We start from the raw sequence: 52117 nt of genomic DNA on the forward strand, positions 1-52117 counted from the left end.
TACTACTAAATAATGCAAATTCAAGTTGAATTATGCTTATTTATTCCAAATGTGATGTAATTCATATAATTTGCTTTTCGTCTACATTTTTCAAGACCCTATTGTAAAGACATTATCTGGTACCAACAAGTCAACACAGTCAAAACCGTTTTGGGGACTAAGCAACTCACTGGGAAGGAACGCAAGGACTAGGGTTAGGGTTAGTTCTAATGTCAGAATATTAGTTAAAGTAACCAAATGTGTTTCCTTTACAAACTTCCAAGGGTGTTTGAAAACCCCAGAAAGTAAAATTGATTATAGATGAACAGAATGTTAAAGGTCTAATGTGTAATATTTAGTGACATCTAGTGGTGAAGTCACAGATTGCGACTGAATATTCCTCACTTCAGTTCCTCGAAGGTGTTTGACACTTCCGGGTTTTTTGGTTAAGAGTTAGGACCTGTGGCTCATACTGATAGTAGCATGAGTAACTGGGAGCTCTGGTGATTTCTAAACTAAATCACCATTTTTTTATGCGGTTCGTTTGCAAAATCATTTTTTACTTATATTTACTGACATCATTAATGTGGTCTAGGGTTAAAATTCACAGAAACATATTCGTTTCTGTGACTGCCATGAATGTCACACATCTCATCTTTTGAGATTTTGCTCTTCTTAAGTGTACATGTGTACTCTTGCTTTGTTAATCCATATAATATAACATGAGCCACCTGAAGTTGGACCAAACACACTTTCTTCATCATCACCAGCACAGCCTCCATGGTACTCTACCACAAAATAGGTTGTTTAAATGTGCAGGAGAAACAAAACATTTGCAAATCCAACCAAATTACAGAAGTGTAAACTTGTATAAGAGTAACATTATAGTAAGACATCTGTGTTTGGTGGAATAAGTCATTTTTTAGTGGAATTTTTACTTTACAAGTTACAGATATAGTAAATTCACATTGGACTGAGGTCACATACAACCTCTGCAATTATTCAAATTTACCACAGGTCAACAGGTAACACTAGTCCTGCATGAATATAGTTACAGTAAGTAACATTTAGTACCTTAACACTAGATGCCACCTGGCAAAAAATGTAAAATATAAGAAGTGAGAGTCTGTTGTGAGCTACAGTAGATACATGATGGTACAACATGGCATCTGTCCTGAGCCCTTCACTGCATGTCATCCTTTGCCTCTTCTGTCTCTCTACTCTCTCTGCCAAGCAGATATGTTTCTAAAAAAAAAAAAAAAAAAAAAAAAAAAAAAACATTTATTTTTTGTTTTTCAGGCTCACTTTTTCAAGTTAATGGGGAGGCAAGTCCGGCGAGGGGCTCAGTGTGAGTGATCGACCAACAGTGGTACAGTACAAGCCTGGTACTGTCGAAAGCTAATGGCTCACAAAGTCACACCAGGTAAAGCCTGCTGAAAAATTTAAAATGTACCAAAACGAAATATCACTTCAAGCACAGAATATTGGAAAAATGGAGCGCTAGCTGAAGAGAGGGCAAGTGGGACTGTGAGTATGTGCATGAGGGCAAGTGTGTAGGTGTGTATGAGTGAGTGAACACAGAGGAGCTGATCCTATCAGACTCTTGTCAGGTCCTGTTGGGTTTTTCTGTATAAACGTGTGAGCATGGAGACTTCTGCCGCACTTACACTTTTTACCTCGCTTCAGTATATACGTTGTACTTCAGTCTATATGTTGCACAAACACACACACACACAGTGCCAGTCTTTTCCTGTTTTGTTCTGTCTTTTTACATTTCCCCTTTTCACATCATTAGTCTCTCTGTGTCTCTCCTTGTTCTCTCCCAGGAGCTCAGTGAGGATTTAGGCCTCCTCTCCTCCTAGACTCACCTACATCCTTTCATCCTGTTCCCTCCTCTCATCCCTTTCCTCCTCACTCCCCTCTCCTTCTTTTTCTCCCCCCCCCCCCCCCCCCCCCCTCCTTGCTTAACCTGCTTCCTGAGCCCAAAAAATAAACCCAAACACACACACACACACACACACGCACCCCGACACATTACACACTGTGCACACGCATACAGAATCAAGCCCAAACCCATCTGCAGCCAGCAGCACAACATCTAATCCTCATGCTTGGGGAGGAGGGGGACCTTGCAATCACTCCCCCTCTCTTTCTGCCCCACCATTCATTTTCTTTTCTCTTCTTCCTCAGTCATGTTCTCCATCCCTTTAATGTTTACCCAGCTTCCCCACTGATAGGTACTGCTTTTGAGGACGCACTGGAACAGTTGTCAGCCTTTCTGGTCCAGTCCAGTGCTTGTCACCTGGGCTCCACAGAGAGAGGGAGATGTTCACCTCAGTGAAAAATCACACGAGCCAATTTCACTCATCGGCACACCTTCTAATCATAAGTGAAATAAGCCAGTGTAGTATTCAGCTAAGATGAAAACCCGCAGTCTGTAAGCTCTCCATGGCACATGACTGGAGAAGAGCTGGTCCTGTCAGTGATGTCTGCTGATGCTGTCCATGTGCTGGACGCTGCTGCCACCCTGTGGCCAAACAGCGGAACCGCAGTCTATAATGACCATTTGATTTTTTTTAGAAGAGTTGCATCACGACCCCCCCCCCCCCACCCCTCCTCCTCATATACACACCACCATCATCACCACCACCACCACCACCACCTCCACAACCCTCTCCATCTACCCACCACCACAACCCCTCCTCTCCGGGTTGGATAAATATTGCTGGAAGATATATAACGTGTTGCTATGGTGATCAGCTCGTGGGTTTTTTTCATGGCGTTTGTGGAAGACAGGGACATGCTGGTGCGCAGGGAGCTCTGAAGATCTTATGTGTGTATGTGTGTGTGTGTGTGTGTGTGTGTGTGTGAGCATATTTATGTTTGAGAGAGGAGGAGGAGGAGGGTGGTGGGGGTGGAGGTGCTGGGTTGGGGTGGGGTGGGGTGGGCTCCTTTTGAAGAGGAGGAACATTCACAAAAACACAGCAGACCCAAAAATAGGAGACAATCTCTCAGACCTGGTGTTTTCATGCGCACCACGCACTGCTCACCTACCGTAGCCTATGTGCACAAAAACTAAGAGCCCCCACTCTGTAGACCGTCTCTGGGGAGCGTTTAACCTCTCTTCCTCCTTCTTCCCTTGCTTCTTCTGACTCCTCCACCCCCTCTACATCTCCCACCATCACTGAACCCCTGCTCTCCGGCTGCTCCATCTCTCTGGGGACACATTCTCAGTCTGCTTGATTGGCTTCTGTTTATGTGCATGTGTTAATGTGTGTGTGTGTCTGTGTGTGTGTGTGTGTGTGTGTGTGTGTGTGTGTGTGTGTATAACCATGATGTCCTCTATCAATTAGTGCAAGCTGGTGCAGCAATTAGCATTACCCCATTGTGTTTGTGCTGGGTGCACGTTTATACATGCACATGGGATAACTAGTGCATCATTGATCACCAGCTGTCTGCCATTGAAAACTCCCTAATGGTCAAGCCCACACAGACAATTGCTATGACGGTCTGAGTGTATGTGAGAGATGGTTCACAAGACACAACTCTCTCCTTCAGACCAGACGGCATCCTAGGAGACACCTATATATGTGTGTGTGTGAGCTGATATCAGCGCAGCCCAGATGGCCATCTTCGAGGGGTTTTCTGGAACATTCAGACACTTGTTGCTTCTCGTCATGTCTCTTTCTCTCTCCCTCACACACACACACACACACACACACACATCCACAGTGCTTCTTTTGAAGTGTGAAACAGCTTGCGGTCAGCTCTGCTCCTCTTCCATGCTGCCATCAAATAGCAGCCTTTAGAGCCTTCAGATACATGATGAAACAAAAACAACCGTGCAGCGAAAGAACAGATATTCTCCCTGGATGTGGTGGGAGACAATGGCATCAGTGCTTTTGTTTTTATTATTCTCTTCTTCACCGTGATGGACTGATAGCAGAATCATGGGATCAAATAGTGGCGTTGCTTAAAAAGAAATCGGAGGTGCAGCACGTGTGATGACCAGGTAGTTTTCCTCCAGTAAATCAAAGAGTGTGGGGCCTTCCGTTTACTGCTATCTTTACCTCTGGAAGGGATTTAGTGAAGATTGACAGCAGAGCTTAGTGTCTAACAGCGAATGTGTGTGTGTTGACACAGAGGTCAAACCTGCTGTCAGATGAGACAGACACGGACACAAATAAATACAAACACTAGCAAACCCATGCAGTATAAAGAGGAACTGACACCACATGGCTATTTTGGAATTCAGGTGTATCTTAGGTTAGGTTTCTGCATGGAGTAGACGGCAATGCTACAGTTCTATGGTCTGATTTTTTCACTTTGTGCTTTTTACTTGTGATTTATGTCATTGTTGCTCAATGTCAGTGCAAACCCAACTGAAGAAATATGCAATTTTACAACTTTATTCTTTTAATTTAGTATTTTTTTCCTCTCAAAATATGACTTTCATTCCTGAATATTTGCAAATTTTTCTCATATTATGATTTAATTTCTTACAATATTACTTCACACTTATGTTTTCCATTAAATATTACTTAATGTTCCTGCTATTTTGATTATTTTATCAAAATATTGTGACTTTGTCCTCATAATTTCATGACTTTTTCTGAAAATATAACTGGATTCTTGCAATAGTTTGACTACGTGGATAATAAAATCTTGCTTTTTTACTTTTAGTGATTTATGTCATTATTACTCCATGTCAGTGCATTGTATCAGCCCTCAATGTTCTGAGTTTAACAGAAGAAATACACAATTTTATTTATTTTTTACAGTATTCATTATTACTTCATTACTTAATATTCAAACATTTTTTCTTATATGATTTAGTTTCTCTAAATATTACTTCACACGATATTTTGCATTAAATATTAACTTATTTCTCACAATATTTTTTACTTATTTTATCAAAATATTGTGATTTTATCCTTGTAATATGATTACTTTATCCTCAAAATATTAAAACTGAATTCTTATCGTATTTTAAAGTTTTTCTTGAATTATCAAATTGACTTTGATGTGGCCTTAATACTCCATCGTACAAAGGCTGCACAGTCCTGTAACTCATAAGTTTTAATATTAGAAAAAAGGAGTTGCATCCAGAGTCGGATCTGCATTTAATGCTGTTTGCGACTTTGCAATGACTTCAACAGTATAACAACAGAGGTAATAATTAAATTTCAAGAAAAAGTAATATAGTAATGTCCAAAAATACACTTTACTGAATCATCCAGTTATGGAACCAGTTCTGGTGATGACTGTATTTGCTGAAGTCAGTGAAATTCAGAGGGGTAATAAAGGTGCACTGCACACACAAAAACATCCGACAGATTACCACAGGACAAAATCTCTTCCCCTGAAGACAAGTTTGGAGCAAATTGTGGACATTCTAATAAAGGCTGTAAATCTAGTTTGCACTTCAGATAGGAGTTTCCTTTTGTGGCATTTTAGGTCTCTGTCAGAGTGAGTGAGCGTCAGCACAGGCTTCCTCTGAGCCCAAGTGGGATTCAGTAGTCTGTGTTGCCCTCATGTGTTGGACAAGATGTACTGCATATTATCCCATTTTCTCGCTAGGTTTCTCCACTTAAAAGGTTGAGGAAAAACATATTAAGATATACAGCCACTAAGTTTCTCTTTCAGCAAATCCTTTGGGAGCAATAGATGAGAAAAATAACCTTTCATCAAGCCGAACAGAAGGGGATTATTAGGAAACCAGGGGAAATGAGGCATAGCAGGCAGCGATCCACAATAGCCGTCTCTTAAAAGGTTTTTCTATTGCATTATTATTCATCTCCTGAAATAGTCCCCTGTTACAGTTTTGTTTATGACAGTTTAGAGCAAGCCGCAGTGAAATAAGAAAACAAGGACGACTTGGCTAAACACTTGTATTTTCTTTAATGTCAGAATCATATTGTACATGGGCATCCCAATGGATTCGCACTTCTTTTTACAATATGTACCACATATAACAGCACCACCTACATGTTATTTACACACATTACACAAGATTGTATCACAAAGCAGTGTGTGAAATTAGCATTTCACTCACTAATGACAGGAAATGACAGTATCTGTGCCGCGCCTCACTGAACCATCATTGTCCATGAGCTGGCTAGACAAAATAATAAAATATTACAGGCATCAGCTCCTTCCAGCTAAAAAGGTTCAGCGACATGAGACCCCTTTAATTTGTATGATTAATGCTTAATCACAAGTGCTACAAATCCTTACCCTCAAAAGACAAAATGACAACTGTGTAAACATTAAATAGATTGAATGCAAGCACTGAAATACTGTATCTGAGTCAGTATTCAGTAAAACCTATTCTTGTGCAGACAGGAAATAGTGTACAAGTGGATTATCTGTAAACGTGAAAATACAGAGTGCAACAGTGCAACTGGATAACTGCAGTTAAGGATGGAGGCAAAGTTTGATGAAAATACATCTGGATCTCATCAGCTCACTAGTGTCAGTTGAAAAATTGTCACAAGTATCTGTGTTAGACCTGCTTTGTGATAAAACCTTGGTTTAAGCTGTAAAAAGCAACTGGAAAAAAAAAAAAAAAAGAATGAATTTAAGTAAAACAGGGAAATAATTCACTCAAGTGGGTGGTGAATTTGCTAGAACCTCGCATTCACAAGCGCTCCCACAAACACGCACACATACACACTTTTTGCACAACAACCAGAGATACTGTAGCAGCTTTCTCAAAGGCAAAAGACGAGTACAACACAGTTAAGTGGCAGTGCTGCTGTCAGACACGCAAACACACGGAGCAGCAGCAGAATGAGATACACACGCCGACGAGTGTCCTTGGAGTTGAGCTACAACAGCAGGGTGGCGGTTCGCCTCCTGAGCAGCCCTAACCCTCAGTCCACTCTGGTTTTGGCCAGCACTCCAGAGGAAGAAGAGGACACATAGATTGGAGGGAAGAGAACATGGTAGAGTAGGCAACAGCCAGGTTCAACTGATTATAAAGCACTAAGGCTATCTCCACACCAATACATTCTTATTCTAAAAACAACTGCCCAAAAGTGTTTTAGCAAAATGTCTGAAATAGTCCCTGTATGCTCCAACACTCCTTAAATGCTTATCACATCACCTGGGTGACTTGACAACACCACTGGACATGAGAATTGTTCCAAATTCCTAAAGTAAGTGGACAGTAAGTGCTGGCAGAGTCAACATGAACAGAAACACCTGTAACAGTATCAGTGTTGAATACTGCCAGTGTGGTCTCGCTGAAGGGGTTGCATGACGGGGGCATCACAAATCAGGGGAGGAAACTATTAGCAATATGACCAAATGAGGCAGTGAAGTCTCCAGCTTTGTATGTCCACATTACCACACAACCAAAGACTTCCAAATTGAAACACTTTCCCTCCTTTTTTAAGAAGACTACTGTGATGCTAAGTCACCTGATGGTTTTTGAACTGTGATTCTGAAACCACAATTTTGCATTTTAGCCATTGCCATCATTTTTTTGCTAGAAGTAATCACATTTGGAAAAAAAACATAACTGGGTCAAGATGTCTGCCAGAGCCAGCGTCTGCAGTATTACACTTTAATACATCCACAGTCACTCTCACGTTTGTTGCCCACTGGTGTTCATGTAATAAGTTATAAATTTTAAGACAAAATTGTATTAGTGTGGATATAGTCCAAGGAGCCCAGCCAAAAAATCTAAATGCACCATTCTGCAAATCGATCTAAACAGACATGTGTTCACCTAGATCAGAATGACTGACGGTGTCCAAACATGAATACAAAAGATGTTTCTGAAAATAAAAACTTGACTATGATATTTGAGAAACCACAAGGGACAAAAGAAAAGTATTGGAGAAATAAGTGCGTTGTCTACAGTTAACTTTCTTTTTTATTTGTATCATTGCAACTAAATGGAAAAAGAGGAAGATCTCAATGGTTGGCCAAGGCATCAGTCCTCATCAGCTGTCCAGTCAGCATCCAAGGAGAGAGGACAGATGCAGGACTAGTGGTGTAAGGAAAAGTTCAGAGCATCCTGTTACGTTTATGAGTGGGTGAGTCTGTGATGACATCATTACAGGGGGTGGGGCCACGTTTGCGATTGGCGGTGGAATCCAAATGGAGCGCCATCTCCTCGGCAATGAAGGTGTTGAGGTCTACGTCGTGAAGGCCATTTCTACGACGACCGAGAGACTGGGCGGGGTGAGTTGGAGAGCCAGGGGGGCCAGAGCGCACAGAGATACTTGCCATAGCACCACTAAGGCCTGGAAAGAAAACGAAAACTGTGAGCCATAGAAAACTACCCAAACATTAAAATGACAACTGTATAAAGTGTTTCCTGTGTAACTGATCTGTTGGTGTGGCGGTGTGTAATCCAGAGGGTGTGTGTGTGTGGGGGGGGGGCACATGCAGATTGTGGTCAGTTGGTGGGGGGGGCAGCTGGTTTCCATCCTACTTATAATACTATGTGGGAACGATGCGGACCGTGCCAGCCACGGAAGTGAAAATGAAACTTGACGCTCATTTATCTTTTCCCTACCTCCTGAAGCTTTGCAAACTTTCATTTGAGGAGGCAGGACGTTTGTCCTGGCCTATTATATACATGTATAATAAGTCTAATGCAACAGTGATGATTATTTTGTCTGAAATGTATGGTGTGGTGGCAAGGATTTTGCCGTCGTGCTGCGCCATGGCAAAACCTTACCAGCTGAAATGCTGCTATAATTAGTGCTGACCAGTGAATTGTAGTTTCATTCACAATGCAATGCTGAAATGCAACATAAATGAAAATGCAAGATAAACAGAGGTGGCACATATGATGCTTATAATCTGATTTGATCTCAATTGGCATAAGTCAAAATACAAATTTTTCTTTAGTGTTTGGTATTGAATATACTTCCTTTGATGTTTTGTTTCATGTAATTTTATTCAAGCATACTTTGATATGAAACAAAAGACCGATCCACATATTTCAGAGACATTCCGCTGACTGGTGTGTTTGTAATGTTCTTGCTGAAACAACTGGTTAGGTTATAGGTAAGTTTCTTCAATTTTCACTTGAAACACAAACAATTCGCTAAAAGTGAAAGATGAATGATATCCATTTGACAGTTATCAGTATTCATTGATATTTTATGTTGCCTAAAATATAACAAGAAAGAAAAATGCTTTTACACACACCATAGATTCACTATGTGAAGTAGCTGCAGTTTATCAGTTTGTGGGGGCTACAAAGACAGTTTAATTCAGTACAAGTCTTATTATCACTGCAACAACCTGCCAACAACTGCACATTGCAGAACTTCCTTATATCATGCTTGCACACTTGTAATGCAAAGTGTCTTGTTAGAAGTGGCCTTATGACTCACCATGCAGCGCTATGGCCTCTCTGAAAGGCTGCAGGTCAGTCTCCACTGAGCTTCCTGTTTCTGGGGGAGACGGTCGGCTTGACGAAACCACTGAAACTCTAGGTGGAGCACGAGTTGTCCGTGGAGGTGGAACTTTGCCACATAGGAAGCTGATGAGATCCTCTCGCCTAATGGTTCTTCTGCGTTTCTTAACCCATGCAATCACCTCCTTATTCCTGCGTTGGCAACCTATCTGGATGCCTAGGTCATAGCTTCGCTGACGGGCCTCCATACTCTCTGGTAAAATGAATGGGACAGTACTTTTAGTACATCTATGGACAGTACTTCCACACACATTTATAAAACCACAGACAATGACAAAGAGGATTGATAGTCAGTTACTTACCTTTGTACAGATTCGTCACAGCAGTGGCTGCATTCTGGAAGGGCACCCAAAGAGAGAGGCCTTGTTGCTGACATACTCTATCTGAAAAATAAATTTCAAACTTTAGTCAAGTTGAAATGGTGACTTAAATCACACAGAAGGGCTTTACTTTCCTTTTTGAAGGAACTTGAGCTTGGAAAACACTACATTAACACAGCTATATTTATACATGAATCTTAAAATTAGAGCTTTTTTGTTGAATGTCTCAAATTTTCCCCAGTCTAACTGTACCAGTTTAATTATTTGCATAACAGGTCTTTAAATTTCCTATTATGGATCATGATAATTCAACTGATTTGTATTGACATTTGCAGTATTGTGACAGGGTCATGAAAAGCAATGGCATTGTCATGGTATGATGGCTGTGTAAGTATGCAGTAAGTGCATTATACTTGCATAACACCAGTAAAATGTCCAGAGATTCAGCAGTGCTGGAATGTTTAATTCAGGCAACAAATGTTCACGTTTGACCTGGTGGGAGCATTCATGTATATGTTTTTGGAATTACTTGCAGGTAAATAAATACTATGGAGACCATGATACTATGGATATGAAACAGGACTGTAGAAGCACCAACCCATTATAAAAAGGATTTCAACAGTAAAGAGGAAGTGTTGATGACTCTTTGCATTTAGCTGGAAGATAATCTCAACTGTCTACAAAATAAGTCCTTAGTTTGCAATATATTGGCAAACTCAGGACATACACTTGCATCTAAAAGTAAACTTGCATAATAATTTAAGATTATTTTATGTGTTGAGGTGGGTGTTGTCTGTAGGACCCTAATGGTATCCACCAAAATTTCAGCAGAATGTAAAAAATACTCCAACGAGTATATCAACACTTCCATAAAAAAACATTTATGTTAATCCTTGCGCCATTTTGTTCAAGCCATCATAAACAATACAATCATCATCATCATCATCATAAGACAGTGCTCTCAGTCTGCAAAATATACAACTCTGTACTGTCAAGTCAATAATTCACATGACCACTTGGCCCATAGCCACTACACTGAGCCGTCAACAAACCAATTTTCAATCGGCAAAATTCCTCCCTATGTATCGCCATTTTGACGATCTTATTTACTGTTAATGGTTGAACAAAACACTTTAGAATAGCCATATTGTGCTTAAACTAGAGGAAAAAGTCTTGAATATGGCTGAAATAAACATAGTCTAGTTATCTAGTGTATGCACATTCACGTGTCTTAACTACTCATCAATCCGTTCAGTCTTCCGACAGTCCAGGCCACTGCTGGGCACGTTCAACCGTGTTGCCCTACTATCTTAACAGTGACCGGCTGTTAGCAGCTGGGAATGTTAGCTGCGAGGTAGCTACAGCAAGTTAGCGATCGGACCGGGTCTCGAAATCAAGAATGTAGCCGTGGAGTAAATCAAGTCAAGTAATCAAGTAAAATAACACGACTAGAGAAAAACAAACAGTGTTATGTATCCTGGAGAGAGGCACATTATGCAGGCTAACATTAGCTGTTAGCCTATCCCGTGCCCTTTGTGTCTCTCTCCGCCCAGCAATAACGTTAGTGGGATTAGCTTTTATAGCGTTAGCTCTTAGAATTAGCTTAAGTTAAACTTAGCTATTTTTAGTACAGACCTTTGTATAGTTGTGCTACCGCCGTGGCAGAGTTCTGAAACAGGTGCCACAGTTTCTGTTGACTTTGTTCTGTTTCCTCCTCATTTGGGTCTTCCTGTTCAGCCACGGCTAAACACTGCCGTTCCCATTTGGAGAACCAGTGCTCCGGGCCGTGCTCTTGGATTTGCGCTTCCCCCTCCTCCTTCCTCTCCTCCATGGCTAGCGTGAGGTATTAGCTTCTCGGTGACAAGCTAACCTTCGTTTTAAATGTCGGATACGTCGTTTTCCGATGCGACTACAGTGTCTTTCTTATATATTCTACAAGATAACCTAATCCCCTAACAACCTGTATAAACAAAGAAAATCATTAGGTGTTGGGGTCGCGTTATGAACATTTTGAGTTTCACTTATACGCCCTGTGTTAAACACACCAAGCTAAAGAACGCGATGACAACACCTTAGAATTTCTGGCACCTAGCTCCGCCCAAATTCCTACCAGACTGAAAAGTGATTGGCTGAAACCATTTTTCAAGGCGGATCTTTGTATCAAATACGAAGCCGTATTGGGCATCGGTAGAAAAGAAAAGGTCAGAGAAAAACAACTTTAATCCCGCCCCCAAAGAGTCACTGTAGCCTTTCATACAGCATTCTATACTACAGGGGGCAGCCTGACCCCTGGAATCACTACAAACCTGTTATTGTCGTCTAAGGTTGTTTTTCATGGTCAAGGCCCCTCACTATCAGAGGAGGAACTCTTTTACATAATATTGTGCGAGTTGGCATGGAAGAACTTCGGTGGCCTTTAGGTCTTTGCTCTTAATCTCTTTCAATATTTCATACAGTACTGTGCAAAAGTTTTAGTCCACTGTTGTTGTTTCTGTGGTGGTTTCTTGGGTCTACATGTATTGCATAACTACATTTACATGGACATAGGTTGGCTTATCAGTCTCCCAACTGAGATCAGAATCTGAATGTCCTCATTGTCATTGCATCTACTATACACAACATAATTTCAAGTCTTAAAAACAGGAACGGAGTCTCCAAGATACAAGAAAATACTATGTGCAGTGATAAGACACACAAACAAAATCACAACTTTGCTGCAACACCAAAACAGTTGGTTGCACAAGACTATTACATATTACTGTATATACATATTGTACATATATTATAGAAGGTAGGGAAAATGCTAATGAGAAAAGCAGCCACATTAAAGTGTACTCAGACTTGTATTAGATTTTAGATAGCGTTTTGTGTTTATTGCATCACTTTCACTTTTAACATTTTCTTGATTGTGTTGCATGCATGCTTATATATTTACAAATGAAATAACCTGTCATGTGTTTAGATGTGTTATACTTGTTGAGTGTAATCCATAGGTACACAAGGCATCGTCTTTGCTTTTGTTCCACCCATTTTAGGTTGAATTTAGTCTTAATGTTTGAAAGGTGCAAAAAATAAATAAAATAAAATCAATAATTTCCTTCAAATGCATTGGAACCACAGCACCAAACCTGTTTGGAAGATGTATTGATTAGAAAGGACAGATGCCAAACTGAACTTTTAAATCATATTATCACCAGTTGTGGTATTTTTATCAGCATCATGTTTTACATAAGATTTTATTGCATCAAATAAGGAGGAGTCTTTATTATTGCTTTATTCTTCCAGAATAGTTGCTGTTGCTCCCTGCGACTCTATACTAATAAATGGATTTGGATTATACTAGCACTACATAAGCAGCAGTATTTATTATATGAACATGGCTATCTATTCTCATGAATTACAATCAAGCACCATTCAACATCACTAAACCTAAGATTATAGGGGAAAGCTCAGGCTCACCATATCTGATATATCAATCACAGTGAAGGAGGGAAAAGGTTCAAAGATCAGATGGTCATATAACAGAAACGTGCTAATTACACGTTCTCTTAAGTCTGTCTGTGTCTGTCAGACTGCACAGGCCTCTGTGTCAGACTGTGCCTCTCCTAATTTCTTCTGTTAACAATTTTGTTTTTTTTAAAATGTCTAAGGAGGAGCAGATTGTTTGTGGTGCTGAGGAGTATTTTCAAGAACGAGGGCCAACAGTGACATTCAGCAGACTGCAATACTGTGTTCAAGAAAGGAGGCTCTGCTGCAAGAGAGGTCCTGAAAAAGTCATCCTCAAAGATGTGAGGTAGGATGTGATACATAATCCTAAATTGTTATATTGATGGCAACTGGTTTCTTGAGGATATTTGTTAAGAACCAAAAGGAAGGACTGGAACGATAACCTGAGTGGTTGATTGCACAAACCATCATAAACAAACCAAATCTATCACTGGGTGGGACTTGCCTGGTAGATAGAAGAATATAAAAATTTTCTCTTTTTTTTTCTTCCTATTTTTATGCAAATACCGCATTTAATTCTGACTGTAAAGTATGAAAACATATGATGTTCTGCTTATGGATCATTTGTCACTATTATCACTTTTAATGGTTCATTCTTATGAGCATTTTAATAAGAGTTTAGAGAAAGGAGACGGAATTAAGGAAATGAAGACAACGATGCACCTTTTTTATTTATTTATTTATTTATTTAACCCAGAAAAAAAGTCTTGTTCAGACGAAAAATCTTTTTTGCAAGAGTGTGATGGCCAAGACAGCAGCAGTAGAGGTTACAGAACATAAAGATTTCATCCATACATCCACACTGAAGGATTTGTACAGGTGCTTGAAATCCTTAAAAATGCTTGAATTTCAATGTTGTAATTTCAAGGTCTGGAAAGTGCTTGAATTTTCATTGAAGTGCTTGAAAGTGCTTGCAATTATAACTCTGTGATGTGGTTCATTTATTCGTTTATTTTTAATATCAACTCAAGCCAAAGCTACTCATACAGAAGTGATGAATTTTGAAAAATAAAACTGTATGTCAAAAAGGAAAATTAGTGGGTGCTCTCAGGTAGAATCTAGGTAAATTTTTTATCTTAATCTTTGGTTTAGTGCGAGTGTGCATGAAGAACGTCAAGTGGCTTCCCTTTTTCTGGAAAAAAATTTGTGTTCTCTTTCTGCTATTATAAACATAATTTTAGATCTTTATAGCGTAGTACAATGTACCTCATTGTGATAAAAAGTGGAAAAAAAATCCTGTAGATATGGATTTTTCCCCAGCGATAAGATGCTGTGCTGGAAAAATTTGAAAATGACCCTTAAAAGTGCATGAAAATGTTTGAATTTGACCTTGAAAGATATGTGTGAACCATGACACTAAAAACATACAAAAAAACACACACATACATAACACACACAGTAAATAGTATGCATACTTAACGCATACAACATTTGCAGTCATTTAACCCATAAAAACCCAGTGCTACTTTTGTGTCAGTTCCCAAATGAATTTTTCTTTCTATTCAACTTTTCTTGAGCGATGTATCACCATTTATTATAATATTATCCTCTGTATTTAGCATTTTCTCAGTGAAAATCTGTTATTTTTCTATATTTAACTTACTGGTCATGTAGATTATCATAAAAACTCAGATTAAAGTTTAGGGTTATTATAGCACTAAAAGAGAAAACTGAAGAGAAAGTGACTTTTTCTGTAAAATGTATAATTAACTAAACATAAACCAAGCATCTCCATCCACTGTCATTGATCCAACTCCATGGGTTTTACTGGTGAATCAATGTTGTAGTGTTTCCACATTCGCTATGGAACCTCTGAACGTCCAAATGGATCATATCTGATGACTATGAAAAGATGATAAACTGCATTTTACACCAATTATTTACATGTATTGATAGGATTAGTGGATCAACATGGGTTAAACATTTCAGATCAGTAGATGGTTTTGGTCAGTGGTGGATACTTGGGTCTTTATGGGTTAATATAGACTTAATGTTCTTAAATTCAGAAGCTGTGGAAGTGATCTCATTCTTATTGTAAGAAAAATAATCTTTTTCTTCTGTTAGTGAATTAAAGTTAAATATTTTTGCATTTCTGATGATTTCTAATATACTTGACAAGATTATTTGTATTTTTTGGGGAAAAAATGGGACAGGGTTTCTTTTTCTGTCTTTAATTTCCTTTTAGGCAGTGTTGACATCTGTTTTGCAAGAGACTGTTTCAGTTTGAAAACGGAGTGGTTATAATATTGTTAATAATGTAACCCTCCACTCATGCATATTGATGAATATATGTAATTAGAGGAAATAAAATTTGTGGATGAAAATTAGTGTCTCATTTCTAAAAGCGTCCTCTAATGCATGATGATGAAACTGAGGCAGCTTTTACTTGTTTACTGTGTGGTTGCTTTATTGCCTTTATGTCATGATAGTGGGACAGAGTTCTATCTAATAGAATGTAATACTTCCGTAAATTCTGTAAATATTTAATTTGACTTTATTGAGCGATTGCTTGTTGCAGTGGGATCATGAGACCTGGGATGAATGCTATTATGGGTGCAACAGGAAGTGGGAAAACATCGTAAGAGACAAGTGCATGTACACACAAACATACCCAGACTATCTCATACACATGGACAACCTTGGCCATCTAGACATTTTGTCTTTCTTTCTTTGTCAGGCTCCTGGATGTAATTGCCGGCAGAAAGGATCCTGCTGGACTGCGGGAGGGAAAAGTGTTGGTGGATGGCAAAGTTGTCACATCAGACCTAAGGCTCATGTCTGCCTATGTAGTTCAGGTACACAAGTGCGTAAATACACACATAATTTTTGCACTATATTCTATGGGTTCTTCTAAGTCATTATTGTGTTGTCAGGATGATATCATGATGGGCACCCTGACTGTGAGGGAAAACCTTCTGTTCAGCGCCAACCTCCGCCTCAATCCGAAGAATTACTCCTCCTCTGAAAAACGCAAGAGAGTAGACGACATAATACAGGACTTGGGTTTAACAGACTGCACACACACCAAGGTACAAAGCTGAATACTCACTATGTAAGTTATGTAACACTGCAGTAGTAAAAACAGTACTAAAATGTTCTAATTTAGATTTCTGACTCCTCTGCAGTAAACTTTAAAGGCTAATTTGTTATATTTCTCACTTAAAACATTTAAGAATTGACTAAAACTATCATTAAAGCAGCGTATGACTTGCATCACTAATTTTTCTTCAAATTTGTGAAACCTGAGTGATAGCCTAATTATCACTAATCCATTAGTCTTTCCGTGCTTACACACCTAAATAACCTCAAAGGTGACTCCATCACAAACAGTCTGTTTGTTTACATACCAAACCAATACATTACTCGGGCTTTTTTGGAAATTTTGTTGCAAAATGCATTGTGGAAATGGGAATTCCACGCAGCCTCAGCTGCAACAAACACGGAGACAACACGGAAACAACAACACGGAGACAACAAGCAATGAAACCGGGTCAGAAGAAATGGAAGGAATCACTCTAAGTCAATTGTCCTCTTATAATATGGGGTGTGGGATTGTGAAAAACAGTACTTAGACATCAGTTTCGTGGCAGTTTCAGAATATGTCATTGTGTAGGTTTATCACACACACCTACACTGCTCTCTCACTCACTGTATGATAAGCCTACACACTGACACATTCTGAAAATGCCATGAAATTGATGTCCAAGTATTGTTTTTCACTATATGATGACAATTGACTTACAGCAGGGGTGTCCAATCCTGGTCCTCGAGGGCCAGTATCCTGCATGTTTTAGATGTATTCCTCTTCCAACACACCTGATTCAAATGATAAGCCTATCATCAAGCTCTGCAGAAACTGATAACAACCACCAGGTGTGCTGGAAAAGAGAAACATCTAAAACATGCAGGATACCGGCCTTCGAGGACCAGGATTGGACACCCCTGACTTACAGTGATTCCTTCCATTTCCTCTGACCCAGTAGCGGACACAGTTTCATTGTTTGTTGTCTCCATGTTTGTTGCTGCTGCTGCGGCTGTGTGGAACTCCCATTCCCACAATGCACTTCGAAAAATCAGTGATGAAAGTCATATGATGCTTTTAGGTTTGAGGAAATCCCAGTATTTCATTCTGTCAAAGATGTGTCACTTAGCATGCTAACCAGCTATCCACCTCAGTTAAATTTTACTGATATAGCACTAATGATAATATATGGTTATCTAAGGCACTTCAGAATTTAAGACCAAGATCTCGAAATACTATAAAGAGAAGAAACCAACCAAAAAACCCAAAGACCACACTCATGAGGACAGTATGAAGGAAAAGCTTATTTTGCAGACAAAAAATTCAGACAAAACCGGTCTTAGGGCATTGGTTGGGTGAGCGTAAAGAGGAAATGGATATGGTGAAACAAACACCACAGACACTGAACAACTGAACATACAAAGCCAGTGATTTCTGTAGAAAGAAGCAGAAACAGAGGACAGAGGTAGAAATACAATGTACGGGAAAGGAGAGACACGAGGTTAGTGGGATATAACAGTGATGTATATAAATACATGGAGGGAGGGAGAGAGAGCAGAAGAGGGGCTACCCCCACTTTGTCAGGGTTCATTATACCACTTTGTTACACTAGAGGGAGTAGTGAGCCCATGTAGCATCCAGTCTGCCCTCAGGTCAACATTAGAACAAGATGGAAAAGAGGTAATGCTGTTTGAGTAGGTAGCAAATAATATATTACAAGAAATTACACATTCATGGTTGATGTGAGATTGGATCAGTGGGAGCGACACTCCCTCTAATCTGCTGTGATTAGATGTTCCGCTGTGTGGCTGTTATCGGTTCATTAGCTGCTAATGTACTGAAATATGAGCTATTACAGCTGTGCACAAATGTACTAATCGCTATTAGTATTTCATTTTAACACTCAACTCTTTGATGAAGAGACACCACAGAAGCATTTCCATTGGCTGAGCAACTTACACGGTGCTCTTTAACACAAACATGCACTTTAACCCGTATAAACACAGGTCCTGAATTGGATGGTTTGTCAAGTGTTTGTAATGTTGAAATGATATATGTTGTTACAATGTGAAACTATAGATATGACATGAAATTATGAATTAATTATGGTGATGAATTATTAAATGTTACAGTGGATATTGATATTTTTATTTTATTTTCAATATGGCTGTGATACACTTCCATGCATGTGTTTACAGACTTTATGGGCATTTGTCTACAAAACCTATTGTAAATGCATTTCCATAATGGATCATTATGTCATTATTTATGTTTCAATCTGATAAACATTTTTTGATCTTATGACCATTATTATATTATCTGGTTTTCACTGTGTTATCGTAAAAATAATAATAATAATAATAATAATAATAATAATAATAATAATAATAATAATAATAATAATAATAATAATAATAATAATGATAACAACAACAACAACAACAACAACCAGCCTATCACACACAGTGGGACGTTGACCCTTTGGTGGTCAAAGCAGAGAGGAGCTCTCAGTTGATGGGAAAAATAAATATTTGGATGATTCCTTTAAAAAAAAAAGGAATCTTTTTAAAAATGAAAGCAGTTATTTTAAGACTGTTTGATGATTTCAGATTGAGAAAACAGTTTTATTCCAGTTATTACCATTAAGCCATCACTATAATTATATTCCTCTAGCCAAGAAAAACATTCAGTGTAACTCCTTTATTCTCATTGCTATAAACATTGTAAATAAGCAATGAGAAGTCCCTATCAATACTAGTACTACCACTACATAAGTACAAGTGCTAATGCACACAATAGTATTTTGGACTTTTTACTCTTATTTATGTATTTTTCAAGAATTTCATCATCTTTTTAAATCTGTTCTAAGGAATGCAGCCTTTTTTGTCAGTTGTCTGTTAAGATTAAAAGTTAATTCACTTCATTATCTGCTCAAGAAAATCTCATTTCAGCATTTTGCACATCCTAACACACACACTGTACTTAGCTTTAGCATTAACAATTATTATGACACTGAAGGCACTTAGGGACCAACTCCAGATTTCTTTTGTACTGTATCACGCCAAAGATGATTTTCTGACAGATAATATAGTTTTCTGAATGTGAATTTACTCGTCCAGAATTCGTAATAAAATGTACTCTGCTCAGGGCAGTGAATGGTGCCACAGTTTGTCAATGCAAGTGAAATAAATGTTTGAATAAAACATAACTACTAAGCTGATCTTTTATAATGTGTTTGTGTATGTGCAGATTGGCACAGAGTTTCTTCGTGGTGTGTCAGGAGGTGAGAGGAAGAGGTGCAGCATTGGGATGGAGCTCATCACTTCTCCATCTCTGCTGTTTTTGGATGAACCAACCACTGGGCTGGATTCAAACACTGCCAATTGTATCATCAATCTCCTGCACAGGTATAGCACATACATTACTTAATCTAATGTTACACAGACAAACATTTAAGAACCAGGTGTGTGATATATTGCTGAAGAACAGTAGACAGTTAACACTCAGATTTTATTTTATAGAAACAAACCATCCTTTCCTCTTCATTGCAGGAGGAAACTTACTGAGGCAACTTTGATGTCAGTTTTAGATTATGGAGACATTTTATACAGGCATGCATCAGCTACAACTCTACATCCACTTGACACTGTTTTTCATTCAGCTCTGAGATTTATTACAGATGACAGCTCCAACACTCACCACTGTGACCTGTATTCTAAAGTTGAATGGCCCTCTCTATCTAACAGGCGTGATAGACATTGGGTTTTATTTGTTTTTAAAGCCCTCATTGGTCTTTTACCATCTTATATTAACTCTTTAGTATCTTGTAATGCAAGCCACTATCATACACGCTCAAAGGAAGGGGTCACACTTCAGGTTCCTTCAGTGCACACTGAATTTGGAAAGTCCACTTTTTCTTACTGTGCACCTGTAACCTGGAACACTCTGCAGAACCATCTGAAACTTACCACACTTTTATCATTAGGACTATTTAAATCCTTAATTGTATCTTATTTTACTTCCAGCTGCTCCTGTTTTTAATTAGACTTCTCCATTTTTAATTCATCTTTGTCACTTTTACTTTTTTGGTATTTCTGATATGTTCATTGCATGTTTTAAATATTTTGTGTTTTGTCTCGACTGTATTGTAAATGGAGTTGCTTCCTCAATATATCTCAGAGTTTAAATAAAGATTATGAATGAATGTTAAATTAGCTTTGATTCAGGGAGATATTATATTTGTCTACTTTGGCCTTTCTGAAAATATCAGTTTGACATATCATGTGTCCAGGCTGTCCAGGAGAGGTAAGACTGTGATCTTCTCCATCCACCAGCCACGCTACTCCATCTTCAGACAGTTTGATCACCTGACTCTGATGCATAAGGGAGAGATTGTGTACGCAGGAGCAGCAAATCATGCCTTGTACTATTTCACAGAGCTTGGTACGTGCATCATGTTTTCCCAGGAGTATTGTAGGAAGAACAATTTTTGTGTAATGGAATCAACTGTAATATATAGACAGTGAAAAAATGTCCAAGAAGGGGCTTGATTGTCTCCTATCCTGCAATTTAGTTGCTTAATTCTTTTTTTTTTTTTTATTGATTTATTTCAAATATGGAAATGGTACGAGCTTTCTGATTGCTACTAATTGACTTCTTTGCACAACATAATGTAGAAATGAAAATTCAAGGAAGCAAAAAATAATAATACACACAAAAAAAGAAAAAGAGTCGTATTCAAAAAGGAGTGAGAAGAAGCATAGCTTATTCTTAATTCATTCAGTCATTCATTTAGCGAAACATTTAATCCTCTGGACGGTTTCAGGAGGGTGTTAGAGCCAATCTCAGCTACCAGTGGGTGAAGGCGGCACCACTTTATCACAGGGCTAAATATACAGGCAAACAACCATTATAGCTCATTAATATTACAATAAAATCTAATCACTGGTTTTAGCTGAAGTGGCAGAGTCACTTTGATTTTTTTTAACCCTTTCATTTCAGTTTAATGAGTGAATGTTTTATTTTCATTTTTATGACTCGAGCAGTTTTTGTTTACTTTTTCTTTTGTTGTAAGTGTAAGCCTTTATTTTCAGGAGCTGGAAAAAGAAGAATAAATGGATAATTTTTGTGTATTTTTTACTCTGTGTTTTTATTACATGCATTTTTCTTTTTTGTTTGTTTTTCATTACCTATCTTCTGTTTTTTTTGTTTGTAAAGGCTACCAAATTGAGGCGTTCAACAATCCTGCTGACTTCTTCATGGATGTTACAAATGGAGAGGCAAAATCAACATTAGACTCAATTAATGGAGGTACATTAAACTCAAACGGAAAGAGAATAAGATCATTCCTAGAAAGCGGACATTTAGGGGTGTGTTTTCTACATATTTTAACATTTCATATTTTTACACTGGATAATATAACAACAACTTCAACCATCATAGTAAAAGCATTCATTACTCTACATATCTTTGTGTTGTCTGAAGTCAGAGACAGCCACCAGAGATGAACTAAAGAGCCACAAGCTTTTAGCTAATTAAACTATTGTATTATATGAACAGCTTATGTCACTTTTAAACAAGATGTACAGAGGATTCTTTCAGTCATCTTGTCAGTCATAAAATCCTTTTGGAGGCATATTTTATAATGTTGCATGTCTACAATCTTGGCTCTGTAAATGGAGGTTACTGGTTACTGGTTACTCAGTTAAATTTTAACCATGAATGATGACGTGTTTAGTGTTTTAAAACTGAACGATAAAAATTAAAGGTCCTAATATCATAACATTAGACAGTAGTTTTAGAGTCCTGTTTTAATCTCATAGGAAAATATTGTTAAATTGCATGTGTGATGACATTGAATCTTTCATGTCTTGATGTGTCTTGTTGCCTCTTACACTCTACAAATACTAATATATTTTTATGTAACACCTATAATCACCATTATTTTGATGAGTAACTGTAACCTATTCTTGCATAATGACTGTAACAGATCATAATCCTATTTCTTTGGTCAACTACTGCAGGAACTTCATTACATGTAGTTATTCCTTTAGGCTGTAGATAGGTGCTGTGTTGTCTGTATTATGGCCATTGTGTCTTTCCGCAGCTGACGATCAAAATGTTTTGGCAATGAAGTATCGCCAGTCTCAGCTCTTTCAGGATGTGCTTGAGGAGCTGGAACATGTGAACCAGAACGCCGCTGAAGGAGTCAAAGGTCACGAGGAGGGAGTTGACTATACAACCTCATTCCTCTACCAGGTCAGCCAGCTCTGTGATTCAGAAAATAACATGTTATGAAAAACAAATCGATTCAAAAATCATCTAAAATAATTTTCCATCATTTATTAAGGATTTACAAACCCTCATCTGTGCCTATGATGTTGTAATGCAGAGTTTAATCAGTGTGTCAGACATATTTTATGGTGTCGTACTTGGCTGCACCCACTGAATGAACTCAGTTTATACTTGTCATCATAATAAAAGATGTCTCCTTCTGTGTGTGTGTGTGTGTGTGTGTATGCCAGATGCGTGTGGTGTGTGGTAGAACAGTGCTGAACACTGTGAGGAACCCTCAGACGTCTTATGCCCAGTTGGCTCTCCAAATCTTTTTTGCTGTTCTCGTGGGACTCATTTATTACCAAATGCCCCTAACACTGCCCGAGGCTTTACAGAACAGGTACAGTGCAGCCAACATTACTTTAACTTAATGTATCTGTACAATTTTCACCTCTGCACAATACATCCTGTATACTGCACCTGCCTTATGTGACACCAGCATCATCTCAAGACTGAATTACAAAGCAGCATTTGTCTTTTTTCCCCTAAAGATGTAAAGTATGTCTTTACTCGGTGTTTCCAAATTTTAGGTGAAGTCTGTTTTTGTGCTCGGAGCCAGTTGTCGATGTGAGTTAAGGCTGTCTCATTTGCTGACATCCATGATAACAGCCTGTACACCAATGTCTTTATAGAGGAGTATATGCAGGAGTGGAAAAAAGTTTTGGGACACTCTTAAAATTTTACACAATCTCAAATATTATCATGAAATATTTGGGGAAATATATTTTTAGTGTTTCAAAAGGTTTGGCTTCATCAGACAGACACAAACAAATGCAAATGATTTTTAACCCCTGAAGGAGAAGTAAGGGGTATTGGTTATGGTTCAGTTTGTTTGTTTGTTTGTTAACACTCTAGCAGCAAAACTATTGGTTGAATTCATACCAAATTGGGTTTATAGATTGCCAGTGACCCAGAATCAATCTGATTGCATTTTGGGAACAGTGGGTCAAAGTTCAAATTTTTAATGAATTCTTAAATCTCTTTTTTTCTCCCATTTACTTATAACGGGAAAAATTTCAAATGTCTATAAAAACATCAATTTTGTTTCAATTTACTTCAAACTTGGCACATATATAAAGGCAATTGATATGCTGAGATCAGCACACACATAGATATGATGACATCAGCTGGATCGATGCTAAAATTAGCTACAATATGTGCAAGGGGCGGGGTTTGTTTTTTATTGTTAACAAGAAAGAAATAACAAATATTTTGACACTTTCAACATGTCATATCCTGGATGTGTTTCATTATCTGCTGAAACATACAACTTTGATCTCAGTGGAACAGAGCATGTGCAGAAGGAGCATGTGGGTCTGGAGAATGGAACAATACAGAGTTCAATGAATTAAGAGTGATTCTTAATGCAATGTATCACAAATGCATGGGGTGTCCATGACAATTTTTCCCCTCAGTTCCCCCATTCTGCTCCTCTACAGCAGTAAAAGTGAACAACACTTAGATTAGAAATGGACATCAATACCAGTTTCCAACTCAAAACAGGCTCCAACATCAACTTCATCCAAGTACACAAGCATGTGCAGATCTTACATACTGGACCTTTAATTAATGACATAAGAGATAAGGAAACTGATGTCACAAGGAGTGAATCATCTCAGGTTATGAAGAGGTCAAAGTCACATTTGATGGATAATCTGATAACTCTGAAAACTGCCTATGTGTTCTCTCTTTCGTTATCAGGAGTGGAGCATTCTTCTTTCTTATCATCAACATGGTGTTTGGGAATCTCTCGGCTGTGGAACTCTTTATCAATGAGAGGGCCATCTTCATGTGAGTAGACTCTTGCAGAGATTTAAATTATCATGAAATTTGATTCCTACATAGATTCGTTACACCACAGTCCCTTTTTTTGGTTTATGTAGAACAAAAAAAAAAAACATAACATGGATTTCAGAATCATATAATCATATAGTCAGTCTCAGTGCTTTTCCATCATTCATACTGTTGTTGTCTTTGTCCATGTTTGTCTTTTAGTCATGAAAACTCCAGTGGATATTACCGCACTTCTGTCTACTTCCTATCCAAGATCTTTGCAGATCTCATCCCTAACCGCATCATCCCAATTTTTGTCTTTTCAGCCATTGCCTACTATATGATGGGTAATTTACCTGCACACAAGCACATTTACACACAAAGATTATAGTGACTGGGGATGGAGAGATTCACTCATTTGGATCAGCATAAATGTCACTGCCCTGACTGTAAAAGAATTCATTGGTTAAAACTTGGGATGAAATCAAGATGCATCATTTCTGACATCTGATCTCTATTTTATATATAATTACTTCATAGAGGCCTCATGCTGTTATCATGTAGAAATGCGGACTGTCTGTTTCTAACCACTAATTTACTGGGAGATTGGCTGTTCCTCCCCAAACTTTTTCTTCAGAGCAGCTGTCGTTTCAGCTCCTGTCAGTGAACAATTCTTACACATATTGCACAAATAAGAAAAGCTTTAGGCCATTGCAGAGGCAGAGGTGTGTTATAACCGGACACAATTTTATATACACATTTTGTATAGACTGCTAATGTTGAATAACTTAACTAAAACTAATTTTTCTTTGAAGTCAACATTACTGTGCAGCAGCTGAGCTACACCTGAACTGAAAACTGTTGCCAAAAATGAGTGTTTTGCCACTTTGTTTCTCCTCCCTTTGTTTTTTTTTTTGCCCCCCTAAAATCTCACTTTCACTTCCATATCATAATGTTCTGTGAAAACATGTTTGTGTCCAATATTCATAAAACATAGACATAAATAAAGCAGAGGCAGCATCTTTCTTGGAAATGGCTCATTGGAATCATACACGTTACCACAGATACATTTTCCATTATGCCCCTTTAGAAAACTGTTAAAGCTGTAGGAGCTGAAATCAGGTTAATAAAACGCTAGAATTTTTATATATACACCTTTGCGGCTTGTTGCTCTCCGTCCAAGTTCAAAGACTAAATATAAATGCAGATGACCTGACATTGTTTCATGCTGCTGTAGGAAAGAGAAACCAGTTTTCCAAGGTTCACTGTCAAGTTTCAGAGTGGATCAGTAATGTTGAATTGTAAAGTACTGTGAGTCAGGAAATTTCCATCACATATTTTACTTTAATGCCTTACCTGTCTGAAAACATCCGTGACTACCCAACATATGCATCATCGAGTACATTAATTAGGAGATTTCAGACCGCTTGAATTAGGGCCGAAAGATTATTATGGAGTTTTTTTTTTTTCCCAGTGATGCCAAAAACTATCAAGCTCTGCAGCTTTAATACCTTATTAACCCTTTCATCCCAGAGCCATCATTCCAGGTAAAGGTGCTGCTGTGAATTGTCATCTGTTTCAGTGTCATAAAAGCTGCTGAGAATATGTGCTCGTGTTTCTTTTCCTCAATGGTTTTGTTTTACTGTGTGTTTTAGGGTCAAAACAGGGTGGAATAACAGAAAAAGACAGAGAGGAATTGAAGTTTGACAGGTTTTGACTAAATAAAGCACTCAGAATGTTCATCAATAAGAGATGTAGGATGTTGATCATGAACTGTGAACTGGAACACATTGAACAACAACAAGGATTTGAATTTTGGCCCAGTTGTTTTGGGCTCTTTTTTATAAATCAGTCCAGCTGCTTTTTGTCACCTGGTTGAACTCTGTAACACAGTTTCACAGTCAAAACTGAGTAAAAACACAGTAAAAAAAAAAAAAGAAAGAAAAATCACCACAACACTGGAAACAACAGGAAAAATTAAAAACCACAAGGAAAATGGTGTAAAAAAAAAAAAAAAAAAAAAAAGCCCAAACCGTCTGTTTTTATAGGGAATCGGTCTCACTCACTACTCTGTGTTTTACCCCCCATTCCACAGGCGGTGGGGGTGACCTGAGCATGCTCAGATGTCTATAGAAAGACCAAGGTCTATTCTATCAGCAAAATTGGAAATTTAACTATTGAGCAAATGGTTGAATTTACATGAATGCCACAGACACGTCAGGGGTTAAAGGGTTAATATAATACAGTTAATACCTTTATTACATTTTTAAGTCTTACCTTCCTACTGCATACTAGTAGAACTACTAAAAGTTATTTCATGCAAATAAAATCCAGCTATTATTGAAGACACCTACATTTCTGAATATGGAATCAGCAAATAATACACTGGATGAAGATGGAGCCTGTGCTGCTGTTCTTGGCTCATCCCAAGGGGGTTTTTAGAGATGATTTGGTGAGAGAAAGCAGCCTGATTTGAGTTTAAGATGCCTTCTTAATTTATGTTCCAGTTTCTGAATACTGTTTTGTTGAACTAGCGACACAGTGGATTTATTGTATTTTTCATTATTGTTTAGTAGAGTGAGTCTTTTGTGTTCCCAGGTTTGAAGCCGGACTTTGAGGCCTTCCTGTGTTTCGCTCTCACTATGTCCATGGTCAGTCTGGCAGGAGTCAGCTTGGCCTTCCTCGTCTCAGCCAGTGTATCGTCTTTTGCCATGGCTAATATACTCATAGCTCTACCATTTGTCTTCATGATGGTGAGTCATGTAGAGAAAATATACGCACCTTAAAGCTCGAATAATGTGTCATTATATAGTTATACTTTTTTTGTGGCACTTTATATGGTAATGTGGACTAATATGGTAATAAAAGGTAATAGGTAATTATATGCAATTACCAAAGGAATGAAAAAAAAAACTAGTTAACAGACTGATCTTAATTCTTGGCACCACATGTCTGAATAATATTGGACCACAATGCATGTAAGAGAATGAGGGGTCAAAAACAAAGGTTAAAAATAGTGAAACATTTACATTTCCATTTATGCATTTGCCAGATGCTTTTTTCCAAAGCGACTTACAGGGGAAAAACCAAAAAATGAAAGAAAAATACAAGAAAAGATTAAAAACATAAAACAGCTGTACAATTAAAACACTGTCATACAGAAGAATAAAAAGCAAAATAAAAGACTAAAATACAAGAATAAATTAAAAAGAGACATAAAACCAGCTGTACACTTAAAAACAGTGAAATAAAAATACCAAGTAAAAATAACAGAATAGACATGATAATACATTTAAAATGGAATGTTTGAAAGTGCTAGGACACGAGGTGCTCTCTGAAGAGCTGGGTCTTCAAGAGCTTCTTGAAGACAGGTAGGGATGCCCATGTTCTGGTAGTGCTTGGTAGATTGCTCCATCAATGTGGAACGACCCATAAAAAGAGCCTGGACTGTCTTGTGCAAGGTTTTGGGATTGCCAGACAACATTCCATAGACGAGCGGAGTGGTCATGGGGCAACATAAGCTTTTATCAGTGCACCTAAGTAGGTAGGAGCAGACCCATGGAGAACTTTGTAGGCTAGCATTAATGATTTGAATTTGATGCAGGCAGCTATGGGTAGCCAGTGAAACTCAATGAGTAAGGGGGTGACATGTGCCCTTTTAGGCTGATTGAAGACCAGATGCGCCGCCGCATTCTGGACCAACTGTAGTGGTTTGATAACACAGGCTGGGAGGCCTGTTAGAAGGGCATTGCAGTAATCAAGGCAGGAGATAACCATGGTCTGGACCAGGAGCTGGGTGGCCTGTTGAGTTAGGTATGGCCTGAGCTTTCTTATATTGAATATGGTAAAGCGACATGATTGGGTGACAGAGGCAATATGATCTGTGAAGGTCAACTGATTATCAATCATGACTCCAAAGTTTCTAGCTACTTTGGTAGGAGCCAGAGATAAGGTGTCAGTTTTGATGGATATGTCCTGTTGTATGGTTGGCTTAGCTGGGAAGACCAGCAGTTCTGTTTTGGACAGGTTTAGCTGAAGGTGATGGTCTTTCATCCAAGCAGATATGTCAGAGACAATTTGAGATTCTTGCTGAGACTGTGGAGTCATCAGGTGGAAATGCCAAATCATCAGCATAGCAGTGATAAGAGAAACCAAGTGAGTGGATGATCTGACCCAGTGAGGTGGCGTATATGGCAAAAAGGCGAGGCCCCAGCATAGAGCCTTGGGGGACCCTTGTGGTGAGGTGGTGTAAGAGTATGGATAATAGGATGTTGTGATTGACAGTGTCAAATGCTACTGATATATCGTTATAATAGTTGTAATAAACATAAATCAGGGATGAAACACGAAAAACTTCTTGTTATTGTGTAATTGGACGTTAATTTTAGACCAAACCAAAAACACCATTTCCCATAAAATTGGAATAGTTTTGTTTTCAGACACATTCTTCTTTTTATTCCTACAAACTGAGTCCCAGTTATACTTTATCAAGAATAAATCACATTGTCATAATCATTTCATGAGAAGAGGTTAAAATTTTATTCCAACTTGATAGACCACATTGTATTAAGAAGCCAGCGTCAATCAGCTTCTTCAGTACAAACACATAATGTTTAGTAATGGAGAATAAAAACTCAAGATGGAATATTTTATTGGACACCTGACAAGGAATTTATTTTCATTGACAGGTGTCATGCTAACTTGCAAGCATTAATGTAGCTTTGTATTGTTAGTCAGACAGTTAACATTTAAAGGCAAGTACTTCAGCTTTTTTTTTAAAAGTCTATTTCCTTCACCTCAGTTATGGAATTGTGCTGTTTATGTTTTCACCTCTTCATGTTAGCATTAGCTGTTTTAACCAATAAAGACCCAGCAATACTTTTGTGTCAATTCCCAAACAAAATGTTCTTTATATCTAATGTTACTTAAGTGATTTATAACTATTTATTATAATGTTATTCTCTGTATTTTGTGTTTTATCAGTATGAGTCAGGTATTTTCCTGTATTTAATTCACTGATCATGTAGATGTTCATCAACGCTCAGATTAAAGTTGAGGGTTATTATACCAAAAACAGAGACAATTGCAGAAAAAGTGACTTTTTCAGTCAAATATATCATTAATTGAACATAAACCAAGCATTTCCATCCACTGTCATTTGTCAAATTCCATGGCTTTCACTAGTGAATCAATGTTGTAGAAGATGACGTTGTTTCCATGTTCACTACGGAGCCTCTGAACATCCAAAAGGGTCATGACCATGAGAAGATGAAAAACTGTATTTTACACCAATTATTTGCATATATTGATAGGTTTAGTGGATCAATAGGTATTAAACATTTTGAGTATCGTAGATGTTTTTGGTCCGTAATGAATGTTTGGGTGTTTATAGGTTAAGATGCTACCAGTGGAAACAAATACAGCAGAATCTAAATTGTTTAAAGCATTTTTGTATCTCTCCATTAAGACATCAATATATATGTCTCTAAGTGATTAAGATGTTTCATATTTAGCAGGTAATTTTTCATTTTGCAGACCTGAAGGTTGAAACTATCACAAGAGTTCCCAGTAACTATTCACGGCATTGAACATATCATTTTGAAACTAAATGGAGACTAATATTCTTACGTCACTGTTACCTTTAGAATGTATTTCCCCCATTATTTACTATCATGTGTATCATGTGTATCATGTGAGCTCAGATAAATATTATCCAGACAAACCATTTCCTTACCGACTTATTTTTTTAGGTAATTACGTGCTTATTACCACGTTATTACCAAGCTGTATTGTCAAGTGTTCCCCTTTTTGTTCATGCATTTCTCCATCCTTCTTTCATCTATTGTAGGTCTTTGGTGGTTATCTTGTCAATCTTAATGCCATGCTGAGCTGGCTCTCCTGGCTCAAATGGATCAGTATCTTCAGATATGGATTAAATGTAAGATTCGCACTCTGGGCAGAGAATGAGAACGTCCCTGGTGGGGCTATAATTAATCTGTCTTCATTTGAAACCATGATCTTATTCAGTCTTACTCTTGTCTCTCTCAGGCTGCCTTCATCAATGAGATGACAGGACAGTGGTTCTACACCAACACCACTCGGTGAGAGCTGGATGTAAACTCAGCCACTCCTTCCAATACAAATCACCCACAGAACTCCACATGCTGAGTTTTTTCTTCTCTGTGCTGCAGAATCCCAGGGGAGCTGTTCCTGAAAAGCCAGGACATCGACTACTCTGTGTGGGGCTTCTGGCAGAATCAGGTAGCCCTGCTGGGAATCATATTGGTCTGCATGTTCCTGGCCTACGTACAGCTGCGACGAATCAACCGCTGGAAATAATGTCCATCCATCTGTTTATGTATGCTTTGTCCTATTTTTTCAAAGGTACACAATGAAACACATAGCTTCAGCTGTTTTTTTTATGTGTGCACCAGGTAGGATAAGCTTTCTGTGGTAATCATCTGAATGACTTTGTAACCTCCTGAGACTGTGTCCACGTTTGAGGACATCGTATTTTGGGATTTTGGACTTTAATACTTTATTGATACTTAACCTTGGCCTGTTATCTTGATTGTACTTTTCCTGTCTTCTAGTGTCAGCAAAAGCCCAATATGCTGATCAGTGACAAAACAAGGTCTCAAACTCAGTCAGATCATTTTTCAGCTGAGTCAGAGAAACAAAAGATTTACTGTGTTTATTTATGCTTCGATAAAGTGTACTAATTGGACTTTTAATAGTTGCAACCTCAGATGCTTTTCAATAGGAAGCACTTGTTTGTAGACGTTGAGAATCATCATTAAAGTGTAGAAAGGACAATTTTTTGATGTTCAAAGACAATGCGTTGTTTATTTCTTACTCATCAGGTCATACTAATACAAAATGCAATGAGAGCCTAAAAATGCATACAAATAAATACTGGGGGGGTTAAAATCATCATGTTTGTTCACCATTACACATGATATCTCTGTCTCTCCTCTCATGCTATCATTCACACCAAACACACGTGTTGTAACATTTGACTCTCAGGTAGATAAGCTGCTGCTGATCACACTCTCTGTGCACGAGGAAAACTAAGTCTAAGTCCCTACAAAGCTCCTTAAAGCGAGTTTGACATCAAATGACACAACAGGAGAAAAGCAATGATGTTCGTATTCTGCATTTTATAGCAAAATATTTTCAGCCATAAACTAAATATTGAGGTAGATATTGAGGGAAAATTTGACTTTCTGTTTTAACAAAACAGGAAACTGACAAGCAGTGCATAAATTATTTGTGGGTTAAGTGCATGCTTTAAGTTCCAGTGTATAAGCTTTACAGACATTTAATTACAGAAAATGAAGATTATATGTGTAATTATACTTTCATTATGTGTATAATTACATGAATGATGCATTTATGTCAATAGCAGAAACAAGTTGTTTTGTAGAGTTCACTATATTATCCCACTAGTCTCAACTAAAACGCCTAGAAGGGACAAAACAACTTCTGTCTCTAATGAAAAACTTTCCATTGGCCGGCACCATAGATGAGGTCAAAGTGGTGCAATCTGCAACTTCACCATCAGATGTCACTAAAGATTAACATACTGAACCTTTCATAGGGAGTCTAAGCATCACTGTACTGTACATTAACATAAAACTGATTATACTAAGATGCACAAAATGTACCTTTAGTAGTTATTACAGTTATGATTTTGCAGCATTTTCAAAATGATAATAACTAAAAAATAATGGGAGAATAAGCAAGAGAACAGAGCAACCGGTGGCCTTGGACCACACGAACAGTAAACCTTCACAAAATGATGAACTTACTTACAATCACAATAAGAAACAGGTTTGATAATAAACCTGCAGCATTTCAGTTATGACGAGCTCCTGCCCAAGTTTCAAATCCATCTGACTTGAAGATGGATAGTATAGTATAGACTGACCAATAGGCAGTCAGGCCATCAAACTCATAACAGACACATCTAAAATGAAAAATACTGCCCATATTAGATGTGCTACAAGCCACATTCATTGCACTTTATAAGAAAACCTGGTCAAAGCAGACACATATTTCCCACAAAATCATTTAAGTCACATCAGTGCTTCCTTTAACCGGCACATTTACAGAATCTTGCATAGCAATGCTCCAAAAAATATTTTAAAGGTATTGTCTGTTGGCAAAATAAGGTTAAAACTCATCTAGGGGTTGGAATATTAGCGTTTCACCAGTATTATTCATGCATGCTTGTGTATTTTTACAGGAAGTTTGTGTTGGGGTTTGTTTTGTGCTGAGCCAGTTATTTGTTGATGTAAACCACCTTCATTTCTAAGGTAACTGTAGCTAGTGTTGCCCACATTGTCCACTGTATAATAGCAAGTGGAAGGGGTTTAGCAGAAAAAATAACCTGAGTTCTCAGCGTAGAAGCCTGTTCATGTACCTTGGTTTGAAAAGCTCCAACACAAATTTCACATAAGCACACAAGGATGCTCCAAATATTAAGCCTTTAACTAACTTTGCTTCCTCTTTGATTTTGCCAAATTTCACTTTCACCTTTATAAAACTTTGTAACACCACCACAGTGCATGATTATCTCAGCAGATGTAGCTCTTTAAAAGCAAAGAGTCTCATTAATTGGAGAACTAGATTGCACATGGAACAGATTCAAATACAACAGAGAAATGGAAACTGCACTTCTTTCCCAGGTCACAAAGACTCTTGTCAATTAGACTTTCTTCTTCTTATTTCATTTTCAAAAACTTTTCACACTGCCTGAACTCTTATTCAGGCTGCTTCCTGCTGTTACTGGACTGTTTTCCAACCCACGGAGCCACTCTGTACATTTCAGCACCACACGTTCATCCACACCGTAGTCCTCCTCTTCTTCGTACTCCACATCATCGTACTTGTGCTGCTCGTTCAAAAGGGAAATTTTCAAAAAAGAGCTTATGTCTCCCAGTTCTGCATCACTGGTGTTTTTCATTGTGGCTCTGTTATTTGAAACACTGTGTCGCTGGGTTGGCTGATGTCTTTTCGAGAGGTTTTCCCTTCTGCGTCTGGAATCTGCGGCACTTCCAGAAACACCTCCAGCTCCACTTCCGGCATTTCTGGCCGCTGACCTCTGATGTCTTTCACTATTTCTACGGTGCAGCAGCAGAACAGCTTCAGGTGTGAGAGTCAGTGTAAAATGGGCCTCCTCCTGGTGCCTGGCCCTCGATATCACCTCTGATTCCCTCTTGACAGAAGTGTTTACACTTTTAGGCTGTGGCAGTTTTGACAAGGACTCACTTGAGCTAGATGCAGGGAAACTGTCTGTTTGAGATGAGGGCAATGGCCTGTCTCTTCTCTTTGTAGGCAGGTCTGCACTTGACATTCCTTTGGTGGTTGGAAGATGACTCCTGGACTGGCTCTTCTTCCCCAGCTGCTTGAGGTTCAAAGTAAATCTCTCCTTAACTGAGCTGCTTTTGTCTTCTTTTGAGACCTTAGACTTGGCTGCAGTCAGTGATGAATTACTGTCCTTCCTGGTCAGTCCAGACACTGACCGTGCAATCGACACAGGTGGTATGAATGGCATTTTGGCAACACACAGGATCAAGTAAGAGAGGAGTTCAGTTTTTCGGTTGAAACGCTGGAAATAAAAAGAATAGGGCACCAAGGAGGAAACGACTTTACTAAGTAAGGTGAGACACTCTGAAGCATCTTCTTCCATGCAGGGGTCGGCAGAAAGTCAGTGTCTTTGCTGCTGCGATCCACCAGTGTTCACCTCCAGCGGAACAGCTGACATGCTAATGACTTATACATGAAAAGCAGGGGGTGTGGCACGACTGGCAAAGGTTGTTTTGAAACTCACATGCTCATTACTGTGAGGCTCAAAGATCTAAAATAAACACACTTCTAATCCTCTGGTGTCATCAGTGAGGGCACGAGTGAGAGTGCACATGCTTGGTTAATCCTGCTGTGATGACGAAGGAAAGACAAAGGGGAATCCTTATCAGTAATTACACTTGTAAATCAAACACTGCAGGTCAAGTTTGTGCAAATGTCAGGGTAACCCTCCACTGTGCATTGTATTTTACAATCATGACCTTTTTACAATGATTTTATCACTCAAATTTACATATTTAAATTCTACGCAAATCATATTTTACACTTTGCAGTTTGTTTTCATAAAGTAACACAGTGCAACAATGAAAATGGAATCAAATAAGTCTTTTAAATTAAAGGTGTTTTATATATATATTATTGATGTTCCAATCTCTGACCATCAGGGGTCAATGTGGTACCAGAACACACGCAGGACCAAAACCTTTTTTTTTTTTTTTTTTTTAAATCAGTCTAGCTGCTTTTTGACACCTGGTTAAACTCCAAAAAGCAGTTACACAGTCAAAACTCGCTAAAAGTACATTAAAAAAAAATTAAGGAAAATCAGCACAAACCTGCAAACAACAGTAAAAACAAACAAACAAAAAAAAACACAAGGAAAACAGTGCAAAAAAAAAAGCCCAAACCATCTATTTTTATAGTGACTCGGTCTTACTCACTGCTGTTTTGCCTCCATTACACAGGCAGCAGGGAATGGACTGAGCATGCTCAGATGTCTATGGAAAGAACAAGGTCTATTCTATCAGCACATTGACATTTTTCCTATTGAGCAAATGACTGAATTTTTATGAATATTTAAAATAAATTATACATTTGGACACATCAGGGATTAAAGAGCTAAAGTCATATCTGTAAAGTCCCATATGTTGACACCTTTTGTGTAGTTTCCTTTTCTAATGCCTTTTGGGAGCCTTTTTGGAAATAAAAATACTACCTATCGTCTCTTTAAAGGGAGTCAATTGTATAAAATCAAATGGGAAACAAAAACCAAGCAAATAGCAGGTATTAGGGACACATGTCACAGCATGCCTTTTCAGAGATTCATACCCACAATCCTCTCTTTGACTGAATCACTGAAAATGTGAAGGTTTTTTGCACTACAGACTGATGGATGTATGAGTAAGCGGATCAATGTTCAAGGCACAAAGTCAGTGTTGATAATATGCCCTTACTGTATGCACCAGTACATGCTGTGAAAGTAGCTGCAGCACTCCATTAAAGTAAAAATATTATGTCATTTTTAACAAACACAGAGGACAAGAAACCTCAGAGTACATACCTGATCCAAATGATGCCTCAGGTCCTATGAAACCCAGTATATATTTTTAAAGAAGCTGCCGACAGAGTTTTTTTTTTTTTTTTTTTTTTTGCCATATTGCAAGGCTGTTTAGTAGAATTGGGAAAGGGCAATAACATGCCCTCACTCAGACAGAAAAAAAAGGGGGAAACATCAGGAAAATTTATTTTGGTGCAAACCTGTTAAAATGCTGCTAAAATTTAAAATGATTCAAGATAGCATATATGTCTTTATATTACAGTTGAATTTATCCTGGAATTCTACAGCATCCATTTGACACAGTTTAAGATACAATATACATTTCATCGGTTGTGCATCTGTCTTTAGTTACAGCATGTTTTCTTGTGCACATGGAGAACCCGACAACAGCGGGGGCAGGTGTGATAGGCGTCCTTGAAAGAATTCACACAAAATGGAATCAGGCAGCAGCCAACCACCAACCTGTGACAAAAAAAAAAAAAAAATCATCCATTCTCATCTTATGAATGTGTGTTTCTGAGGTGGTGTGATCGATGCTGTATAATGAAATAACAAAATTTAAGTGCTGAACTGTCCTCACCCACATAACACGAACACAAGGCACATGAGCCATGCAAATGTCCCGGCATGAAAGGTCACCTGTGTGGTGACCTGAGCCTCACATGAAGGGCAGGTGGTCAGGGCTGGAAAACAAAACAGCTCTGTCTCGTAGCAAACAAACTTTGGCCTGGAAGGAGTTTGAGCAGGTGCCGACACTAGAGACGTGACATAGAGGGGTGAGGGGGAAAGCAACAACATGTTCATACTCACAGTCAATAAAATAAGATGCAATGTATTCAGTTTGTTTGCCTCACTTTAAAAGATGTTTAGGAATAGCAAACAAAAACAGAATAGTTGTGTACCAGCAGTGCAACGTGACGCTGCCTTCACGTGCCATCAGGAAGATGATCCTTCCCACTAGTGACTTTGAAATTATGAGTGTGTTGTGTTCAGCGCTTTTGTTGTTGTAGTGAAATGAAAAATGGCTGACAATTGAATTTATCGTCACCTGCTACTTGGGTTAAGGGCCTGGGCAAGTGAAAGTGAACATCAGAGTCAATTTCTATTTTCTCTAAAACAATTTTGATTACTCAGCATGAAAGACATATCTCTAGTTTCTAAAACTGTCTTTATTTAATTTGTACCTGGATTACAACTGGATATGTAAGAAAATATATGAGAATACAGTGTAAATTAAGAACAATAAAGGTTGTAAATGAATGTATACAGAATAAATTCAGAATGTAAATAGCAATGTGTAAATAAATATGTTAAAAATATATGCCTGTGTCTAATCTTATATTTCATTATAATCAAGGTCAAAATCAGTCTGTTCAGTGTTTATTGGTACTTGCCTAAAATACAGTGTCCTTAACATATCTAATAAGTCTGTTAACGATATTTTAGAGATGATAGAATGGCAAGACAAAAGCAGAACGGTGTACATACTAAAAATTTCACGACATAAGTGTCTTCTCAACAAGTTTGCAATTAAGTGTTGCTTGCAATTCTATTCTAGGCCTGGAACTAACTCACAATATCTCCTCTGAAAACTTCTACTTTCTCTGGATTGGTCACTTGCTGCCTGTATCTGTCACTATAAAATATTCCTTGATGTCTGCCTTAACCAACACCAAGAGTTCCACTTATCATATTATGGATGTGAATGAGGAAACATCTACAATCAATGTTAAACTTAAATATTTCATGTACTTAAAGGAAATAAAACCAGTCATTTACAGGCAACATCTGCTTTACATGTCCAAAATGGAGGGTTAACGTGAGTTTGTACCTTGGTGTAGCTGAGTTGAATGTTCAACTCCAGGTGAAAAAGAAAATGAGGGAGGAGGCGGCAAAGGGCCGAAGGCTGAATGAATATGGTACATCCTCACAGTTTGTTCTGATTGACCCGTATCTGCAAAAAAAGATGAAGGAGCTGAAGTGTTTTTTTTCAGTGTCTGAAGACCAAAGTTTGGGGTAATTAAGATGTTTTACCTGGTAAGATATACGACGGAGGTGTAGGAAGTGGCTCATCCACCTTTGGTAAGGATTCCATTTGCACCGTGTGTCGGGATAAAACAGGAGAAAGAGAATGTACAACAGCAAAAAGGGGATTATTGAAGGTGTTTAGATGACTGGGTCAGTTCATCTGTAGATGGGCCAGGTGCAGGTAATACATGTCTCCTCTGATTGGTTAGAAAAGTTGTTACTCAAAAGTCATGTGATAAAATGATGTCCTGAATCCTTGTAACTGTTCTTAAGTGATGTGTGTACTAGTTAAAAGAGCAAAAACACTGAAATCTTATACAATAAAAAATGTGTGTATTTAAGTGTTAGTTTAGTTTCAAACCAGTACTTGTAGTGTTCCTACTTTGTAAAAACATGACAAAAAACAAAATGTAAGTGTTGGTGGCTGCCTTTGATATTGATATTGTTGTACCTACAAAACAACAATAAGCACACTTTTACTCATTCTTACTTTGATTCTGTGTTATCTTTATGTTGTAAAGCAGATTGGAAGAACTATGTTTTTTGCTATTCCAGACAAATAGTGGCTATTTGAAATAATGTTCTTGATGAAATGCAAAGTGCTATAATCTCCTGAGACCCAGGAAAGTAAATGTTTAGCTTTTTACATGAAACAATTGTCTTGATTGGAAATTGCATAATGCAACCCTTTTTTCAGATACATTTTAAAATTATTTTTATTTATTTATTCATTTTAATGGAATGTCCTTTACAATGGACAGAATTTTTATAGTAAAACCGTGAAACTTTTGTCTCAGGAGGATAATAAAATGGTTGATTTTGGTTTCAGAAATAAAACTTGAGCTCTGGGGAAGGTAAGATGAAAACCATCAAGCTCCATTCTTCTATGCATCTACTGAAAATAATGAGTCTAAAGCAAACATGTATCTGAACAAATATGTTATCATTTATTTTTATCAGTAATTAAAAAATAAATAAATAAATAAATAAATAAATAAATAAATAGAATAAACTAGAAAAGCTCTCAGAGAGCGCAGACCTCCGCCAAGGCAGATCAGTGCCCCCCCTCCCGATCACTACCAAAATTTAGTCATTTGTTCCTTGTGCCAGTATCAACATTTCCTGAAATTTTCATCCAAATCCGTCCATAACTTTTTGAGTTATCATGCACATGGACAGACAGACAGACAGACAAACCAAGGCTGACAAAAACATAATCTCCTTGGCGGAGGTAAAAATACGCCATAATCAACACAAGTCCAAAGGCAAAAACAGAAAGAAATAACCAAGGACAAAAAGGCTCTATATTTAAGAGACTAAATCAAAGACGCATACAGACAGTGGATGTTCTAATATCAGTCCTGTAAGGTCACAAAGCTCAGTACACATGTTTGGATCTCATTGGGCCTTGGATGCATTTCCACTTGGCACTAGGTCTGTTCACTTAACACACATCACTGCCAGGTCTTAAAGAGATTTGAGAGTTTAGTTGAATCCACATATTTGCTCATTCTTAAAAAGAGGAAAGAAATTGATCTTTGGCAAATCCAGGTTAAAAACCATCTTCTATTCATGTGCTTCTGAGTTAACTCTTTTCAAACTTGTCTTTTAAATGCATTTTTTATGTCTTGCTTTATTCTATTTTAATTTTTACTATCAATTTTAATGTATGATTTTAATATAATTAATGTCTTTCTTTTATTCTGTGAGTGCATTCTAAAATCAAGTTTTATCTCTGATGATTTCAATGTTTTTTTTTTTCCCTTTTTTGATTTAATTTCAATGTCTTTTTTTTCTTCTGTGATTTTTTTATGCCTTTGTAAAGCACTTTCAGTTACCCTGTGTATGAATAGTACTATACAGGGTGGGGAAGCAAAATTTACAATGAACATTTAGTTGTTTTTTCTCAGCAGGCACTACGTCAATTGTTTTGAAACCAAACATATATTGATGTCATAATCATACCTAACACTATTATCCATACCTTTTCAGAAACTTTTGCCCATATGAGTAATCAGGAAAGCAAATGTCAAAGAGTGTGTGATTTGCTGAATGCACTCGTCACACCAAAGGAGATTTCAAAAATAGTTGGAGTGTCCATAAAGACTGTTTATAATGGAAAGAAGAGAATGACTATGAGCAAAACTATTACGAGAAAGTCTGGAAGATACTATTAAAGAAAAATGGGAGAAGTTGTCACCAGAATATTTGAGGAACACTTGTGCAAGTTTCAGGAACTGTGTGTGAAGGCAGTTATTGAGAAAGAAGGAGGACACACAGAATAAAAACATTGTCTATCATGTAAATTTTCTTGTGGCAAATAAATTCTCATGACTTTCAATAAACTCATTGGTCATACACTGTCTTTCAATCCCTGCCTCAAAATATTGTAAATTTTGCTTCCCCACCCTGTACAAATAAACTTGCCTTGCCTAAATATAAAAGATGTAGTATGCTACCTTCATTTCCCACTTTAAAATCAAACATAATAATGAAAACACAGTTAAAACAAAAAGAAAATGTGCAATGAAATAAGAAAGGATAGACTTTTGAGGTCTGGTTGATAGTGTCCTCTGTATGAAACAGTTTAGTTGCATATGTGAAATGACTGCATTGAATTATTATAAAAATGACCAGTCACTCATAGTCCCACTTATATAACTTGGGAAAAGATATTTCTGGGTTGTAAACATATTTAAACAAAACAATCTCTCACTATATTAGTAAGAAAGCACAAGGACTACACTTTTCTACTCTGGACAGTCTTTATTTGGCATATACAGTGACAAAATGCCCTACTAATTGTCCTAATTGTGTCACTTCTCTGAACTTTTGTCATTTTTGAACTAAACACCGATGCTGCTCGTGTTTTGTTCCATTTGGCCTCTGCTTAATTGTCCAAACCCTTCACTAGGTGGGGTTGTTTTGTAACCTGTAAGTCACTTTAGTGTGTTTCCCACTCTCGCCACTAGGGGCGCTCTTCCCTCTGGTCGTAGTTTGTGTATGACTGTAAGACTTCGACGTTGAACGGGGTTATTCACTTGAATGTAACAGCTAGCGTGATGAGGCTAAGCTAGCTGTCAGCCAGGCATCTACGGGTTTTGCTGCCGAGTTTGCTACCGGATGCCCCGGGTCGTATCCTGCTGGCCGTCTTGACATTCCCTCAACATTCCTGGACGAATTCGTGTCGACTGACCAGAGTCCGCGAATTCAGGTCCACTCCTATTCTAACCTTTCCCTGTTAGCGTAACCTAGCTCGCCGGCTAACGAGTGTGCACACTCGGAGAACCAGACTGACGAGGTAAGTTAGCATTCGGGCTAGCGGAATGTACGGCTGACGGTGTCGCTGTCATCTAGAGTTGATGCATTTCCCCCAAGGAAAAGCCGAGGTCTCATTCGTAGTGACAGGCCTTTTGGTAAATATGTGGATAGCAACACGTCAGTATTTTCGTAAAACGATTAATCTTGCTCCCAGGCCTGTATGTTACCGGTGAAGTATTAGCAGGCATATTGAGAAACGTAAACTGGCTTGTTACGTTAGTGTTTCATAATGTTAGCCAGTTAGGTTACCGAATATGGAAATTCGGTCAAGTCATGCAACAATAATGGTAGCTGTTAACTAGCTAAGCAGGTCACTCTAGTCCGTAAAAGTCTGTAACGCAGTGAGTAGATGTGAAAGGGCTGAGATGTGAAGGATGGAAAAGTTGGCTAGTTAACATTAGCTTGGTAGTAATATTTTCGCATTGGCTAATAGCAGGGCGAAGTGCTCTGAAAGGAATTAAGTGAGCTATTGTCACAAAACTAACAGGAGTTATCAGTATAATTGTGGGCAAAATGACATTAAAGTTAACAATTAACTGGTTGTCCTATTTTATTCGCAAGTTTGTTATATAGACATGCTTTCAGCTATTGAGAGGCAAAGTTCAGTTCAGCTGCTCCCTCAGATTCTATTTGTTGTCAGTTGCTAATGTAAGTTTTGCTGTGACTTGGCAGCATTCAACTTAAGGACCACACCCAGACAAGATGTCCCTTCATCAATTTCTGTTGGAACCCATCACCTGCCACGCGTGGAACCGCGACAGGACACGTAAGCCTCAAATGTTTCCTCATTTCTGTCAACAGCACAAAGTATCCACTCGTAATGCAGCAGTGGAGAGGAATCACCGACCACACATAATGATATTTAAAGCAAACATTTTAATGTAAATACACAATTCCAACAAGGTTATGTATAAGTGTGTACACTGACTTGTTCCGAAAGGATTTACGAGATACCAAGAACTGGTTTAACTTGTTTCTTATCTTTATGTCCCTCATCCTAAACATTTTTTTCTGCAGAAATTGCCATCAGTCCCAATAACCATGAAGTTCATATCTATAAGAAAAGTGGTAACCAGTGGGTCAAGACTCATGAACTGAAGGAGCACAATGGACATATAACAGGTATTAAGACTCAAGATTTGAGATTATTTTTTTACCCATCAGATGAGATGTCTGTATTCTCAGCTCTGTCTTTATGACTAATCCGTATCAGCAGAGATGTCATTATCACAGTTCCACATTTGCCAGCAAACTGTAAAACATTGATTTTATTTTTAGCTTTTAATATTTTCTGCTTCACTCCTCTGCTTTGTAAGTCATGGTTCATTGATGTTTCTCTGCTGTATCATAGGCATCGACTGGGCTCCTAAAAGTGACCGTATAGTGACATGTGGGGCAGATCGCAATGCCTATGTGTGGTCTCAGAAGGAGGGTGTATGGAAGCCCACACTGGTCATCCTCAGGATCAACCGTGCTGCCACCTTCGTCAAGTGGTCTCCACTGGAGAACAAGTTCGCAGTGGGTAGCGGGGCTCGACTCATCTCTGTCTGCTACTTTGAATCTGAGAATGATTGGTGAGATCATCAGTACATTCATGCCATTTTTTTGCTGTAACATGGTAGAATTCATTACATACTTGAAAACTGTAGATGGTACATTGTTTTATTTTTAATATACACAGTCATTAATTTAGTGCATTGGGGCAACAAATGAAATTGCTGATAATAATAGGCTTAAGGGATTTTAGTACTGGTACAAAACTGTTCAGGTACAGATAATCTGGTAAAATGAAGAGCTAAAATAGAACATAGTTACATCAAGGAACAAATAAATATAGCAAGTTTCTATACTAAGAGTCCTGGTATGGATCATTTCAGTGTAAGATGTAACTGAGCTGGCGGCATGAGGTCAGTCTAGTATACATATTTATGTGTATGAAATAAAATAAAAACTAATTAAAATATGTGAAATGTGATTCAGTAGAAACTATCATTGTTCTCGGGGTCTTTCAGAGTGTGATATTTAGCCTTGTATTGCTCCATATAAATGAGCTTCTCTTCTACATATCTTTGAAAAGGTAATGATGGGAGACATTTTGTTATTTCAGAAAGACTAAATGATGATGGCATGTCAAGAGTTCACAATCTTCATTCATGTTAAATTAAATGTTTGAATCCATCATTCATCATAAAAAGGGCTTGACAGACTTAGATCAGAAAAATCAAACCACTTATTTTTGCTTAACAGTGCTGTCTCTCATTAGAAAAATAACAATTTAGCCAAATGCATATAGAAATGGTATTTTCTTGTTGTTAATTTACCGTTTTTGTGCCAAGGAAACTTAGATATAGTCATGATAAAACCTGAACTGTCTCTAAGGCCTTCATTAAATAAATGAATGAAAACAAATTCAATCACATATATTTATGACACAACAATGAATATGTCACAGCAGAAAATACCATCCACTATTGTCAGTGAAATGACATTTTATTTGTCAGTGTCGGTCAACAAGAAAACAGGGGCTTTCACTAATTCATATGTACAGTCGTGGAAAAAATTATTAAGCCACCCCTTGTTTTCGTCAATTTCTTGTTCATTTTAATGCCTGGTACAACTAAAGGTACATTTATTTGGACAAATATACTGATAACAACAAAAATAGCTCATAAGAGTTTAATTTAAGAATTGATATCTTGACATTTTCCATGTTTTCTTGATAAGGACCAAAGTCACTTAAGTTCTTACATCAATAGCTATGACATTGTACTGCCAAAAACAGTGCTTTTAGGCATTCCATGTTTCCTTTTCGGTCTGTTTTAGTCACGATACACACAGGAGTTAGTACTTGATTGCATAACCATTGTTTTTGATGACTTTTGATGGTCTAATAATTTTTTCCACAACTGTACATCCCTAATTATTACTACCTAGATGTTATCTGCAAGAGTTCGTTTTTATTTTGTAACTCTTAAAATGTCCTATGCTTCCCCTTAGGTGGGTGAGCAAGCACATCAAGAAACCAATCCGCTCCACCATCCTCAGTCTGGACTGGCATCCAAACAACGTCCTGCTGGCTGCTGGATCCTGTGACTTTAAATGCAGGTCAGTGTCGTGACCATTGAATTTAAGCACTTCATATAGAGCAAATCTGTTCTTTCATTTTTGTTTTGGCTTTTTGCCTTTTACTCAACTCTCCCCTTCCCTCCCCCTCTGTCCTTCAGGGTGTTTTCAGCCTACATCAAGGAGGTGGAAGAGAAACCGGGTCCTACACCCTGGGGCAGTAAGATGCCATTTGGGGCTGTGTTAGCAGAATTTGGAGGAGCAGGTTTGTGTCTCTGTGGTCTACTTGAGTTAAGGTGAAAATGCTTTTTTATATGCTGACTCGCAGTCACTGTTGGAACTAAATCGAAACAAAAATCTGCTTTTGTTGCACTCTGTCTGTTAGGTGGAGGGGGTTGGGTCCACTCTGTCTCTTTCTCAGCCTCTGGTAACCGTCTGGCCTGGGTCAGCCATGACAGCACTGTCACTGTGGTGGACAGCTCTAAGACTGCCAGGTATACATGTCTGTTTTTTGCATTAAAGGGCTTCTTTTGGGATGTTACTAGAAGTTACTCTCAAAAAATCTCCAGTTCTTGTAATCAAATACACAAAGTAATATCAAAGTATTTGCGAATTGTACCTGCATCTTCAGGGCTCCAGACAAATAGGAATGAAAAAGGATGTCAATCTCAGTATATTGACTGATTTTGTACATCCACACCAGGAGAATGATAAAAAAAATATATAATTTAGAAGCAACAAAAATGTTCAGTCACTCCTGTCTGTCAAAATGGGAATGAGATTTAGAGATTAGTCTGTCCCAACAATAGATCAGAGATGCCTTTTTCATTAAATGAAAATATTCTCCCATGTAGTTCATGTTTAGAAAAGCAATCAAATTAAAAAGGCAAACACTGATCAAATTAAAGGGAGAGTTTTTATACTACATAAACATTTTATGGAGTATATAATGGTGTGTTTATATACATATGTTTACATTTTCTTTATTATTTGCAAGAATGCATAAACATTTCTGTTCTTTTTTTGAGGAGGTGACTGATTTTAGTGTTTATTTTAGTTTAATGGTACTTTAAGGGAAGCTTTGGTTTTGTAAAGAACAGGGAAGGAAGAGGACATGACATTAACTAAGATTTACAAAACCGTTGCTTATTAAGGTTTTAAATTTCTGGGTGACAAAGAATCACAAGACACCAACGGTAAACAGTACAACGATCTGAACAAAAACAAAGATCAAGTTACTCTTTTTTTTTTTTTTTTTTTTTTTTCTTGTGTGAATTTTTATTTAGGTGTCATGTTCTTGAAAACTGATGTTTCAGCATTTATTACATTAATCATAATCTTTCCACTGCTAGTTTTTTGCTTTAGTTTTTATTAAATCTAATAATCCTGGTATGCTGTGCAAAACATTGGCTGCTGAGCATAAGTCAGTATTTATTATGATTATCTACTGAGGGTTCCTGTAAGATAAAGAACCTTAACAACCAGATAAACCAGATCCTAGACTACATGTAGCAGGAGGGTAGTGAATGCAAATTTAACAAGTTCTGACTCGAAAAAAGTGCACATTGCATATCATGATACCAGCTCAAGAAGTGAAATGAAACTAGGGGACTAGAGTTTGTTGTTAACTGGTGTTTGTGTGTTCAGTCCTTCACAGCTGAAGACGGAGTTCCTCCCTCTCCTCAGTGTCATTTTTGTTTCGGAGAACAGTTTAGTAGCCGCGGTAAGAAGTCAAAACAGCATTTTTAGTGTACTACCTTGCTGACACATAAAATGAAAGAGGTGCTGATGTAAAATCTCATCCTGTAATTCCAGGGCCATGACTGTTGCCCCATGCTGTTCCGTTGCGACGATGGTGGGACGCTGACATTTGTGTCAAAGCTGGACCTCCCCAAGCAGAGCATTCAGAGGAACATCTCTGCCATGGAACGTTTCAGAAATATGGACAAGAGAGCCACCACCGAGGACCGCAACACTGCCCTGGACACACTGCACCAGAACAGCATCACGTAAGTCCTTCTCTAACAGGAAGCAGCTACAGATGTTTAGATAAACGACAAGATTCAAGTATGTTTGAATGTGCTGTCTGAATAAATTTATAATTTTAAATGCTGTTGGATATTAGTCGCTGAACTGGTTTTTCTGAAAGGCCTTTTTTGGCATAAGTCAGTAACACCTTAAACAGCCTCCACAAATATGAAGAAGTTGAAGCAACAACTTTCTGAAACAGTTTCAACAAAATCTGAATATTAAAACATTCATGAAGGTAGGATAGAATGCAGAGTCTTTGCAAATCACATTAGTTGTACTAAAATTCTCTGAGTTCAAGTCTGGTTAAATTGGTTTATTCCACCATGGTGCCAGTTCTTTGTGCTGGTATGGGTCAGGGGATATGGCAGAAATTATCATATTTTTTTATTCATGTGCAGATATTTGGTAATGTAAATCTAGCTTCAGTAGAAATGGGCCCAGTGTTTTCAGGTTTTACTGGATTTAACTATGCTGTCCTGTTGTCCAAAGCACTTTACCTTATCAGCTGAATTAGTGAGATTTTAAGATTAGACCTTAATAGCAATAGGATTGTTCCTGTAATGGAAATAGGACCGTCTAATCTCTACTAATAGAGACATTTCTTCCATTGATCAGTGTTTATATGCTAGTTGATATTCAGTATTGGTCCATGTCAAACAGTGACTCATGTCTGTGTTGTATTAAAGGTTGTTTCATGAATTGAAATCCTTCACTCATTCATTATGATGATGATGTCATTTTCTGTGATCAAAAACAGATGATCGCAACAAATAAATGTGGACCAATTAACTGTTAATCAGCACAGATGGGATGTTTTTCAGATAACTGATATCAACAGAATATGCAGTTCTTTGAGATGCTCCACATGCATACAAGGTGTCATGTATGTCTGACACACTGAAATTATTAACCAGGGTGTGAACACACATCCTGGGACAAACTGAAGTCAAGTTTTAATAGATAGTTTCCTTTATTTCTTGTCTGATTTTAGGGATTTTAGACATTGTCAGTGACATTGTTGGCTGTCAGCAAAAATGAGTAAGAGTGCTGATGTTTGAACTTTATTCTTTGTTACTATTATTATTATTATTATTATTATTATTATTATTATTATTATTATTATTAGGTATAAAGATATTCCAGGAATTCCGTCCAACCGATTGTAGTGTCTAACCGATTTTGCCGACATTATTCACCTGATTCTTTTCAAACTTCATACACATGTTCTTTATGATTTTTACACATTTTTTAGAAGTTTTTCAAAAGATTGAAAGTTAAGACTCAAAATTAATCCCTGGGTAGGCAGAGTATCATTGATCAGGAAGTGTTGTGCGCCCGGGCGAGGGTATTAGTAAGATGCGCTTACTTTATCACTTGTTTATTTATTTATTTATCTCTTCACAGCCAAGTGTCTATCTATGAGGGAGACAAAAGGGATTGTCGCAAGTTCTGCACCACAGGCATCGATGGAGCTATGACTATTTGGGACTTCAAGGTACAAACTGACAGCTAGTGTTTCCGCCTCAGTGTCATGTGTTCAGTTACTAATTAACTCTGCTTGTTCTTCTTCTTTAGAGTCTAGAAGCTTCTATCCAGGGTCTCCGCATCATGTGAAGAAATCTTGTGAATGAATGAAGAGAGGCTGCCCCACCCCCCTCGGCCCTCACCCCTGCTCCTCCCCCTGCCACTCCTGCGACGCAGCCAGTAACATACATAACTGACCACCTTATCGAGTGTCTGCTGAAGCACTGATCAGACCATAACACACTCTGCTGGGTGTGTGCTTTACACTCTAACACACACTAAAGTACACACATGCACACACTACACACACATACACACTGAGCTGACGTGTGACATCACTGTTGATTTACTTTTTTTTGTTTGTTTTTAATGAAGGTTAACCAGGTGTCGAAGTGGGAAAGGTCCTCTGACGCGTATTAAACGTGACGTGAAATGTGTGTTTTTATGTTCTCTAACCTCCTGTACCAAAAGTTGAACACTAAAAGGTGCGTTTTATCCAAAAATCAGACTGTATTTCACCTCAGATGAACCTCAATATGATCTCCGAATATTAGTTTCAAGCTAGTGGTAGGGATGTGATATTTTACCTCCTGGATGATGGTAAAAAGCAGGCGACGTCATAGTTGTGATTTGGACCTGGGTTTCTGATATTCGGAGGTCATGTCGCTGGTTGGCTGTAGAACTGCAGCGTCTGACGGTGGAGAGGGAAGGCAGCGGTCTAAACTCGTGCGGAGTCACAGCTCGCCAGCACTAGGCTCTGTAGCTACTTCACTAAAACTACACAAGATGGAGGATTTCTATGTAACTGATCATGAGGTAGACATGAAATAAAGATGAAATACATTTACAGTACACAACTCACTCGACTGTTCTCCTCTTTTATGTTTACTTATAGTGAACAAACATCACCTGCAAAAGTTGGAGAGTTGTTACAGATTGTCATTTACTTTTTGTTGTCTTGTGTCACCAAGTCCGTTTTAGTCATTCAGGTATCGAGAGTGAGTCTTGATAAAGTGTTAATTTATACAGTGGGTATGGAAAGTATTCGCACCCCCTTAAATTTTTCACTTTGTTATATTGCAGCCATTTGCTAAAATCATTTGTTCTTTTTTTTTCCTCGTTAATGTACACACAGCACCCCATTTTGACAGAAAAAAAAACAATTGACATTTTTGCAGATTTATTAAAAAAGAAATACTGAAATGTCTCATGGCCATAAGTCAGTGTTTTTCAACCTTGGGGTTGGGACCCCACGTGGGGTCGCTTGGAATTCATATGGGGTCACCTGAAATTTCTAGTAACTGATAAAAAAAAATGTAAATAAATTACTAATAAAAATATGTTTTAATAATTCCATATATATTTTATTATAATTAAGACACCACACATTTTTCCTAATAAAAATGAAGTTCAAATAAAATGCAGAATATAGCATCTGAGAGGGCATATCTTGATTGACCCGATCATGTGACCGTATGCGTTACTATGCTGCCTGGACATAGTCAAAACTGGACAGAAAAGAGAATAGAAAGGTTTCTTCACCCATCTGGCTCCGCTAAGACATCTCCAAGAGAAAAATGTCTCCATTTTGAATGTCTGGGGTCGCCAGAAATTTGTGACGTTAAAATGGGATCACGAGCTGAAAAAGGTTGGGAACCACTGCCATAAGTAGATGTGATGCTCATATATTTATTTCAGGTGCTGTCCATTTCTTCTGATCATTCTTGAGAGGGTTCTACACCTTCATTAGAGTCCAACTGTGTTTAATTTAATGGATTGGACTAGATTAGGAACGGCTCACACCTGCCTATATAAGACCTTAGAGCTCACAGTGCATGTCAGAGCAAATGAGAATCATGAGGTCGAAGGAACTGCCTGAAGAGCGACAGAGAGACAGAATTGTGGCCAGGCACACATCTGACCAAGGTTACAAAAGAATTTCTGCTGCACTTCAGGTTCTTAAGAGCACAGTGGCCTCTATAATCCTTAAATGGTAGATGTTTGGGACGACCATAATTTTTCCTAGAGCTGGCTGTCCGGCCAAACGGAGCAATTGAGGGAGAAGAACCTTGGTGAGAGAGGTAAAGGAATACCTAAAGATCACTGTGGCTGAGCTCCAGAGATGCAGTGGGAAGATGGGAGGAAGTTGTAGAAAGTCAACCATCACTGCAGACCTCCTCCTATTGGGGTTTTATGGCAGAGTGGCCCGAAGGAAGCCTCTCCTCAGTGCAAGACACATTAAAGTCCATACAGAGTTGGCCAAAAAACACAAAGGACTCCCAGACTATGAGAAATAAGACTCTCTGGTCTGATGAGACCATGATTGAACTGTTGGGCCTTAATTCTAATTGGTATGCATGAAGAAAACCAGGCCCTGCCCACCACCTGCCCAATCCAATCCCAACAGTGAAGCATGGTGGGGGCAGCCTCATGCTGTGGGGGTGTTTTTCAGCTGCAGGGCCAGGGCGACTGGTTGCAGTTGAAGGAAAGATGAATGCAGCCAAATACAGAGATATCCTGGATGAAAACCTTTTCCAGAGTTCTCTGGACCTCAGACTGGGCCAAAGGTTCACCTTCCAACAAAACAATGACACTAAGCACACAGCTAAAATAACGAAGGAGTGGCTTCAAAACAACTCTAACTGTTCTGGAATGGCCCATCCAGAGCCCTGACTTAAACCCTACTGAGCATCTCTGGAGAAACCTAAAAATGGCTGTCCAACGTTCACCATCCAACCTGACAGAACTGGAGGGGATCTGCAAGGAGGAATGGCAGAGAATCCCCAAACCCAGGTGTGAACTCTAACCCTAACCCAGCATTCAGAAAAATAACTCTAATTTGTGCACTTCACTACAGGTTACAACTGCTGGTCGATGTTTACAGTAACCTGGACTAAAGACATAGATCCTCTCTGGTGGAGATGGATGCTCCAATGAAAAATCCATATTTCTGGTCAGATGGCTCAACAACCCCCCCCCCCCCCCCCCCCCCCCGACAAAAGATATCAATGCGTTCAGTGATATGAGCAAACGTCCAAAATCAGATGCTTCCTAGACAGTGTTTGAATTAACAAAACCTGAGTTCACTGAGTTCATACAAAGATCTGCCACCAGTGTGGAAAAAAAACAATTTCATCATTTCCATTAGCTGTGTAAAGGGATTATTAGGAATTTTGTATTTTTCAGAATAAGGGCACAAGTAGTATTATTAGTAGTAGTACTAGTATGTCATGATACATAACACAAGAGAATAGAAAAGGGTGTACTTTCTTTTTCTTATGACTGTATTTGGGTTTTTTCATGAAACTGGGTTCATTTTGGTACCTGGCACTTTGCCAGCTTTTTTAGATCCAATAATATAAGAGAAATGTAGACATATTTTCCCCAAGATGTGCCCAAAGATGACCTCAGACATGGGGACATGAAAAGGTACCTAGGTGTCAGTGCATTTGATGTGGAAAACATGTCATGAAATGGTCCTTTATACCGCTATAAATGAAGGCACTGTTAAATTTGAAAATCCTAGTTGTTTTTCTAATCCAGACATGTGGGTTTTTCATGAATTGGCCTTCTCATTTGAGGTTTTCAAGTGTAACGCATCGTGTCCAATGGTGTTACATGCAGAACCTGCCCATTTAAACATATAAATCGCAAGTAATTTTGCAACAGAGGTCATTTTTGTGAAATACTCTGCCCTGCATATTTATGTCGATTCCCAAAATGTACCCGTGAGAGAATAAAGATATTTAAAAAAAAAAAAACCAGTAGCGTGAAATTTTCGTGTCCTTTTTACCATATTACATGCAGATTTAATATATAAAAATAATTCAAAAATGTGTTTTATCTGAAAAATAGTTTCTCTTTTATCTTAGTAAATATTTGTTACCCCGTCTCCCAAAGGGGAGGCAAGGGGGTGTTGTTTTTTTTGTTTCAGTTTGCTTCTTTGTTTGTGAACACTCTAGCAGCAAAACTATTGGTTGAATTCATACCAAATTGGGTTTATAGATTGCCACTGGACCAGAATAGATCTGATTATATTTTGGGAAAAGTAGGTCCAAGTTAATTTTTTTATGAATTTTTTAAATCTTTTTTTCCCCACTTACTTGCAATGGCCGAAATTTCAAATGCCTGTAGCAGCAAAACTATTGGTTGAATTCATACCAAATTGGGCTTATAGACTGCCAGTGACCCAGAATAGATGTGGTTACATTTTGGGAAACGTAGGTCAAACTTCAAATTTTTTTAAATATTTTTTTTTTTTCTCCCATTACTTATAATGGGCAGAATTTCAAACGTGTATAAAAACATCAATTTTGTTTCAGTTTACTTCAAACTTGGCACATACATAGAGGAAACTGTCATGAGATCAGCACACACAGACATGATGACATCAGCTGGATCGATGCCAAAATTAGCTGCAATACATGCAACGGGTGGAGTTTGTTGTGCCTGGCAACACTTGTTTTTAAAATAGACCCAAAGTGCTTCCAACTTGCTTCATAACATTAGTCTACATCTGGTTTGAATTTTTAGCTCCTCTGTCCTGCTTTTAGGTACCAGTTTCATGGAAGCACCCTTATATATTCAAATGTATGCATATTGTTAAAATCAAAGTTTGCAGTTAATTC

At 38.1% G+C, this 52117-nt stretch overlaps 4 protein-coding genes across 5 annotated transcripts; 2 read left to right on the top strand and 2 right to left on the bottom strand.

Annotated features, from left to right (window-relative positions):
- Window positions 1–5861: 5861 nt before the first annotated feature.
- Window positions 5862–11808, bottom strand: hapstr1b (HUWE1 associated protein modifying stress responses b). The gene is made up of 4 exons (XM_030138831.1): window positions 11377–11808; window positions 9724–9804; window positions 9339–9614; window positions 5862–8234 (listed from the first exon to the last, which is right to left on the bottom strand). The coding sequence occupies exons 1-4, from the start codon at window positions 11570–11572 to the stop codon at window positions 7996–7998; spliced, it is 792 nt and encodes a 263-aa protein (XP_029994691.1). The 5' UTR covers window positions 11573–11808; the 3' UTR covers window positions 5862–7995.
- Window positions 11809–13341: 1533 nt separating this feature from the next.
- On the top strand, window positions 13342–31011 carry abcg2b (ATP-binding cassette, sub-family G (WHITE), member 2b). Its single transcript, XM_030137490.1, has 15 exons — window positions 13342–13534; window positions 15767–15826; window positions 15926–16043; window positions 16122–16277; window positions 19520–19677; window positions 20562–20713; window positions 21488–21580; window positions 22377–22528; window positions 22795–22946; window positions 24308–24397; window positions 24602–24726; window positions 26978–27132; window positions 30228–30317; window positions 30428–30480; window positions 30571–31011. The coding sequence occupies exons 1-15, from the start codon at window positions 13383–13385 to the stop codon at window positions 30716–30718; spliced, it is 1854 nt and encodes a 617-aa protein (XP_029993350.1). The 5' UTR covers window positions 13342–13382; the 3' UTR covers window positions 30719–31011.
- A 2105-nt stretch (window positions 31012–33116) lies between these two features.
- On the bottom strand, window positions 33117–33964 carry LOC115421609 (proline-rich protein 18-like). The gene has a single exon (XM_030137613.1). The coding sequence runs from the start codon at window positions 33936–33938 to the stop codon at window positions 33117–33119; it is 822 nt and encodes a 273-aa protein (XP_029993473.1). The 5' UTR covers window positions 33939–33964.
- A 6602-nt stretch (window positions 33965–40566) lies between these two features.
- arpc1a (actin related protein 2/3 complex, subunit 1A) lies at window positions 40567–48346 on the top strand. 2 transcript variants are annotated; one of them, XM_030142223.1, is made up of 11 exons: window positions 40567–40851; window positions 41540–41637; window positions 41889–41993; window positions 42223–42445; window positions 43869–43976; window positions 44096–44199; window positions 44320–44428; window positions 45582–45657; window positions 45750–45943; window positions 47370–47460; window positions 47541–48346. In XM_030142223.1, the coding sequence occupies exons 2-11, from the start codon at window positions 41574–41576 to the stop codon at window positions 47577–47579; spliced, it is 1113 nt and encodes a 370-aa protein (XP_029998083.1). In that variant the 5' UTR covers window positions 40567–40851; window positions 41540–41573; the 3' UTR covers window positions 47580–48346. The 2 variants fall into 2 exon arrangements, with proteins under 2 accessions (XP_029998083.1, XP_029998078.1); XM_030142218.1 differs by having other exon boundaries at window positions 41544–41637.
- The last annotated feature ends 3771 nt before the right edge of the window (window positions 48347–52117 follow it).

Source organism: Sphaeramia orbicularis, chromosome 1, assembly GCF_902148855.1.
Source record: "Sphaeramia orbicularis chromosome 1, fSphaOr1.1, whole genome shotgun sequence".
NCBI lineage: Eukaryota > Metazoa > Chordata > Actinopteri > Kurtiformes > Apogonidae > Sphaeramia > Sphaeramia orbicularis.

What these genes read in the sequence shown, in the direction of transcription:
- hapstr1b (XM_030138831.1), bottom strand. Translation starts at nt 11,572, where the DNA reads ATGGAGGAGAGGAAGGAGGAGGGGGAAGCGCAAATCCAAGAGCACGGC. An exon ending in GGTAGCACAACTATACAAAG is followed by an intron (nt 9,805 to 11,376) that starts GTCTGTACTAAA and finishes TTTATTTTTCAG; the next exon opens with ATAGAGTATGTCAGCAACAA. An exon ending in AGAGGCCATAGCGCTGCATG is followed by an intron (nt 8,235 to 9,338) that starts GTGAGTCATAAG and finishes TTTTCTTTCCAG; the next exon opens with GCCTTAGTGGTGCTATGGCA.
- abcg2b (XM_030137490.1), top strand. Translation starts at nt 13,383, where the DNA reads ATGTCTAAGGAGGAGCAGATTGTTTGTGGTGCTGAGGAGTATTTTCAA. An exon ending in GTACTATTTCACAGAGCTTG is followed by an intron (nt 20,714 to 21,487) that starts GTACGTGCATCA and finishes TTGTTTGTAAAG; the next exon opens with GCTACCAAATTGAGGCGTTC. An exon ending in CCCGAGGCTTTACAGAACAG is followed by an intron (nt 22,947 to 24,307) that starts GTACAGTGCAGC and finishes TTTCGTTATCAG; the next exon opens with GAGTGGAGCATTCTTCTTTC.
- LOC115421609 (XM_030137613.1), bottom strand. Translation starts at nt 33,938, where the DNA reads ATGCCATTCATACCACCTGTGTCGATTGCACGGTCAGTGTCTGGACTG.
- arpc1a (XM_030142223.1), top strand. Translation starts at nt 41,574, where the DNA reads ATGTCCCTTCATCAATTTCTGTTGGAACCCATCACCTGCCACGCGTGG. An exon ending in AGCAGAATTTGGAGGAGCAG is followed by an intron (nt 44,200 to 44,319) that starts GTTTGTGTCTCT and finishes TCTGTCTGTTAG; the next exon opens with GTGGAGGGGGTTGGGTCCAC. An exon ending in GACAGCTCTAAGACTGCCAG is followed by an intron (nt 44,429 to 45,581) that starts GTATACATGTCT and finishes TTGTGTGTTCAG; the next exon opens with TCCTTCACAGCTGAAGACGG.